This window comes from Bubalus bubalis, chromosome 5 (genome assembly GCF_019923935.1).
Source record: "Bubalus bubalis isolate 160015118507 breed Murrah chromosome 5, NDDB_SH_1, whole genome shotgun sequence".
Taxonomy (NCBI): Eukaryota; Metazoa; Chordata; class Mammalia; order Artiodactyla; family Bovidae; genus Bubalus; species Bubalus bubalis.
In genome coordinates this window covers 5,401,288-5,471,663 of record NC_059161.1, presented here as the reverse complement: position 1 = coordinate 5,471,663, position 70,376 = coordinate 5,401,288, and the positions used below count along the sequence as shown (strand labels likewise).

General features: G+C 52.9%; 1 long non-coding RNA gene across 1 annotated transcript; it reads left to right on the top strand.

The window, feature by feature from the left end:
- The first annotated feature begins 31,747 nt into the window (after nucleotides 1-31,747).
- Nucleotides 31,748-68,209, top strand: LOC112585035. The gene is made up of 2 exons (XR_006551016.1): nucleotides 31,748-49,590; nucleotides 50,537-68,209. It is a non-coding gene; the product is annotated as an uncharacterized LOC112585035 (long non-coding RNA).
- Nucleotides 68,210-70,376: the final 2,167 nt, after the last annotated feature.

Genomic DNA, 70,376 nt, shown 5'->3' with positions numbered 1-70,376 from the left:
GGCGTCGCTGTGCTGATTGGTGCCACCATGTTATATAACGCTTATATAATCTCCCGGGGCGAGCGCTGCGTCTCCGCTCTCGGGTCACACAGCCGCTGTGTCCGTGTGGGAGTCCGCATCTGTGGAAGCTCGTGGGCGGACTGACACCCTCATGCTCACCCTGGCTCCCTCTGCTCATCCCGGCTGTAGGAAGCGACCTGGGAGAGCCCACTCCAACTGTCTGGAGCTGACCCAGTGGGGTTGGCCGGATGGCCTTCTTCCCGTTCTTGTCCCTTCCATGTCCCCCTTGCCCCGTGGACCTTCTGGTGGAGTGAGTTCCATTCTTGCTCCCTGAGGCCACTTTTTTGTTCCTGGGATTCCTTGGCATGGCAGATGGGTATGGTGAGATGACCCCCCAGAATGTTGCAGTGGAAGAATATACGGTACATAGGGTTGGATAAAGAGAGCGAAAAATTGAGGTTTTGAGCAAGAGTGACTAGAAGAATGGGATGATGGTGGCCTTCTAAGAAATTTGGAGCCAGCCTTGGGGCTAGAGGATGGTCAGGGAAGGGTGTACAGGGAAGTGGATCAGACGGCAAAGATAAACATGGTGTTCTTTTACTGTACTCTCCACTGGGCTGTCCCTGGTTACCAGGGCAACAGAAGCAGTGATGAAAATCATGCCTTTCGTTCAGTGGAAAAATCTGGCTCCTCCTCCCGCCTCTTCCTTCTCTAATCATGTGCAACCTATCAGAAGAGTGATGGCTCCAGGGATCAGAGACCCCAGTGTGTTCATATCAGGCCCCCTCCTTCCCCATTTTTGGTCATCTTTCCCTTTCCTGTGTTCCCCATCTCCCCCAGAGCTCAATAATTGGCAGTTGCGGAGGAGTTGGACTGGATGGAGGGGGAAGGGCATGGACGTCATTGCAGGGCAGGGTGAGCAGAGCGCGTGGGCAGCGATGTGGATGCAGGAATGACTGGCACACGAGGAGGGTCAGGCATTGATTAGATGGATGGAGCTTGTGCCTGGGATGGTAGGAGCTGGGGGCAGGAGGGTGGGGGCGATGATGGGAGGCCTGGAGAGTGTGGCGGTCTGGATGCGCAGTGGTGGTAGGAAATGGGAAGGCCCTGAGGTTTCTGGTGTGGCCGTGGCTCCCGAGGAAAGCTCGGACTCATTCATTCAGTGCTTTTTTGGGCCTCCCATGTGAGGTAAGGTTCTGGGAACTGGGAAGACACAGGTAGGATTGGGCCTTGAAGTGATCATGATAGATGAGGGTGGGATACGCATACGGGGGGAGATCAGCTGGCGTGGTTACAAGCCTAGACTCGGGCTCCAGGCAGGAGACTGGCAATATTCCAGACTGGAAGTGATAGATTAAGGTGGAGCCTGCGAGAAAGTGGAGGAAGAGGTAGTTCGCAGAGCCCTCTTGGCTTAGGCACAGGACATGGGCAAGAGAAGATGCTGATATTTTGAGCCTTCGTGATTGACAGAAGTAGCAAAATCAAGGTTCAAACTTGGGAGTCATGTTTGATTTGCCTTTGGACACACTGCCCAAGACAACAGCAGGGTGTCTGAGTAGAAATATTGATGGTCAGGCAAAGAGAATTTGCGGTGGAAATCCGTTCTGGGAAGAGAGTTGGAGGAAACCATATTATTACGAAGCTTTGAAGGTGTGAGGTTGCTGAGAAGGTGTGGAGAGAGAGATCCCAGGGCCTGGGACATGGGCCTCGGGCTGGATGAGGCTTTGAGCCTGGCACTTGTTTATTACTAGGGCCGGCCCAGACTGCTGGACCAGATTTCTGCTAATGAACGCCCACGTCTCCTACCAAACCACACCCTTTTTTGAAGTTCAGGTTTCTGTTTGAGTTTTCCTCTCCCTGGTAACTGTGTCCAGAAGAATATGTCCTGGAAAGATAGATACGTATGCTTACCTCTCCGAGCTCTCTCCTTGACCTTTGCTCTACCATCCGCTTATAAATTCCTGAGAGGCCCTGCCCTGTGCTACAGAGATGCGCCATATGCCTTCAGCCTCCACCAGCAAGGCTGTTCTTTCTGGCTCATTTCCAGTCACCACTGAAGGAATAAGAGTGCTCGACAGAGGCCTTTGCTGGCAACATGATCGTGAGCACATCACTTCCTTTTCCAGGCTATAGGCCTAGTCTAAGGGTCTAGTTTCTTCCAGCTCTGAAGACTTCAGATAGGACGTCCAGTTTTTTCCCTGCGTCTTCTGTTGAAGACCAGGTGTTTGAAACCAGCAGCCCAGATTTCTTTGGTGCCTTGTGGGAGGGGGCATGGGAGAAATGGAGCCTTGGTGCCTAGAGCAGGTCCCTGTCTCCAGGGTGGGTGGGAGCCCTGCAAGTAGCGGGTTGCCCCTGTTCTTCTTGGGAGTGTGGAAATACTAGAAGGGTAGTTTTTCCCCAGTGACCAGGAGTGGGCCAGCTGTGGCCTGTGGGCTGATGCCTGCTTTTGTAAATAAAGTTTGACTGGCACACAGGCCCGCTGTCTATGTCTATGGCTGTTTCCACGCTGCGTTGGTACAGCCGAGTTGTCGCAACAGAGACTGTATGACCTGCAAGCCTAAGTCTTTACTGCCTTGCCCTGCAAGAAAAAAAAGTGTTCACCGCTGTCCTAGAACACCAGAAAAGTGCTTGGGTCACCACTGAGGGTGCTTACAATGGCCAGATTCCTAGGATTCTTGAAGATTGTGCCTTGGGCCTTCCTTGGTGATCCCGTGAGAGGATGAGGCAGCAGTTGATGTAGTAGGTTCTTACAGTCAGCCCCAAGATAGTGCTCCCCTGTCTGGAAGCCCCTTCTGTTTGGATCCCTTTTCCTGAAGCCTTTCTGTCCCTAGGCCCCAGCATCCCCCAGCACATACACTTCTTTGAGCCCAGAGGCCTGAATTCCTTGTCAGGGATGGCTTGAGGCCCTGGCGTGACAAGCTACCTCCCCACTCATTTCTCAGGCCCCTGCAGAGGACAGTGGACCAACTGGTGTCTGGTGAGGAGAAGAAGAGGCTCGTAGGTTCTGACACATCCCGCGGCGTGTTTCTCTTGATACCTTTGTCTTGCCGCTTCTGGCCTCACTGTGCCCTTTTGGCCGGAGGCCCTGGAGATGCGTCTGCAGAGAGGGTCTGCAGCCCAGCGGGGTCTGTCAGCCGGAGCCTGGCCCTGCCGCCTGGGGTTGGTGGGGTGTGAGCCTGGGTGGCTCGAGGCTGGAATCCCAGCACTCGGGATTCTTGCTGCCAACCGTACTGGGTCCTCTCAGGTCCCAGTTTCCACCTTTTTTTGACTCAGTCCTCAAACTGGAGTCTCAGGGAAACTCCTGGCAAGGAACAGGATGAATTTCAAATTCTTCCTTTTACAAAACAGCAGCCTCAGGGCAGTCTGGTCGCTTCTTCTCAGGGCTGAGGTAGGAAGTGAGACACTTTGGTGGTGAGAGGAAACGGTGTGTGCAGAGCCCTGCAGGAGGGGGGCAGGCGGGTGGTGACTGAGGTTTATTCCCGTTGCAGCTGGAAGGGAGGAGGCTGGCCAGGGGAGGCAGGAGCCGACGACCCAGAATAGCAAAGAAGACAGAAGCTAAGCACACCCAGAGCTGCTTTTAGCCGGCAATGGTAAGCCTGGCTCTAGAAGTCTTACTTCTCACCTGCTCTACACACATTTCCCCCCGAGGCCCCAGGAACATTTTCTTCTCATTGAAGAAAAAAGAGAAAAGGTCTTTATCAAAAATCCTTTTTAAATACCTTTCAGTCCAGGGTGAACCCACACTACGCGGGTTTCCACAAATGTTCAGACAAGTGCACTGACTTGGAGGAACATTCATTTGCTACAGATTTATTAAGGATCTGTTCTGGGTTGGGCATTGTGCAAAGCTTGGTGGGGATAGATATCTAGAGGATTCACAGAATAGTCTGGAAGGTATGTGGGCAGTTGAACCGATTTTAATAGGACCTGCCCCAGATCATTTGAAAAGACCCTGATGCTGGGAAAGATTGAAGGCGGGAGGAGAAGGGGACAACAGAGGATGAGATGGTTGGATGGCATCACTGACTCAATGGACATGAGTTTGAGTAAACTCCCGGACTTGGTGATGGGAGGCCTGGCGTGTTGCAGTCCAGGGGGTCGCAAAGAGTCAGACACGACTGAGTGACTGAACTGAACTGCCCCAGATCATCAGCTTTAGGCGAGCGCATTTGTGTCTGTCGGGTTCACTGCAGTGGCCCAGTGTGGGCACTGCACTCGGCACTTGGCGGCCTGAAACTGGCTGACCCATCCGCGCAGGCCCCCATGTCCCTGTAACTGACTCACCCAGCCCTGTTGGTGTCCGTCCTGGAAAGCAGGAGGGACCTGAGGAGGTAAGTGGAGCAATACAGGAGCTCACAGCAGCCCGTGTGACAAACCTGGGCAAAGATGGACTCTTTAATAATAACCGGACAGACTGGTTATGTGGGTGCTGTTAAGGAGAAAGGATGCAGACGGGTTGACCCTGTTGGGAAGGAGGGACCTTTGACCTTCGGACTGTGAGAAAGGAGGAGAATGACCTGGGACAAAGAGGTGGGTCACCATCCCCATGTGACCGGGTAAAGCCGGGGAGCTAAGGAAGAAAAAAGAACCAGCCGGTGGCAGGGAAGGTAGGATGGAGTCAGGAGAGGAGAAACCAGAATGGGAGGGAGCCTGGAGGCATCGCGGGCCCAGGGCGGACACGGAGCCGAAGCAGGTAAGTCCCAGGGGAAAATGCTGGCAGTGGCCGTCCGATCTGACCAGCGGGCCTCCTCCCAATGATACGACCATGACCAGATATGACCCAGAATACCACGTTTCTCTGCACCGGGCAGGCACAGGGAAAGTAAGTGCAGTTTGAGGTTATAGTTACTATGGAAGTTTTCATGTATCTGCTAAGGTAAGGAGAGCATAAGTGATTTTGGTGTTCTGTCACTCCATTTTATCCTGTAATCAACACATGGCCCTGTCTGCTTCATTTGTACGTTCATCAACCTTATCCCTCACTCCCCTTTTGGAAGATTTTACAGCAGATCCAAGATACCACATTTCATCCATAAATACTGCATGATGAATCTTTTAAAAAGTATTATTTTAAAAAAACATAACTCCCGTAGTATCACTCCCAGCAAAAGCAGTCATTCTTAATGTCACCGATTATCCATTCTGTTACGTTTCCCTTGCTTGTCTCAGTTTTTTTTTTTTTTTTTTAACACAGCTGGTATTTTGTCTGAATCAAGCTCCACACAAGGTCCCCATGTTTCATGTCGTTCACGATCGATCTCAGTGTCTCTGTTAGGAAAGAGGATGCTCTTTCGGGAAAGCTCAATGCTATGCAATTCTGCCGTTCAGATTTACTTAGCTGCCCCGCCCCATCTCCAATCGGTGATTTTTGAGCATCCTTCATTATTCCTCTTGTCTTTGTGGTGTAACGTAACTAGTCGTTTTTTCCTTCCTTTGATAAGTATTTCTTGCGAGTCTGCTCGGTGCCGGACACTGTAGCCGGCACGCCGCGGTGAACAGACAGGCCGGCTTTGCTCTCGAGGAGCTTCTAGTCTGACCACGCGGGTGCTGTTGAGGGCCTGCTGGCTGTCCCCGACCCCGTCCAGCCGGCTGAACTGGGTGGCCGCAGGCGTCCCTGCTCGTCCGACGGATCCACTGCGTCCCCGGGCTTGGTGTTGGTGCTCTCGTGTGGTCCTCACACATGGTTGATCAGTGGTGTCCCCGGGTGTGGCGGCTGCATCAGGTCCCCTTTCCGTGGCCGTGCCCGGGGATTCGGACAGTGTCACCAACTGACTCTGCGTGCGTCCGCAAGACGCTGTTGGGCCTGAGCCTTTGTCGCTGAGCCAGTGAATGCGGAGAGCTGGCTTGGCTTGGTGGCTTGTAGAGGGGTGAGTGGAAACTTGTGGGAGGTGCTTGGAGCGGTCAGGGGGCTCAGCACACACCGTGGTGCAGGCCTGTTCCTGGAGCAGGTCGGGTGTTTCTGTGCCTCTGGATTTCTGGGGACCTTTCGGCTCTGGCCCTTAACAATTAGGCCACCTGCCTAATCAGCCCTGCTTTCTCAACCTCCTGTTCTCTGCCGAGCAGCCCAGCACTGGGTGGCTATGTTGTCTCAGTAGCACTGTTCAGGCCTGTCTTGCTAATAAGACCTTTCACTGATTTGCAATTCTCTGTGGACAAATAATCAGATTTTTTGGGACACTGTGACTTTTGATTTTGAGAATGGCCCATGATTCATGATTTAGGCTTCCCTGTTGGCTCAGAGGCTAAAGCATCTGCCTGCAATGTGGGAGACCTGGATTCAATCCCTGGGTCAGGAAGACCCCCTGGAGAAGGAAATGGCAACCCACTCCTGTACTCTTGCCTGGAAAATCCCATGGACATAGAAGCCTGGTGGGCTATAGTCCATGGGATCGCAAAGAGCTGGACACGATTGAACGACTTCACTTTCACTTTCATGATTCTTGTTGCAGTTTTCAAGTTCAAATACAGGTATATTGCAGTTCCTGAATTATAGCATCTGAGCCTTTAAAAAAAATCTTAGTTCATAAAATTAATGTATTCTCAGATACAAAGACTTTCACCTTCTCTAGATCTTTTATTGTACACTTAAGATAATACCGATTATATGAATATGCCAAGATATGTATTTCTGAAGGCTATATAGTGTAGCCTTTGGTGATACGGTTTTATTTTCTTCTAATTAATCTTTATTTTGATTGTCCTCTGGTATTGGTTAAAACTTTTAAGCAAATTTCCTTGTGTGTTGTGTGTGTGTGCATGTTTATATACAGCAAGGCTGTGCTAATAATACAAAAGTGAAAATGATTGGGTGTCTTGTGTTCCCACGTGAACTACTTACAGTTCTATCTGAGGGCAGCCACTCTTCTTTACTCTGAATTTCATCCTGAGACGTATTCAGGACACTCTTTCAGCACCTCCCTCTCCTCCTGGCATCACTGTTTCTCCTCTCTTAACTGGATCGTTTTGATATGCTGCTATTTTTCCCATCATAAAAAAAAAAAAAAAGCTTCTTTGACCCCATCCATGTCTTCCAGCTACTGCCCCAAACGGTTTCAGCCCTTGCTTCCTTCACTCCCCTTCTCTCATCTCCCCAGTCAGGCTTGTCCGAACCACTCTGGGCAACAGTGCTCTGGCCACGGCCAGCGGTGACCTCCATCTACTACATGCAGTGGTCCCTTCTTGGTCTTCATCCTGGTATCAGCAGCTCCAGCAGTGTTGGCCCAGCTGCTCGTACCCTTTTCCTTGGAGCTCTTTCTTCACTTGGCTTCCAGGGACCGTGTTTCTGGTTTCCCACCTGTCTTATCTGCCGTCCCTTTCAGCATCTCTGCTCCTTGACTTCTCAGTGTTAGAAGGCCCAGGGCTTCTCCTCTCCCCCTTCTGATTCTCTTTGGGGCCCTCTCCCGACTCGTGGCGTTATATACCTCCTGTATGGATGCTACCTGGAATTTGCTCCAGAGGAATTCTGTGAGATAAACAAGACTAACCATGAGGTGATAATGGTTGAAGGTGGCTGGTAGGTACCTGGAGATTTATCACACGATTATCTCTAGTTTTGTCTATGTTGGAATTTGCCGTAATGAAAAGAAAAATCTACGTGCCGATGAGCACCCCAGCCCAGTTCTTTGTCTCAAGCCCAGCCTCCCTCCTGAAGTTCTGTTCTGTCTGTCTGCCCACAAAACGTTTCAAGTTGAATGTTAATAGACATTTCATACTTAACACGCCCAACAGTGAGCTCTCAATTTTTCCATGTAAATGTACTCTTCCCCCAGTCTCCTGTCTTGGTTTTACTCATCCGTAATGCCTGTGGTCTTGCTTCACTTCTCTCTTTCACGTCCTTCATCCAGTCCACCAGTGAATTTCCATCACTCTGCCTGTAACATATATTCAGACATAGGATATGACTAGTCAGAGCTGCCTCCACTGCCATCACCCTGGTCCAGGCCAGCATCATCGCTCACCTGCTTCTCATCTGCCCTGTACAGGCTGTAGTCCTCACCGTGGTCGGGAGGATCCCTGCCGTGCTCAAAAACCTGCTGTGGCTTCTTCTGCTTTTGGTGAAACCCATGGTCCCCAGGGTGGCCTACAAGACTCCGTAACTTATGAACAGAGTCCAGTAGAAATACAGCGAGTTACACAGAAGGGCCACATTCGTAATTTAACACTTTTCTGGTAGCTAAATTTAAAAGGGAAAAGGTGGAATTAATTTTGATAATTTAACCCAGTATGTCAACACCGTTTTCATCTCTGATGTCTTTTTTGGTGTTCTTTTTTTGTGCTACATCACCCCCATGGCACACGCAGTTTGGACCAGCTACGTTTCATGCGTTCGGTGTCCTGACGTGCCTGGCGGCCGCCATAGTTCATCTGCAGGCCTCCGTGGTCTTTGCTTCTGTGTCATTCCCTCCTACCGCTCTTCTCTTCTCTCACTTTGCTCCAGCCGCACCGGCCTCCTCGCTGTTCCTCGAATAAACCGGGCATTTCCAGTTTCAGGGCCTTTGCACCTCCTGCTCCATCCGTCTGGAATGCTTTTCCCCAGATGGCCGCATAGCTGGCTCTCCCTTCCTTTGGGTCTGTGCTCGTATCTGCTCTACCTTCCAGCGCCCCGCCTGCCCCCGCACCCTTGCTAGCATTCCCTGCATCTCTTCCCTACAGTGGTTTTCCTCCATCGTGTGTGCGTGCGTCCTAAGTTGCTTGTGTTGTGTCCGACTCTCTGTGACCCCATGGACTGTAGCCCACCAGGCTCCTCCGTCCATGGGATTCTCCAAGCAAGAGTACTGGAGTGGGTGGCCATTCTCTCCTCCAGGGGATCTTCCCAACCCAGGGATTGAACCTGCATCTTTTACATCTCCTGCCTTGGCAGGCTGGTTCTTTACCACTGGCACCATTGGGGAAGCCCTTTCTCCATAGTATTATTACCATTTAACATACTTCTGTTAGATTTTCTCTCTCTCCTCACTGGAATCTGAGCTCTATGAGGGCAGAGATTTTTGTCTGTATCATTCCCTGCTATATTTCAAAGGCAGGAAACAGTGCTGGGCACATATAAGAAGTAGATTGATGTTGTTGAGGAATTAAATGTATTAAGAATGATTCTTTTTTTTTTTTTTAGTAAGAACCATGGAATTGAGTAGTATTGTTTCAGAATATCTTGGTGTCATATTTTGCATGACAATTGAACCAGACCTTCAAACAGTTTGAAGGTCTGGTTCAAGTCACAATATTTTGAAAGAGTCTTCTCTATAATGATGTTATTATGGGTTCAACTTATAATTTAACTGGATTCAAGACCCCTGAGGCACTGTATTTCGTTCACTTCACTGAGAGATTTAAAAACAAAAGTGGAACATCCTGTTTTATGGGTGTGCATAGATCCTTGGTTTCAGAGACAACTTCCTTCCATCGAATTTGGTAACATCACCATGTAATGGTGGAAGTGATTTCCAAATGCTGGTTTTTGAAACAGTTTTTCTGTGACATAAGTCTCTTTCAAAAAGGAAATGCTTTCTTAGCCACTTTTAAGATGTCACTGTACCTTAAAAAGACAGATTAAATGTTTGTTTGTTTGAATAATATCCGTTAATCAACATTCTCCTGACTCATTACTGAAGAGGTCAGCAAGTCCTGGAATCTTGTTTTCCAGTTTAAAAAGAAGCATCACTTCTGCTTCGGGCGAGCTGCTTTTCAGGTCCTCTGCCATGAGATAGTCATGGCAGTGCGGTCTTGAGCCTTGAGGGTCCCAGCCGTTCATTACAAAGAACTGCCATTTACCGAATTGAAGAGGATGTCCTTACATTTACTTAACCAGGCACAGGTATACTATATACTCAAGTGTGGCTCAGACAGTGAAGAATCTGCCTGCAATGCAGGAGACCCAGGTTGGATGCCTGAGTCGGGAAGATCCCCTGGAGAAGGAAATGGCTACTCATTCCTCTATTCTTGCCTGGAGAATTCCCATGGATAGAGGAGCCTGGCGGGCTACAGTCCATGGGATCACAAAGAGCAGGACACGACTGAGAGACTGACGTTTTCACACCAATGACTGGTCTGTCCTGTCCATCCATCCTTTGATGTCTTGTGTCTCCTGCCCAGACCCAGGATGCAGACATGGTGGCTGCTTGAGGCACCAGCATATTTTGAGTTATGAGGTGAGCATGGCTGGGATTGCTGGAAGAGATGGCCAAGCTGGCTAGAGTAACCAGCTGCCTTCTTTTTTATTTTATTGAGGTATAATTGGTTTACCATGCTGTGTTAATTTCTATTCTACAGCAGAGTGATTCAGTTATGGTGTGCATACACTCTTTTTATATTCTTTTCCATTATGGTTTATCTTGGGATATTGAATAGAGTTCCGTGCTCTACAGTAGGACCCTGTTTATTCATACTGTGTGTAAGAGTTTGTATCTACTAACACCAAACTCCCAGCCCATTCCTCTCCTACCTACCCCTGCTTGACAACTACAAGTCTCTTTATGTCTGAGACTGTTTCATAGATAGGTTCATTTGCATCATATTTTAGATTCTACATCTTTCTCTTTCTGACTTACTTTAGTCTGTACGACAGCCTATAGTTGCACCCTTGTCACTGCAAATGGCATCGTTTTGTTCCTTTTCTGGTTGAGAAATAGCCCACCGTGTGTGTGCTGCCTCTTCTTTATTGGTTCGTCTGTTGACGGACGTTCAGCTGTTTCTGTGCCCTCGCTGTTGTGAACAGTGCCCGCTGTCTTCTTAGAGAGAGAGGTGGTATGTCTTTGCAGCACGGTGCCGTATCTTCCATCCATCCATTCACCTATTCATGGAAAATGCTCGTGCAAGTTCGCTTTCCATCCGTTTTTGACAGTGTAGGAGGTGTGTCAACTGGATACGTGCGCTTGGAGCTGTTTTTCCAGCTGCTGTGACCAGAATCACAGTTGAAAAGATCTGCATCTGGACGGAGAACTGCAGCTCCAGCTGGGCACAGACGCCCTGGTCACTTTCTGCTGTGGTAGAGACCGTCTCCCACGTGCCCTGGGCCCGCATCAGTGAGCAGGGCTAATCCCTAGCGGGCTAGTCTTTGGTACTTAGACCATCAGCCAACCCGTCAGCTTCTGGGTTTGACATACGTTTGTACAGGGCCTCCTGTGGGAAAGGCTCTGCGTCTCCGGATGGAGTGGGGTGGGCATGGGAAAGGAAGGAGCATGCCAACATGAATGCGAGCTGGGCTCCGTCCTCAGGGGGCTGCTGCTTACTGAGAGGGGCAGACACCCACGCTGAAAACAAAACAAAGCGTCAGAGTGATGTGCATGGAGTGTGAGAAAGTGTTCTGTTAATCAGAAGGAGTTGGGATTTGAAGGAGAGGTGAGGAACCGGAGCAGGGGGTCTCATCCATCTTGTTCATGGCTGAATCCTCAGAGCCTAGCTCTGCACTGCATCCCCATCCGGTGCTCAGTAAATGTGCATTTGTTAGAGGTTGGGATGGGCTTCCCTGGTGGCTCAGAGAGTAAAGAATCTGCCTGCAGTGCGGGAGACCCGGGTTTGCAGTACGGGAGACCCGGGTTTAATTCCTGGGTCAGGAAGATTCCCCTGGAGAAGGGAATGGCAACCCATTCCAGTATTCTTGCCTGGAGAATCCCATGGACAGAGGAGCCTGGCAGGCTGCAGTCCATAAGGTCACACAGAGCTGGACACGACTGAAGCGACTTAGCACGCACGGGTGTTGAAGGAGTGGGCTTCACCACCAGAGACGAAGGAGATGTCCTGTTGAGAGGAGGTGGCTGGTGCAGCAGGAGCAGGGCCGTGTACCAGGAAGGGGGCCGTGTAGCAGGAAGGGGGCCGTGTAGCAGGAGGGGGGCCGTGTACTGGGAGCGGGGCCATGTGCCAGGTGAGGGGCCATGTGCCAGGTGAGGGGCCGTGTACCAGGTGGGCCAGCCATGGGGGAGCCTGGACCAGCTTTCCAGGAATTTGGTTTTGGTGGTTTGGAGAAGGCAATAGCACCCCATTCCAGTACTTTTGCCTGGAAAATCCCATGGACGGAGGAGCCTGGTAGGCTGCGGTTCATGAGGTCGCTGGGAGTCGGACACGACTGAGCGACTTCACTTTCACTTTTCACTTTCATGCATTGGAGAAGGAAATGGCAACCCACTCCAGTGTTCTTGCCTGGAGAATCCCAGGGACAGGGGAGCCTGGTGGTCTGCCGTCTATGGGGTCGCACAGAGTCAGACACGACTGAAGCGACGCAGCAGCAGCAACCTCTTTATATTCCAGTTCTCATTAGGAATTGCCTGGAAACCATAGTTTCTTTCTCCAGGAGGAAAGAAGAGTCACAGCAGCACATGATTTGACATGTACCATCAGAGGACTCCCAGACCCCAAGTTACAAACTCCTGCCATAGGCTGGGGAGCCGTCAGTCCTTATTGAGCTCTTTAAAGGGGTAAGACCCCCTTTTTTTGCCCCCTGGAGTCTTTGGGAGTTGACTTGGTTGAGTGTGTACCATGTAGGCATTCTGGGTTTTGAAGGCACTGGTAAGTGACGGGCTTAACAGTGGTCCTGATGAGCTTGAGGAAGCAATGGAGAGCTGAGGGGCGGGGGGCTCTGTGTACTCACGTGGAGAGATTCAGTGTTTCCGTGTTTGCTCCATGGAGCAGGGGGCAAAACAGTTTACCTGAGAGAAGATAGAAAAAAAAAAAAATTAACTGTTACAACTTACTCATTCAGGGACTTCCCTGACGGACCAGTGTTAAGACTCCAGACTTCCAGTACCGGGGGTGTGGGTTTGATCTCTGGTCAGGAAACTAAGATCCCACATGCCCTATGGCGTGGCCAAAAAAAAAAAAGAAAAATTTTTTTAATTACTAATTCAGAATATGGAATGCTTATGCTAGTTATTTTTTTTTTTTCTGTGACATGGTTTCCAGCCCAGATACCCAGCTAAGCAGTAATTACAGACATAAAGAGGCAATGTTTTGCAATTCTTGGGTCTGTGAGTGTGGAAGGGAGTCATTAGAGTTTCTTATCACCCATGTATCGGGTTGAGAGAACTCCTTAGCAATCCTGACCCATCATGGAAGGCTGCCTGGAGGAAGAATGTGGCAAGAGTTCATAGGCCATCTTGGGAAAATTTGTTCCTGTTATCATAAAGTTCTTATCTAGAGTATCTGTGTACCTAATTAAAAAATAAGCTAAACAACCAAATTTCTTGTCCTCTAGAAGTTTGTAGTGGATCTGCTGTACAGATAGGCAGTCTGGAGAGTTAAAAAAAAACCCAGTATGGGCAGCACAGTGTTAACTTTTGTGTGTGGTAGGTAAGCTCACTCATGGAGGGGCGAGGTTCAGGGGCGGTGTGGCCATGCTTTTTCTCAGAGAACAATGTTGATTGAACATTGGCCCTGCCCCAGGCTGGGTTAGAGACTGGCCAGCACCAGCAGGCACTGCTGGATGGAAGAGGGAGCCCTCCGTCTGCCCCTTGAGCACAGCCAGGGACAGACACGGGGGTCTTGCGAGAAGCTCTTGCCCGAAGCGTACGGCAGGAAAGGGGCTTAATGAAGTCGGCTCTTCCTCCCCTCTGCTCACATCCCCCACCTGTGGGATTTTGCTTGCAGGGAGGTTGGTCTGGACGGAGTTTTAAAAGTTCTTTCAAAAGGAAGAGCCCCTCCTGTTTTCCCTTGAGTGGTCTTCAGACTGCAAATCCAGACACCTTAATGAGTGGTGAAATCAATTTGGTGGGTTGGGACCGATTTGAAAAAAAAAAAAAAAAAACGTAATAGGAAGTATTAGATGGCATAGTATGTAGTAAAGATGAGTATGATTTCATGATAGTGATTTCAGTGGTGTATGTAGATGTAGGTATCTATCTATGTCTGTATCTACGGATGTGTGTATCTATATGCACACAAGTGCGACAAGGGGGCAGCAGAGGATGAGATGGTTGGATGGCATCACTGACTCCATGGACATGAGTTGGAGCAAGCTCAGGGAGATAGTGAAGGACAGGGAAGCCTGGCGTGCTGCAGTCCGTGGGGTCGCAAAGCGCTGGACATGACTTAGCAGCTGAACAACAGCAACACACAAGTGCACATACATACGCGTGTGTGCGTGTACCAGGCCACCTTGTCAACTTTCCTATGGCAGCTCAGGGTCCACCAAGTTTGAGAAACAAGTGCGGGAAGGATTTCTTTGCTCTCAGGGGAGACAGCAGGTTCCGGCCGCTTCCCCAGAGGCCATCGCTATGGAGACAGATGTGGCGAGAGAGCTGTTTTCTTTTTTTAAGAGCCGCAGAGTCAGGCTCTCACAGCGTGATCTGAGGTCCGTCTGTGGCTGCTCACCCACTCCTGCCCCCACTTCCCTGTGCCCGGTGTTTCCTGCTGCGGCCAGCTGGGCAGAGAGGTGGGCAGAGCTCTCCAGGGGTGGGAGCAGACGCCACCTCCCCCTCTGTCACAGGTGTGACCCCCTGGGGAGCAGCGTCTTCAGCCCTGTGCCCTCTTCTCTGGCTTCCTGACTTGATTAGCTGTTTCCATACCAAGGTCAGGGCTGGGAGAGGAAGGCCATCCCGACCCATTACTTTGCCCTGTGGTTCTCCATTTCACAGGTGGACTGGGAGGGGAGTTTCAAGTTCCGGCTGTCTGGGGAGGGGATTCCTGGGAGATTGGGTTGAGCCAGCTCCCCGCCTCAGAATGACCACTTAGCTCGGTAATTCTCTGGCTCCATCTTTCCTGCAAAGGCCAGGAGCCTTTCTCGGATCTTGCTTCTCCTTCCGTCAGCTGTGCTGACCGGCCTGCAGGGCGCTGACCCACTTGTGGTACCTCAAATAGAGGTTTAAATTAGGACCTTTAATCTGTAAGAGGCTTACAGCCTGTTGGCTGGCCAGCTGCTCTGGACTGCCCTGTGGGCAGAGCTGGGCTTCGCCTGGCCCTTGTTGGGTCGAGGGAACCTTGGGGATGGGAATCACGGTGGCTTCCTTGCAGAAGTGACCGGACTTGTAGCCTCGTTCACGAAGGCCTGGGAGCAGCCAGAGGCCAGGGCAGCAGAGTTGCTTGCCCAGCACTCCTTCTGCCGTCTGCCCTTACACACACATCCCTGGGAGTCGGTGGGCGCCGTCTCTGGAGATGGGACAGGGTGGCGGTCTGTCCTTGTAATGATGGAATGGGTGCTGGTGCGCCTTCTTCTGGGAGCCGAACCCGGCTCCTCCGGATCTGCAGTTAGCTCTGTTTGCGTTTCCATCTCCCAGATGTTAACCAAGAGCTGGCCGTCCAGGGTGTGCCGGGCGCCGCAGGGCACAAGGGAGCATGAGACTGGGGGCCTCCCCCGAATTTCTCGTCTTTTTGAGGAGACCTGACCAGCACGTGTCACTCTTCCCACGGACTCACATTTGTGTGGGTGGTAGCTGTTTACCGCAGCAAATTATCAAGTTCAAAGTCACAGGCGTAGTGGTGGTGGTGGGGGGAGGTTCTGTGGGAGGCCTGGGGAGGGAGAGGGCTCTGGGGTGGCGAGAGCTGGCTGTGAGTGGCGGGGCTCAGTGGGATGTGGAGTGGGGAAGATGGGGAGGGAGGGAGGAGCCCCGGGAACAGAGGCTGGGAGAGAGGGTGGTCCCCCAACTAAGTGCAGTCACCGGAGGGTCTACCTCCCCAACCATGTCTTGAAATTGCCCCAGTTTCGGTCCTACAGACTCTTACCCCTTGATAACACAGAGATAGACCTCAGGTTCCCACCGTTTTCTCCTGTTTATCATTTATAATAACAATAATGATTCTTGATCTTATTGGGCACTGACTACACACCAATGTTGTTGTGCTTTCCGTAGACGGCCTCACGGAGTCTTCCCAGCAGTATCCTGAGGTCATTGGTATTTTGTGCATGTTGCCGAAACTGAGGCAGAGGAAGGTGAAGTGATTTGCCGGAAGTCCACCTGAGACAACCCAAAAGCAGAGGCCATGCTCTTAACCCACTCGTTCCCAAACTTATCTGAACAGTGAAATCACCAGGGGCTCTTTTAAACTTTCCAAAGCCCGGGCCAGTTACGTTACATGAGGACCAATTACATCACAGTCTCTGGAGAGTGGGACTCCGGCATGAGTAGTTTTTGAAGTTTCCCAGGTGATTTCAATGTGCCAGGTTTAGAAACCACTATCTGAACCCTCTGAGTTTTAGGGCCTGTGAGTATTTGATTAAATAATTTTCATCTTCCCCCAGGCCCCTGTCACCCACCGTCCCCTAGTGATTAACTCCAGCTTCCCGTCTGAGGGAGCAGGACCAATGTCACCACCACAGCTGGGACTCCCCAGAGGGAAGCCTGGGTGGGCTGGAGTGGGCAGAAGGTGGGCTGGCCGCCTGGCATCAGTGCCCACGTCCCCCGCTCTGAGCGCCACCCTGGGGCAGAGGCTGCTTGCAGAGCCCTGGAGACCTTCAACCGTGGCTTCTCACGTCTTCTGCTCCCCTGGGCCCCTGACTTCATCGGGGAAGGGAGAGGGTCACACGAGGGCACATCGCTTCTAGACAAGTCTTGCTCCTCTCCTGTCTGTCCCCGGGTGAACCTGAAATGGACACGAAGCGTGGAGTCCTTTGGGTGCTGGGAACAGCACTAAATTTAGCAAAACTGTAGCTGGTGGGGGGCCGGCCTGTAGTGAGCCAACCCAGCCCCGAGCGGGCTAGATTTGCAGTCAGCAGCCCAGCGAGCGCCATCTGCGCTTGGGCAAGCCTGTGGTTACTCGGGGTCTTTCCTTGTCTCGCGTCCTGCAGGCTCCCCGGCTCTGCCCTGTGACACTTGGCTCGACCGCCACCACCCCTCGGGGTTGGCCTTCCGTCCGTCCCTGCCTCGTGTGTCTGGACTTCCCCCTCCAGCACCTTTGCCTAGGCCTGCATTCTTCCTAGGCCTCTTGGCCAGTGTTGCCAGCCTTCATTGCCAAGGCCCTGGAGAGCAGGACCTGTTTGTTGTTGTTCAGTCACTCCATCACGTCCGACTCTTTGTGACCCCACGGACTACAGCATGCCAGGCCTCCCTGTCCTTCACCATCTCCTGGAGTTTGCTCAGACTCGTGTCCATTGAGTTGGTGATGCCATCCAACCATCTCATCCTCTGTCGTCCCCTTCTCCTCCTGCCTTCACTCTTTCCCAGCATCAGGGTCTTTTCCAGTGAGTCAGCTCTTTGAATCATGTGGCCAAGGGATTGGAGTATCAGCTTCAGCATCAGTCCTTCCAGTGAGTATTCAGGGTTGATTTCCTTTAGGATTGACACGTTGGATCTCCTTGCTGTCCAAGGGACTCTCAAGAGTCTTCTCCAGCGCCACAGTTCGAAAGCATTGATTCTTTGGCACTCAGCCTTTGGTCAGTTTTTTACAGGGCATCTGGCCATCTTAGGACACTTTTTGGTTCAGATTGTTGAGTGGAGGTAAGGGAAGAGCCGGGATGATTGGTTGAACAAGGTTGTGAGGGACCAAGATGGTCTGTTCCTACCAGGAGCTCAGCCAGGTACATGGCACCAGAGTGAACTACCATGTGGGGTGGCCGTGGGTGGGCTTTGAGACTCTTTGGTCCTTGGGGCTGTCTTTCGTTGGCTCGGTCTTCTGCCCTGATGTGGACCTTCTCTGAGAGGAAGTGGGTTTTGTGGAATTGAAGGTGGAGGTCTGCTGGTGGCAACACCATCTGGTCCTGGGCCACCTCCTCCATCCCCAGCTCAGATCTGGCAGTGGTGGCTTCTCTGGCAGAGACTCTGCTGTCTTAATGCCCTAAGATATAATGACCAGGCTCCATCTCTCAGCCTTCTCCAAGGTGGACGCTTACACTTTGAGCAGGGCTGGGGTCTTGCCTTGGTGACGTGATTTGTCCGTACGAGGCAGTGGTTCTCAACTAGGGGCAGCTTTGCCTCCAGGGGCCACTTGGCTGTGTTCAGAGACAGTTTTGATTGTCACAGCTGAGGAGCAGGAGGGGTATTTATTACTGGTGTCCAGTGGGTAGAAGCCAGGGATACAGCAAAGTACTGTACGCTGAGCCTGGCAGCCCGCCCCACAACAGAGAATTATCCAGTCCAAAATGACGATAGTGCTGAGGTTGAGAGGCCCTGGTCTAGGAGAGACGGTCTTGTAGAAATGGCCCTGCCAGGTAATTTCACCCAGATCCCTGCTTCTTGAGGAGGAGCTATATAGCCATTGCCTTTGCCCTTTGTACCCTGACTTCTCGGCTTCTCGGCACGTACAGTGCCCTCTCATCATTGTGTTTAGGAAGTTGTTTCCAGGGAGTTGCTTCAACCTCATATGGCCCCGTTTCCCATAGAATCCCCCCATCAAGCACCCATGGGTGCAGGTGGTCATCTGGGGTGGCTTGGTGCAGCCTGGTGCGCTTGTGCAAGCTCCAAGATAAACTTGAAGCATGCCGGGGAAGCTGGTCCATGCAGACATCACATGGGAGTGAGCTGTTTTCCCTCATTCTCTGGCGGCTGAGGGGCTTGCTCTGCTTTGCAGAACTGAGTTCCGCTTGCTAAAGTTCTCTTAGACCAGGAAACACAGACACATTGCCCTGGAGAACACGATGTTGCTTCCCAGATGAGACATCCAACCCGTTGCCATACCTCAGCAGCCCCGCGATGGCCTGTCTGCCAACACCATGCTCCTGCAGCCGGCACGACTGCCTGAAGGCTAGAATGGGGAAACAAAAGACGTCCTCCGCAAAGTGAGGACCTTAGCTCACTCTGCATGATGTGGGGAATCCACGGGCTTTTTACAATCCACCAAGCCTCAAGATTCTTCCCATGTGACTTCACTGCCTTGACTCTTCATTTGTGATGCCAGAGAGTGAAGGTGTGATACAGATGCGGGGAGGAAGGGGTGGAGGGGGTGCTGGCCGAGGAGGTGGGAAGGACTGACGTGGAGAGAGGCCAGGCTGCCATGGAGATGCTCAGAAGCTCTCCTGTGCGCCTTCGACATTCTCGCCCCAGGTCACTTCTCGGTGTTGTTCCCCTGCCCCTGATACAGTCACTCAATTTCCACCAGTTCAAGGGAGACCAGCATATTTTGGGATGGTCCCAAGCCAAACAGGGAGGAATGTAATGCTGTGTAGTCAGTACCAGGGATGTTACCTGGTTTTGGCCGTGGTTTTTTTTGTTTGTTTGTTTGTTTTGAGCTTTCTGTCTCCTTTTGTTGATAGAAGTCACCTGGGGAATGGATTATCTGACAAGCCCTGGTATTCCTGGAATTCAGATTCGCTGAACTTATCCTTATCCTCATGTGAAGGACTAGGATGATGACTTGGGGCTTGAAAACCAGGTTCTAGATCTGTCTAAGCGAGCAACCCTGACAGCCGAAACCAAAAGCCTCCGGAGTCCTGTTCAGCGGTGGTTAACATCTGAATGGATCCAAGGGATGGCTGGGTGTATATTTAGAGAGTCACACCCAGGGGAGAAAGAACCCCTGGGTAAGCCTGGCTTGCTCATCCCAGCCGCAGGTCTGAGCACACCCAGGGTCACATCCTCTTATTCCATAGTCGGCTGAGGTCACTTCCTTGTGTACCCAGGGCTGCCCACACCCAACCACTATTTCCTGCCCTGGGTCAGGGCGTGTTGCTCATTCTCCACAGAACCTCTTTGGTAGCTTATCGTCATCTACCAGCATTCTTTGGCCTCGGGCCCTAAGCCTCCTTCCCGCTTAGCTCCCATCTTGCTCCAGGTCCTGAACAGGCCTTTGAGTCTCTGCCTTCTGCATGGACTTCCTGGCTTCTGGGCCCACAGCTACTTCAATGCCCTGCCGGCCACTGGATGTGGAAGCCCTGGGTTGCTGGTTTGGAGCTGGGTCGTCTCCTCAGTCATCTTGGTCTTTATTCTCTTCAGCCCCTGATCTCTACCACTTCTGTCTCGTTAAAAAAAAAAAATCTTGTTTCTCATAAAAATTACTCCATAGTTCACCATGCATCTCAAAAACCCAAATGCATTTTCCAACTGTGTCTCAGAACAAGCTTGGCAAACTAATTGGGAGTTTTTAAAACACATGTTTATTTAATATAGCTTTGAAGTGTTGTAGAGTAATATTTCTGCCATTTATTAAAAGGCAATAGGAAAGCAATCAGAAATGTGTATGTCTCTTTATGTCTCGTGAGCAGAGACGGTAGGCCCTGAAATCTGTTGATGTTGAGGCAACAACCCGTTTGGATAAAAGTCCATTGTTCTTCATTTTTTTCTCATTAGCTATTTTTTTTTTTAAAGGAAACTTTGTAACTGACATATAATACGCATACAGAAAAATAAGCAAATCGTAAGTATTGGGCACAAAGTGCCCACAGCCTGTAACTAGCACCCACGTCAAGCCAAGGAACAGAACATACCAGACCTCGTTCCAGAACATGCCTTGGGCTTTTTTCCAGCTCCTGACCGCCCTTCCAAGGGTAACCACTATTTTGACTGCTAAAATGACAGATTAGTTTTGCCTGCTTTTCAGCTTTATATAAAGGTAATCACGCATTTTGGCCAACTGATGCAAAGAGCTGACTCATTGGAAAAGACCCTGATGCCGGCAAAGACTGAAGGCAGGAGGAGAAGGGGGAGACAGAGGATGAAACAGTTGGATGGCATCATCGACTCGATGGACATGAGTTTGAGCAAACTCAGGGAGGTAATGAAGGACAGAGAAGACTGCCGTGCTTCAGTCCACAGGGTCGCAAAGAATCGGACACGACTTAGCGACTGAACTACAGCAGCCACGCGGTGTGTTCTCTCTTGCATTCAGCCGCTTCCGTTCATCCTTCTGTCTGTGACGTTCATCCGTGCTTTGTGCTGATGCAACTACACACGCCTGCTCTTGTGGCTGTGTGCTGTTCCATTTATTCATAGGACACAGTTTATTATTTGTTCTCTGGCTGATGAGTGTTCTGGCTGTGTGTGGAGTTTGACTGTTTGAAACCGTGTTCCTGTGAATATGTTTGAATGTGTCTTTGGTGAGTGAACGTACGCATGTACACATGTCTCTGTGCGTGTGTGCATAACGTACGTGTGTGTTTCTGTTGGGTACGTACCTGGGTAGGAATGAAACAGCTGGATCGTAGTCTTAGTTCTTGTTGTTCAGTTGCCAAGTTGTGTCCGGCTCTTTGCAACCCCGTGCACGCCAGGCTTTCCTGTCCTTCACTATCTCCTGGACTTTGCTCAAACTCATGTCCATTGACAGTGATGCCATCCAACTATCTCATCCTCTGTTGCTCCCTTCTCCTCCTGTCCTCAATCTTTGATGGCACCGGGGTCTTTTCCAATAAGTCAGTTCTTATCACATCAGGTGGTCAAAGTATTGGAGCTTCAGCTTTGGCCTCAGTCCTTCCAATAAATATTCCTGGTGGATTTCCTTTAGGATTGACTGTTTTGATCTTGCTGTTGAAGGGACTCTCAAGAGTCTTCTCCAGCACCACAGTTTGAAAACATCAGTTCTTTGGTGCTCAGCCTTCTTTATGGTCCAACTCTCACATCCGCACATGACTACTGGAAAAATCATGGTAGAAATTGCCAAACGGTGGCACAGTTATACTTCCACTAGCAAGTAGCAAAGTTCTGGTTGTTCCTCTTTCTTCATTGTACTCTTTCTAGTGGGTCTGAAGCAATTCTGGACTGTGGTCTGAATTTGCCTTTCCGTGATTGGCCATTTTAGTATCCTCATTTTTGTGAAGTGCCTGTTAGGATAGTTTACTCTTTTGTCTGTAGAATTCCCTGTCTTTTTCATATTGGTTTCTTGAAAGCTCTGCATCTGTTGTTGAATATATGCATTGCACATATTTCCTCCCTTGCCTAGCTTTTGATATCCATTCCTATAGGGTTATTCCTGAGGTTAACCCTTAGCAAACCTTTGGATTATATATAGTACTTTGCATGGGGATCTTTTATTCTTTGTTAGTGTTGTTGACATTGGGACTACATTCTGCCAGTAACTTGTCTACAGAGGTGGTATTGTGGTATTGGTTGTATAGGGTGGGACAGGAACTCTCGAAGTTCTTGGTATATGAAGGTGTTGGCACCTTTGAGATCATATTAAAGTAAAAACTGTTCACATCCAAGTGCTTGCTGTGTGCCATATCTTTTTCTAAGCTTTTACATGGACTCATTTATTCCTCATACATGCTTGTTATTACCCCCACAAGTCACTATTATTAGTGTCTAATGGTGTGTGTGCATGCTCAGTTGTGTCCAACTCTTTGCAACTGTGTGGATTGCAGCCTACCAGTCTCCTTCATCCATGGGATTCTCCAGGCCAGAATACTGGAGTGGGCAGCCATTTCCTTCTCCAGGAAGGAGATCTTTCCCACCCAGGGATTGAACCCATGTCTCCTGCATTGGCAGGCAGGTTATCCATCACTCTTACCCCCATTTTCAAGTGAGGAAACTGAGGATCCGTGAGGTCTTATAATTACTGAAGGTCACATAACTGGGAGCTTGGATGCAGAGCTCATGCCCGGTAATCAATTGTACTGTGTAGGAAACTGCAGTTCCTAAAATCGATAATTTATTAGGATGCCTGGCACATAATAAGTGCTCAATAAATACCTGCTGAGTGACAGGGTTTGACAGTGGTGAGTTGGATGATGGCTTTGTCCGGTAGGGAGGTTGGCTGGCAGTAGGGTATGTCATGTTCCATCCTGATGTACCCCTTGCCTAGAGCAGTGCCCATCACGTGTAGACATCATGGTGGACATTTGTGGAGTGAATGACTCGGTTACAGCCAGGCTGTAAATCCTGCTTCGCAGAAGGGGTGCATTCAGAGGATGCTGTAGGGAGGGCCCCGGGGCCCAGACGGGCACATCAGGGCCCCGGGAGAATTCAGAGTCCAGCTCACAGCCTCCTGGTGTCCAGCCACAGGGCAGCCCAGCTCACGGAGGCAGGCCAGGGGCCAGTGTCAGCAGGCAGGCCTGTCCCAGTTACAGGCTGTTGGGTCAGAAGAGGTCCCGGCAGCAGTGCGGGGCCGGCAGGCTCCAAGGTCAGGTAATCCAGAGTCACAAGGTTGCAGGCAGTAAAAGTTCAGGCAGGCAGGAAAGCGAGCCAAGGAGCGCTTGCAGGGAGCCGTTTCCCTGGGCCGGCCGGCCGGCCTCCCTCCTGAATGAGGCCTTTCTTCTCAGGCTTCTGAGGGCCTGCGAGGAATACAGCAGACCTCGGGCTGGGCTGGGCCAGGCGACCCAGAGACCAGCCTGCACTGGAGCCAGAAGAAGCCATCGTGAGTGTCTGCTCAGACTCTTCACTTAGCTGGCGAGGAAATGAAGGCATCAGAGCGACGTTACTCAGAGCCAGGGAAGAGCCGGCCTGGGGACCGTGGACTGCAGTGTTTTCTGCTTCCTTGTGTTTTCCATCAAAAGTTAAGAGGCGGCAGGGACTGCGATCCTGGAAGGAGGACGGACTAGGGTGAACGCCTTAGAGAAGAACCATGGAGAGTCCTCGGATGTGGGGGAGAAGGAGGAGACATGTGACTGCAGCACAGAGCCTGGGAGGAGGGCGGCTCCAGGGATGGAGAGTGGGTCGGAAGCTGCCAGGTGATGAACGCAGCCATGAGTGGAGAATATAAAAGTTCCATGAAGACAGAGCCTTTTTCATTGTTATTGAAGCTCCAATACTTTGGCCACCTGATGCGAAGAGCTGACTCATTTGAAAAGACCCTGATGCTGGGAAAGATTGAGGGTAGGAGGAGAAGGGGATGACAGAGGATGAGAAGGTTGGATGGCATCACGGACTCAAGGGACATGGGTTTGGGTGGATTCCGGCAGTTGGTGACGGACAGGGAGGCCTGGCATGCTGCAGTACATGGGATTGCAAAGAGTCCGACACGACTGAGTCACTGAACTGAACTAAAACTGAAGCATAACATACAGAAAAGTACACAGAGAGTGAGGACCTTTTTTTTCTATTTTTTTTTTTATTGTGGTAAACACGATGGCACCCCACTCCAGTACTCTTGCCTGGAAAATCCCATGGATGGAGGAGCCTGGTAGGCTGCAGTCCATGGGGTCGCTAAGAGTTGGAAACGACTGAGCGACTTCACTTTCACTTTTCACTTTCATGCATTGGACAGGGAAATGGCAACCCACTCCAGTGTTCTTGCCTGGAGAATCCCAGGGACGGGGGAGCCTGGTGGGCTGCAGTCTATGGGGTCGCACAGAGTCAGACACGACTGAAACGACTTAGCAGCAGCAGCAGCAAACACATAAAATGTACCATCGTAACCATTTTGAGTATTCAGTTCACTGATATTCTGTACATTCATATTCTTGTACAACCATCACCACCATCCATCTCCAGAATTCTTTTCATCTTTCAGAATTGAAACAGTACCCATTAAATACTTGGGCTTCCCTGGTGGCTCAGACAGTCAAGAATCTGCCTGCAGTGTGGGAGACCTGGGTTCGATCCCTGGGTGGGGAAGATCCCCTGGAGGAGAGAATGGCCACCCATTCCAGTATTCTTGCCTGGAGAATCCCTATGGGCAGAGGAGCTACAGTCCATGGGGTCACAGAGAGTCGGGCACGACTGAGTGACTAAGCCCACAGCACACATTAAATACTAACTCCCCATCCGCTCCCCACTGCTGCTAATCACTTCAGTCGTGTCCGACTCTGTGCGACCCCATAGACTGCAGCCTACCAGGCTCCTCCATCCATGGGATTTTCCAGGCAAGAGTACTGCAGTGGGGTGCCATCGCCTTCTCCGCAACCCCTGACAAACACACCCACCTACTTTCTACTACTCTAGGCACTTTATACGGAGAAGGTGATGGCACCCCACTCCAGTACTCTTGGAGCCTGGTGGGCTGCAGTCCATGGGGTCGCTAAGAGTCGGACACGACTGAGCGACTTCACTTTCACTTTTCACTTTCGTGCATTGGAGAAGGAAATGGCAACCCACTCCAGTGTTCGTGCCTGGAGAATCCCAGGGACGGGGGAGCCTGGTGGGCTGCTGTTTATGGGGTCGCACAGAGTCGGACACGACTGAAGCGACGCAGCAGCAGCAGGCACTTTATAAAAGTAGAATCATACAGTATTTGCCTTTTTTGGGGTACTGGCTTATTTCACTTAACATCATGTCTTTAAGTTTATCTGTGCTATAGCATGTGTCAGAATTTCCTTCCTTTTAAAGCTGAATAATATCCCTTTGTATGGATATACTGCATTTCATTTACCCATTCATCTGTGGATGGACACTCGGGGCAAGAACTTTTATATGGTTTGCTTGCCAGTGAATAGAGTAGGTCCTGGCCTTAGTATGTGTTCATCAAATAATTGTTGAATGAATTTTAGTTATATTGAACATGAACTGACGGTAGGCTACCTAGGTGGGCTGTCCAACAGGTGTTCCCAGATGACTGAGGACTGAAGGTGAGGTAGGGATGAGGCCAGCCATGAGAAGGTGCTCTCAGGGTGCCGGGGGCCAAGATGGGAGCCGGGCCTGGGCTCAGCACGGGCGAGAGCAGAGCCATGAAGGATGCAGAAAAGGTGGTCTCAGGGAAGTGCTATGTGCTTCACACTAAGAGAGGTTTTTAGAAGGGAGGGCTGAGTACCATCCAAGTCAGGAGGGATGAGGTCTGAGGACAGAACACGAGTTGGTAAACAGTGGTAGACCCAAGGTGAACTTGACTCTGTCTGACGTCATTGTTGACCTCGGAAAGAAATTCGTGGTGGAGGTACAGGCCAGAACCTGCGATCAGGGAAAATTCACTAAAACAGCTGGAGCCGTTAAACGCTGAGTGTCAGAAGGTGCCAGGCCCTGCCGCAGGAGACACAGCAGCGGAGATGCATGATGCTCAGACCATTCAAACTTCATGCAAGTCTCGAACTTGAGTGTGGCTTTGGAATACTGTTGGGCTCTGCGCAGTATAGAGGGGAGAGACGGCAGCCCCAGGTACATAAGCAGCGAGAAAAAGAGCTTGGTGGAGGGAGTGGGGGCCTGCCTGGAGACCCCAGGAAAGCCAGATCCGTGAGGCAGAGGATACGTGGGGGAAAGTGGGAAATATCTTGGCCTTTCTGTTCTTTGCTTTTAACGTTGATTAGAAGATGACGATTGGGAAGCTTGAGTGATCTACATCGAAACGCCGCATCTAGCATAACTTAGCAGTCCCACTTACAATTCCTGGACACTAATCCCCAGGACAACCCGGTTTACCCTGTAAGTACAATAGAATATTTTACCGTGGACGCTGGTAGCTGTCAAGACCTGGGTCCTTGTGACAGACAGACCTGGCTCAAAGGTGAGTGTGGCTGTTTCTGGGCTGCGTGCTGGAGAATCTGAGCCCCCGTTCAGTGTCACTGCTATGCAGCGAGCTCCCGCCGAGCACCAGGCCTGGTGCTAGATGCTCGGAGGTCAAGGCGAAATGGCTGAGAGATAAAAAGCCAGACTTGAACCGGGACTGTCGCGAGACTCACCTGCGTCTTCAAGGCTTTCTGCAGGGGAGATGTTGGGCTGGAGACTGAGAAAGCTGATGCCCCCCTGCCACCACCTCACTCTTCAGCAGCTTCCACACAAGTGCTCACGGCCACCACTGTACCCTGGGGCCAGGCAAAAGCCTGGCCTCTCATAATGAAAGTGAAAGTTGCTCAGTCGTGTCTGACTCTTTACGACCCCGTGGACTATACCGTCCATGGAATTCTCCAGGCTAGAATACTGGAGTGGGGAGCCTTTCCCGTCTCCAGGGGTTCCTCCCAACCCAAGGATTGAGCCCAGGTCTCCCACATTGCAGGTAGATTCTCTACCAGCTGAGCCTCAAGGGGAGCCACAAGTGAAGCCCAAGAATACTGGAGTGGGTAGCCTATCCCTTCTCCAGCAGGTCTTCCCGACCCAGGAATCGAACTGGGGTCTCCTGTATTGCAGGCGGATTCTTTACCAACTGAGCTATCAGGGAACTCCCTCTCATACATAGCCCCCACTGAGAGAGCAGTTTGGTGAATTCCTATGTGCACCCACAAGGTTTGCCCCAGATCTCAAGGAAATATTTAGAAATGGTTTTTAAAGATAATATCCAGTTAACTTCCCCAGACCCAGGATGCCTGCAAGCTATCCATCTAAAGGAAAAGGCCTAGAGCATTCCCACAGGACATAAACGAGGGATCCAAGTATGTGAGAACGCAGATCCTCTCTATGGGGTACCAGTCAGATGACTCCCCCAGGGCATGAACCAAGGCAGAGGGTGTGAGGCAGGAGAGGCCAGGGTCCTTAGGTACCTGTTTCTGAGTACCAGGGTTTACCTGGCAGAGCTGAGAAGTGCAAAGCCTCACACTGCCTGCCTCTAGCTCTGAGATGCTGAAAGGGAAGCTAAGATGCTACCAGGAGGCTTTGAATCTCTGCAGGCTCAGCCTGAGTTAGCTCTTGATACCACTGTTCACTCCACAGTAGATTCCCTTAGCATCCAGCCTCGTCTGCTTGGCATAGGTTTTAGGGAGCCTTATACATTGATACTGGAGAAGGCAATGGCACCCTACTCCAGTAGTCTTGCCCGGAAAATCCCATGGACGCAGGAGCCTGGTGGGCTGCTGTTCATGGGGTGGTAGAGAGTCAGACATGACTGAGCAACTTCACGACTGAGCGACTTCACTTTTACTTTCACACACTGATACAAAGAGTAAAATAACACAGTCAAATTTATCAAGCATTTGTTGTGTCCAGATGCCCGCTTCTTGTTTCTGTGTTATTAGCTCGTTTAAACCTTATGGTGACTCCACAGGATAATTGCTGTTTGACAGATGAGGAAACCGAGTCACCGAGAGGCATGGTCTCTTTCCTGAAATCACTCAGCTAGTGACAGGTGGAGTTGGGAACTGAAGCCGTCTGCCCGCAGAGCCAGTACTCTTCAGGGAAATTGGCCCCGGTAGGGTGTGTAGGATCCACCCAAGGAGGGAGCAGAGAGGTCAGCTGCTGAGCGGTCAGGCGCGGAGATCCGGTTTCGGCCCGTCGGAGCAGCTGCCCCCGCTGCTTCCGGGAAGGGCCGGCCGCCCTGCTGTATTACCCGTGTTTGCCGGGCGGATTAGCCTCTCTTCCTCATGTCAAAATAAGCCAAGCAGGAAAAAAAAAAAAAAAATCAACCAACAACACATGATTTCCAGCAGGAAAAGCTCTGCAGCCTCTCGGGTAAGAGGGAGATCTCTGCTGCGGAGGCTGAAACGCCCCAGTCGCGTCCCAGCTGTAGGTGTGTGCTGGGGGGACCCGAGACCCCGGGCTTGATGGGTTGTTGCCTTGAGACCGCGGCCCCACTGGGCGCTCACTGCCCGCCAGCTGCCTTCCTCCTCTGCTTCCCATTATGCCGTGTGAGATTTGCTGGTGTCTCGTCCTGCCAGGAGCTAGCTCTGGGTCGTGGCAACCTCAGTTTCCATCTGCAGTGTGACGAGACTGGGTTTGAGCAGTGATTTTTTTTTTAATTGCAAAGGAACATGGTCCTCCAATAAAACAACTTTGGATAGGTACAGACGATGAAGCAGTTTAAAGCAGAGGTGTAAATTTTCAAAAAATAAACAGGCAGGGAAAACAGCTTAGGCCACGAATTCTCTGCAGATTGTTCCCTGAGCCTGACTGGTTCTATGTCCAGACTGTTCGGCACACCATTCTTTGCCCCTTGGCCTTTGCTCCTTCCATTGTTATTGGAAGGTTTGGATTCCTCAGAGCCCCCTTCAGCTTCCACCTCCTCCGCGAAGCCTCTGCCTCCCGTGAATCCTGCCCCCTCCAGGTTCCCACTGCATTTATTAGCTGTTTTAATCTTTGGGCTCCCCCATACTGCCTAGTGGTGGCTTCAAAGAACTTATGTGTAGAAGAAATTTGCATATTTTATATATGCAAACAATTTAGTTGGGTACATGCATGTACATATATACGCATATTAAATATATACGTGGCTCATATGGTAAGGAATCTGCCTGCAATGCGGGAGACCTGGGTCCGACCCCTGGGATCAAGAAGATCCTCTGGAGTAGGAAATGGTAACCCACTCCAGTATTCTTGCCTGGAGAATCCCATGGACAGAGGAGCCTGGTGGGCTACAGTCCTTGGGGTCACAAAAAGTCGGACGGGACTGAGCGACTGAGACTTCCACTTCCTGGATGCATAGACGTGTGTGTTTGCACACACGTGGCCTGTAAAGAAAGGCCACGCCTTCACGCCTCTTGGCACCTGGTGAATGATGAGCCCACGGTACAGTTTCGGTCGTCGGAATCATTTCTGTGTCCTCTGGAGCCTCCAGCCCACATCACGGGCTCAGTAAATTCTAGTGTCTGAAACGATTGCATGACATGCTGAGTCGCACCTGGCTTTGAGTCTTGCTTCTGCCGTAGCCCAGCTGAGTAACCTTTGGAAATACTCAGACTTCCTGTTTGTACGATGGGGGATGGGAACGCTTGCCTTCCACAAGCATTTACTGAGTGCTTACTGTTTTCCAGGCACTCTTCTCGACTCCGGGTGTTTAGCACTTTACAAAGCAGACAGAAGACCCCGTCCTCATAGAGCTGGTTTCAGGAGGTTTCAGGAGGCGCGCCCACCCCACCCCTCCAGAGTTGCTGGGAGAAGAGGAGGAAATGGTCCCTTCTGATTGCTCGGACCCCAGCCTGGGTGGGACTGGGTGGCAGGACAGAGGCAGCCCCAGTGGCCTGCACGGAGCGCCGAGACTGCCAGGGTGGGGTTTCCATTGTAAGAGAAGAGGAGGAGCAGGAAAGACCCCCTGGGGAGTCCTGAAGGGCCAGCGTGTCTCTCTCCTCCCCAGGCATCATCTGTGCCTACCCCTGGGGCTGCATGCCCCGCACACACACAGCCCCTGTGGGGAGGAGAGCAGCAGCAGGGGGAGGTACCCCGGTCTGAGGGCTGTGCCCCAGAGTTGTGCCAGCTTCCCCGCCCCAGCCCTACCGCTGCTGGGGAAGGCTGGCACCAGTGCAGAAGCAGCCTGGCTGGCAGGAGCACATGGAGTCTTCCTGGCCACACAGGGCCCCTGAAAGAAGAGGCCATTTGATAGACCCCAGAGATCCACCCCCCAGCTTGTGCCAGAGGCAGGACTCTGGCGTCACTGAGCCCCCAACAGATCGGGGTCAAGTTCCCCCCCTGGTGGCCCAGTGGTAAATGGAGATGCTGAGTGGATTTGCTGTGGATGTGGCCTCCTCCTTGCCTCATGCTGTCACCGTGGGCTATTGCTCGTACATGCATCCTTTCCTGCTTTCTACTTTCTGTCTAGAATCAGGGAGGGCAGCCTTGGGTGATGGTTTACCTGCCCTGTCCCTGCGTCTCTTTTCTGTGTGGGGAGTGCCCATCTCCAGTGTTACCTCTGTGGAGAGCAGAGAGGGGGCCATGGCTGTGGCCATCCCCGCCTTTGGTTCTGTCTGTGGCCGTGGTCACCTCTGGCTGCCCTGCTGGGCCTCAGAGCCTCCCTCCAGCCTCTCTGCTGGCTGCAGGGTGACGCTGAGTAAGTTTACTTGGCCTTTGCTAGGCTTTAGTTTCGTCATCTGTAAAATGGGACTTGTGATATTAATCATTGCCCTTGGGCTTCCCTGGTGGCTCAACTGGGAAAGAATTCGCCTGCAATGCAGGAGACCTGGGTTCAAACCCTGGGTTGGGAAGATCCCCTGGAGAAGGGAAAGGCTACCCACTCCAGTATGCTGGCCTGGAGAATTCCATGGACTGTACAGTCTGTGGGGTTGCAAAGAGTTGGACATGACTAAGTGACTTTCACTTCACTCACTTTAGCTCACGGAGTTATTTAAAGGATTCAGTGAGCTTGTAACGTGCTTGAAACAGCATCTGGCTCGTAGTAAGGACTCTGTCTGTTGATCCTGGATCAGTGACCACATCATGTAGTGGTGGTGGGCTTGTTTGCTCGGCCCTGTGACCACGGGCTCACCGTGGGCAGGACGTGTCTTGTGTGCCCTTGTGGTATCGATACCTGGTGCACCCAGGGCCTGGCATGTGGTAGGCACTCAGCAGATCTGTGTCAGGAGAACAGTGACCTCTCAATTTGGGCCAGAGGGTGGGGCAGACCCCGCACCCACAGGGGAAGGCACCTAGGAGGGAGGTGCGTGGAGGGGTGGTTCAGCAGTGTCAGAGTGGGTGCCGGGTGGGAGAATGGGAACACACGGTCACCCTGGGATCAGTGTGACCTAACCTTGGGGTGGATCAAGCTCTGGGGGTGATCAGGACCATGTGTGAGGGCGCCTGGAACGGCTGGGAGAAAGCCTATGAGGGGCAGGCACCGGGAAATGGTGGAAGGTTTTAGAGAAAGAGCAGGACAGGCGGGTCCAGGACTTCGGGGAAGATCCTGGTCGAAGACTCGGGACTGCCCCCGGAGAAGAGAGGGCCTAGAGCTCGCAGAGCGACCTGTTGGCAGGTGCTGGGGCCCCACTGCTGAGAGTCACAAGCCGTGCGCCCTGCTCACCGCCCCGCCCCCTCGGGCCCCGGTGCCACCAGGAACCAGGAACCAGGCCAGCCCGCGGTGACCTTCCCCGTCCGGGCCTGGCGCCTCTGGCCCTGGCGCCTGTGTGTTTGCAGCCTCCTGGCTCTGACGCACCTTGCCCAGGTTGCCCGGTTAGGGCAGCCCATGCCGCGCAAGTCCTAGCGCCCCGGCTCCTCCGAGGCCGCTTGATTTCCCCCTCCCTGTCCAGCCTCTGGGTGTCGGTGTTTATTATTTTCATCTTAAAGTGAGAGACAGCAAGGTTGCTGGAAAACAGTCCACGTGCTGTTATCGGCTCTTCTCGCCCAGGACAGGCCTGTTTCCCAAGCCCAGGAGCAGGACCCGGGGCACAGGGCGGGGCGTCAGCAGAGCACGGAGGCCTTGCCTTGGGGGGCCGGGGGCACGGGGCGGGGGGCTTGGACCGTTCGGCCATGTGGTTCTGTGATGGGAGCCTGCACCTCCTTGCTGCCTGGTCCTCTGGGCAGACACTGCTGCTCAGAGCCACCGTGGTGGACTGGCAGGAGGGCACAGGGCCCTGCTGTTGAGGACACTGGCTTCTCCTTGTTGCCACGCCCTTGAATCTGGGCCCCAGACTCTCGGGGGGTGCCTGGCTGGTGGAAGAAGGCGCTAGCAGCCCACCTGTGTTAATAAGCACCTGCAGCATACACTGTGGTACCTGGTCTGCCCCGCGGGCCTGCCGGGACATGGGGTGCGGGGGCAGTCCCCACCGTTTCATGAGTGTGGGCTACTGCTGAGCATACAGTATCTCATTTAATCCTCAGGGTAATCACATGTCATGGTTGTCGTTAGCACTGATTTATGGACGAAAAAGCTGAGACAGGAAGAGGTTAGTTAACTTGCCCTGGGTCGTACAGCCAGTAACTTGGGAGTCTCCCTGACTCAGAGCCTCCCGGAGTCAGTCCTGATGCCCGTGCGGGGGGCACCCAGAGCTCAGGGCTTAGTGCCAGGAAGACCTGGGGATGGTTTATTGCTCGGTTGTTCCTTTACTGGCTGGCTGGTCTCGGCCAGCTTCCCTTGCTTTTCTCATCTGTTCATCTGTAAAATGTGAATAACTGCGTATACTTCACAAGGCTTCGAGCCACGGGGCAGGGTGGGGATGGTGAAATGGGATAATGTGTCATAAAACTTCTTTGTGCACTAGAAAGAGTTATACATACAAGACACCTCACTTAAATGAGTCAGTAGTAAAAACTTATCTTAAAAAATTACAAAAATGGCACATGGAGATGTTCCCTTTTTTTTTTTCCCTTAAAAAAGGAAATGTGGTTGGTCCTACCTTTGTCTCTGCAGTTGTCAGGCATGAAAATGGGGAGGAGTTCATCAGGGACGGACAGGGTTCGGAGGAGGTCTCCTAAGACAGGGATGTCGCTAGCTTGCCTAGCACAGGGGCTGTGAGTCTAGCCCTAGCTGCACATCTGCGCACAGGCTCCTCGGCTCCTAACCTGTGGATGGAGGTGGTGGTCATCCCGGCTTCTGAGCCTGTCGTGAGGACCGAGCCGGGATACACGTGTGGGGCCGGCACCAGGCTCAGTGGATGTTGAGGTCCACGTTCATGATGAGGAGAAGACTGGGCAAGTAGGAGGGAAGCGGCATCCTGATCTGGAGGCTCATCCTTATTTGAAGTTTTTCTCAAAGGGGGACCAGAAATATCCGTGTCTTTTGGGAATGAGGGCCTCGGCCACAGGGCAACCTTGAGAGAAGGCCAGACCCTCATTAAGGACCCGAAGCCAGATGGAGGCTCTGTTTCCAAATCGGGGCGGGGGCATCGGTGGGGGTCAGGGCTGCAAGTCCTCTTGCAGGCGGCAGGGAGATGGCTGTGTCTTAAGAGGTCAGTGTGCCGGGTTCCAACTTGGGCCGGAGCAAACGGGGAGGTAAGACGTGGTGGGGGAGGGGGAGACTAATGTTGGCAGTAGCTCATGGGGTCCCCTTTCTCTCTTTCTTGTATGAAGGTGATACAGAAACTCTGGGTATAGCCCAGAGGTACTCAGCCGTCAGTCAGTATCTGGGCCTTTTATGATTTCAAAAGTGAAAGGTAAATGTTGATATTTAGGATATTTAGAAAAGTGAAAGTGTTAGTCGCTCAGTCGTGTTTGACTCTCTATGACCCCATGGACTGTAGCCCGTCAGGCTCCTCTGTCCATGGCATTCTCCAGGCACTAATGCTGGAGTGGGTTGCCATGTCCTTCTCCAGGGGAATCTTCCTGACCCAGGGAGTGAACCCAGGTCCCCTGCAATGCAGGCAGATTCTTTACTGTCTTAGAAGTAGACCCCAAAGAACTCGTACCGTGTTCCACTCCTGTGTTCACGTGTTCATCCGGCCAGCAGGCGGTCGCCGGAAACAGGCGCACCATCCGTGGTGGCGTGACGGCCTGCGAGACGCAGTCCAGGGCCACAGGAAGCTTCCTTGCAGGCAGGCTGTTTTATAACTGTTCCCAAATCATGTTAGCTCTGGAATCTATTTTAGGAACTCCTTTGGTTATGAACCGTATCTTATATTTAATTTTGATTCTCTTTCTCCTCCTGCCCTGGATTCAGTAGCCTCGTCCACAAACACTGTGTGCCTGGCGTTATCTTAGGTGTTAGAAATATTTAGAAGAATCAGAGCTCCTTGGTAGGAACACGTTAACGAACTAGAGCCTGTGCCTAGAACAGCCTCCCGAGGACTTCAGTTCTTTGTGCAGCCACCACTTCCATGTCTCAGAGGAACCCTGAGCTGCTATCTGGAGCCCATCAGTATTTGTGAGCTGCCTAGAACAGGGGGTCAAGGCAGAGAGGCTTTGCCCCCCTTTTCGTTGGTTGGTGAGTGTTTGTAAGAATTGCAGCCACTCCCGGGGCCACCTGAAGGTAGGTGAGGCTCTGTGTTTCTGCCTACCCCCGGGGTCTGCGACAGCGCTTCTTTGCCCCTTTCTCTTCATCTGCTCCTGTATCTGGTGAGGATGCTGTTGGGCTCTTTGCTTGGCTCATATCTACAGTCAGTAGCCGTGGGGAGCTATTAAGGTCTCTGGTCTTTCTCTGGGAGAGTGTGGGTTTGACAGAGGGTGCCTGCCCACCTCTAAGATAAGCTGTCTCCTCCGTCCTCAGCCTTGCGCTGGGCCACGCCAGAAAGAAAACCTCATGACTGATCCCAAGGTATAGAGTTGACGAAGCACTATGTTCAGCTCAGAGCAAACCACCCTTCGCATCCTCTGGCCAGGAGGTGTCAGTGACAATGTTCTGTGTTCAGCCCAGAGCAAGCCACCCTTCTCATCCTCTGGCCAGGGGGTGTTAGTAAAAGCACAGGTCGGGTGTCCCTTTGACATCTGCTTGGGGATCCTTTCTAGAAGCTGGAGTAACGAGGATTAACTTCATGTTTGATGAGTCTAGATCAGGAAGGAGAGAGCAGCAGGGGTCTCACGGGACCAGTGCGCCCAGGGAAGGGACCAGAACCAAGTAAGCCCGTTTTGTGTCTGCCAGGGACTTGAGGTGGTGATGTTGACAGGGAGGCCAAATCTAGCCTCATGAGCCAATCATCAATCAACAAGTAGAGATTGGGGTGCCTCTGGGAGCTTCACATTAGAGGGAATGAGAGTTCTAAACCTGGCCCAGGCCTTGTCTTTGAAAAGTTCAGGCTCTAGTTGGAGGCTCTGGACTGTAACAGAGGGCTCCACGTGCTGCTGGCACTTGGAGAAGGGAGGGCAGCCGTGGCCATCTCTCCTGCCTGGGAAAGGCTGGAGAACAAAGGTCAATCTCTTGCCTCATCTGGGAGAGACAGTGGGTCTCTGGTCCTCGCGCCCATCAGCAGTGTCAGCCTGCCTTCTCCTTGCAGGAGCTTGGCCAGTGGAAAGGACCCATCCAGGGAGCTCCTCAGGGCACGGAGCTCTAGGTGAGAGAACAGGCTTCAGTTCCCAGCTCAGGGGAGTTAAGTAGATTTGTGGACATAGTATATGTGAAAGCCTCTGGTTGAGTGTTTTTCAATGGAGCAATAACTCAGCAGAACTTGGTTGATACGTTCCTAGGATCATGACTGAGAGTTTCCCAAGGAAGATACCACGGCAAGGTTTAATCAGATTGTTGGGGGGCGGGGTGAGGATGGGCATGGGGGGACGGTAGCCACCCTGCTGGAGAAGGCAAGTGAGAGGGAGTGAGAGATTCTGCTGGAAGAAGGCTCTGCTGGAGACCGGTCTGCTGGCCCTCCTGCTTGTGGAGCGTTTGTTCAGGTCTTGATCCCAGCGAGGAGAGATGTCAAAGCAGAAGAAGGGCAGAGCAGGGCTGCTGGCTGCTGAGGAGTGGTTAGAGTGTGGGCATGTTTACCCCAGAAAGGCGGGCAGAACGGGTTTGCTGGGCGCGGTTGTGTGCATGGACAGGACCGTCCCGCGATGTGGGTGCTGGGCTCGCTTACTCAGGGGTGCTCCAGAGGACAGGCTGGGGCTGCTGGGTGACAGTGGCTGGGGTGAGGGGCCACTGCTGATGCAGGGGACTGGGTTAGTGTCCCTCCCGTGGAGCTGGGAAGGATGTGAGCGACGGAAGACGGGTGACTGAGGCAATGAGCTCCTTCAAGTGGGGCGCGGGTGGCGGTGGGGGGCGGGTTCTGGCGTTTGCAGGTAAGTTGAATGGCCACCACGGGAGGATGCTAAGAATAAAGCAGTCACCCCAGCTGCCACTTCCTGCACCTTGCTCTGTACCAAGCAGTGCTGCCAAGTGTTTCACACCTATGGACCCTACAGCACTGGGCAGTGGAGACGGAGACGGCAGCCCACTCCAGCATTCTTGCCTGGTGGATCCCAGGGACAGAGGAGCCTGGCAGGCTACAGTCCATGGGGTCGCAAAGAGTCGGACACAACTGACGCGGCCGTCAAGCAGTGCTACCAAGTGTTTACTGCATGGACTCATTTAAACTCATTTAATCGCCCACAACACTGTGGGCAGGGGTGTGAGTTTTTCATTAGCCCTACTTTAAGATGAGAAACTTAGCCTGAGATCTGAAGTAACCCACCAAGGTCCCACACCCTGGCCTCCAGCCCAAGGCCAGTCTTCACGTATTGGTGAAAGGTGAGGCTGCATGATTCACAGGATGCCTCATATACCAGGTTTCTAAGCCTTCTAAGCCGGGTGGGCCATCCCCGCCACTGGGATGGAGTCAGGCGGCATTCTTGGGTCCAGGGCAGGAGTGATGATTCCTGCTCTCCCCGTGACTTCACAGGGACTGGGTCAGCAGGCGTGTGCCATTGGCTGTGAGGAACTGGCCTTGCGGGGGAAGTGGCTGGGGCATCCCCAGACCTATCTCGGCATCTCCACTCCTCCCGTCCACGTCCTCTAGCCCTCTGGTGACACTAGTCTCTCGGAAGCACCGGTGGTCCTTTTGTGGGTTGGCTTCCCCAGAAACTTCCTGAGTGCGTCACCAGCGCACTCAGCCTGAAGGCATCCCACCACCCACATGAGCTCTGTCCCTCCCGTTAGCTCCAGCGACTCCCAGGGCCTCGACCCGCCGTACCTGCAGGTGGGGTTACGAAGCCAGCTGTCCTCTTACTGTCCTGATGTCCTTGTTCTCCAGCCTCTGGCAGCCAGCAGGGACCCTGCTTCCGTGGGCAGGGTTAACTGCAGAGAGCCCAGCACCAAGCCTGACCCATGGTCGGTCCCAGACATTTTTCGGGGGGATAGAAAAGATGTAGGACTCCCTGCCTTCTCAGTGTCCACGCTGGGCCCCGGGGAGGTTGGAGATGTTAGAGGGAGGGTGGTGGACCACTCCTCTTGCTCCATGTTACATGGCAGTACGGGGAGAGAGCTCTCCGAGTCATCCTTTGTGTTTTAAAGCTGTCACTGCTGCTCTGTTTTGTGGAGGAAAACCCTGACCTTCTTACCTGAGTGAATCCTATCCTGAGAATAACGGCCTCCCGCCAGTCCCAGAGGCCTTCAGGGAGCAGAACTCTCAGCATTGTTCCAACACCATCCCTGCGCAAGTAAGACACCCACAGGGCCTCCTCGCACCTAATAGGTCTGGTCATCAGCCCCTCCCGACTCTTGAGCTCTGTATGCAGAAGACGTACTCAGACATTTTGTAGGAGCTTACTTTGGTCAAGGCTTAATATTATGAAAATCATATAAAATGCATCCTCAGTATGGCCCCGAATATGACATTCAAGATTATGTTTTAGCCTCCCCCATCAGATGAGAGCCTTGGCTCTGCTCCAGCTCCCGACAAGGCCAGCGTTTTGCTGAAAGTCAGGAGTCACGCCCTGGTGTGCGCGATGGTCCTGGGGTCTTTCCTCTCCTACTGAGGCTGTGGCCTAGGGCAGGGGCATGCCCTTGGATGGGGGAGAAGGCAGTATGGAAACTAAAGCTCAAATCTGAGCTGTTTGGGGAACTCCCATCCTACTGGTAATTTGCGACAACTTCTGTCTGGTTCTGACTCAGCTAAGCGCAGCAATAGTTGGTTCCAGGGCAAGAAACTCCACTTTTGAGACACATAGTGCTAAGCTCGTGTGGTCATGCAGAGGTCAGTCCAGCCTCATGAATCATCAGTTGCCCAGATTCTCTGTACCCTGGAGATGTCTCCTTCTGCTCAAAGCTTCCCTCTTCAATCAAGAACCCCAAGAGTGGCAGTAACATCTAAGGGTCCCAGCCTATGTGTGGAGGGCACCTGGCCAGGACACCCTCGTTTCCCAGCCACACCTGTCCATGGCACAGACCACTGGTTCCGCCGTGTAGGGAGGTGGTAGAGCTTCCTTCAGTCCAGCTCACGTGGACCGGCCACACTCCATCTCTGGAAATTATTTCCATCCGGTGACAGGGCCAGGGTTTCAAGAGCAGCCAGCCAAGAGTCGAGTTAGGTTACTCTCTGAGTCCCAGGAAAGACTTTGCCCCCTGCATTTTGGGCAGCTCTAGAAGCCCCTGGTCTGGAGCTTCTGACTAGTGGAATGACCGTGTTTACTGAGCCCCCAGCCCATCGTCAGAATAGCAGGTGCCCATTGCATTGCCAGCCTGGGTTTTGCTTGAGGCTGAGCCGTGAGCCCTCTAGGGACAGTAGCTTGGAAAGATCGGTGGCCTAGGGGAAGACAGACATTTTGGCCTCTTTCATTTTCCCAGGAGGTGATGGGAGCCAGCTTGGGCAGGACACTTTGGAGCCTGGAGTTTTGGCCTGAGAGGCGGACTGACTCAGTCTGCCCAGGAGAAAGCATCTACTTACAAACAGGGCATACTGGTCATAGTACCTGCCACCCTAGGCCTGACTGACCACCTAAACAGACGTGGCCCATTGCTCTCCTGCCCCTGGTGTATTTCACGCGGACGTCTGTGTTGGTGCTGGGACTCATTTCTGTCTGTTAAGGCCCTGACTTGGCCGACACTCCTCTCCTTTCACCCTGCAGTCGGGGGAGTCCCATGTTCCTGGGTCCGGCGTCTGCCAGGCCACTGACTGTCTGCTGCCTGGCTCCAGCTGCCTGCCCGCGGTGGCATCTGAGTCTGCATCTTCATGTCACCTCTGTCAGGACCTGCCCTCCAGCACAGGCTGTCCCCGGCCCTTGTCTCTCAGATTCTCACTTGGCACGTGGTGTGGCGTTGTGTCCTTGGAAGTGCTTGTGGTCACTGCTGGGGCCTTGTTTTGCTTCAGCTCAGCAGTCTGGGCAGAAGTGCCATGGTCCCCCCGGGTGGGGAATTTGATGGGAAAAACCCCGCCATGGTTCTAGGGTCCTTGTTCCTGGAGACTGACGAGATTTGGTCTTTAAGGCTGTGACGCTGACCACATCATGGTCATTATTATTAATCGAAACTGTTCACGGCACTGTTCTTTCAGGAACCTTCTTCCCTTGGCTACCATCAGACTTCTGATCTACAAGTACCATTTCTGACACACATAACCCACCCTCCCCCATTCAATTCAGCACATTTTTAGGCTTTTTCCAATTATATATATTCATAGACTCTGTGTTTTTATTTGTTCTTGAAGTTCCTTGAGATTTTCCTTAGAATTTCCTTACCAGGTATTTAACTGTCCCAGCACATTTGGCCTTTACATGGCATCTCAGCCTTTTTCCTCCAAGCCCCTCCTCTGTCTTAAGCCTACCACCCGCACGCACTCAATCTTGTCTACTCGGTCTTGTCTTGTGGCTATGCCTGGTTAGTACTTGGTTGGAAGACCCTGATTGCCAGGTGCTATAGGTCTTTTAGGTGTTACTAGGCCTTTTCTTCCAGTGCTTGGCATGGTACCAACCAAAACATCATCGTCTGTCATCATCATCATCAACATAGCGATACTGGTATCTGTTGAACATTAACTTTGTGTTGGGCATTGTGCTAAATGTCTCATACCATCCTCACCAAGAAAATCCATAGGAAGTACAGATGAAGCTCAAACTAGAAACCTAGGGAGGTCAAACAAGTTAGTCAAGTCTCTATAACTAGTAGAGACTGTACAAAGATACACATTCAATCCTGTCTCATTTTAGAGTCTGATTTTTTTTTAACCACAATCTGTATTATCTTTGTTTAGTTATACGCACTCGGTAAAGATTTGTTGAATGGCAAGATTGCTCCCACAGTCGGGCTGGTCTCTGAGATACCACTCCCCATGATGAAAGTCCCCAATATTTTTTAACACTTAAGATTCCTAGGCTCTGTGATAATGGGATGTAAGTCATACACACCAGATTAAGCTACATAATCTGCACAGCTCATTGAGGAAGCTTTCCCCCATCTGCAGATCAGGAAACTGAGGCTCAGAAAGACTGAGTTAACTTGCTCAAGATCACACAGCAGAAAGTATGTAGTTGGGATTTCGATGCCAGTTATCTCTTGAACAGTATAAGTCTCTTCTCTTGATCACTGTATTACTGTTTATGAAAACAGGACTAATTTCTTCCTCTGTCCCTTTCTTCTTGCTGCTGCCTTCCTTAGCTTGGGGAGCTTTTTCTGTGTCTGTTTCTTTTCATCCTATTCTTTCTGAGAGGCCCAGGCTGGGCTCAGACTGTGTCTGTCCACACTGAACTTTGCAAAGTCAGTTCCTAGATTGATATTTTCTTAAACTTTACTTGCAAACCTATCTTAATGTTAAAAATCACCTGATTTAAGATTAGTGCTCCATACTATAATAGTAGAACTATTTGTCTATCTTATATCTGACTGAAGGAATGGAACAGAGAGCCTGGTGGCAAGCCCCTGTATATCTGGACACCTGATTGATGACGGAGTGGGCACTGCTGAGCAGTAGGGAATGGACGGTCATTTTAATAATAAACAGCGCTGGGTCAGTTGGATGTCCACAGGGAAAGAAATGAATCTTGACTGCTACCTCACGTCATACACAAAAATAAACTCCAGAGAGGTCATCAATCTCAATGTGAAAGTTAAGACAAAATAAAACTTCATCGACAAGATCACTTAGCATATTTTCATAACCTTGAGGTGGCTATACATTTTCTTAAAGAAGATACCGAGAATGTGAAAAAAATAAAGGACAGGATTGATAAGTTGGATGACATTAAAATGAGGAACTTCTCATTATCAAAAGACATCAATGAAAGAGAGAAAAGGCAAGCAGAGTGGAGAGGATACATGTAATACCCACTGCTGGCAAGCGCATTTGTACCCAGGATGCGTAACTAACCAACAAATACATAAGAAAAAGAACACCCCCTCCCCCAAAAAAAAAGGGCAAAAGGATATTCCATGCTTATAAACGGAGTTGCACGTCTTCTTCTCCCAAGCTCAGGTTGTAGCCCATTTGTCCCGGGTCATCGGCACAGCCTGGTGGCTGGCCTTGAGAACTGTCTAAGCCCCTGGCCCATCTTGTATTTTCTCTGTCTGGACTGTGGACTCTTCCTTCCGCATGTCCTGCGTCACTCAGCTGGTTTTCTGCCACTAGTGCCCCCTTTCTCATGAATACATAAGATAGGTCTCTTCCTCTTTTCCGTTGGCTTGTTAACTTTTGACCAGCTATTTTAAGAGTATTTCTCTCTGGCTTCTTCTCCCCTACCATCCCTCCTGCCCCCCCACCCCCACCCCTTTTTCATTTCCCTTTTTGTACCTCCTTGTTTAGCCTAAAGACTTGTAAAAGTTATCCTAAAATATCTGAAGGCCTTTGAAGGAGGAGGCTTGTTCTATGGGCTCCAGAGGCAGAGAGAAGACGTAAAACTGGTCATTAGTTACCTCGAGAGAGACGTCATCTTAAGTGATGTTCCACTGTCTGAGTTCCCCAAAAGTGGGCTGGGGGTTATGGAGTGAAGCAGAGGCTGGACAGTGCCTTGGTCATAGTATTGTTTACGGAGGGCCCTATGCCTTGGATGGGCAGCTGGATTAGGATAATCCCTTCCTGTCTGATCAACACAGCCCTGAACAGAGCCTCTGAGGATGCCTTGAGCAGCGACTCTCATCTGGGAGAGAGGGCCTACAAACTGAAATGATTCTTCTGTCCTTCTGGGATTGGGAGGGGGCACAAATACTAGCACTTTGAGGGTATCATGTGTCAAGTTAAAAATAACTCTGAAGCACCCCTCCACCCGCAGCCCTCAACGTGGGGCTGTTGGACAACCATTGACCCGAAAGGCAGGATTTCCTTATTTTCTTCTGCGCCATTCTTTCCTCTAGTAACAGCATCTGTGTGGTGAATTTTTTCAGTCTTATCTTCTTTGTTTCTTTCTTTAAATCCTCACTTGGGCAGCGCAGGTTCCTATAGCATATTGGATATATCACCACAGAGAAAACACAATAGAGGCTCTGCAGGTATATTCTGGCTTTTAAAAAGTCGGGACGATGTTTAAAAATCAAAAGCTTAATGTAATACACTTGGATTTGTAACTTCTCCTGAAATACTGGACCATCTGGGCCCTTGGGGGTTTCCACCCCCAGACCTGGGGAAGGGCTTGCTCCTTCCCCTCACACATCCCCCAGCCTTTACCTGCTGAGCCCCCCAAGGCATTGAACCTCCTGACTTCCTCAAGTAGTAAAATAGGCTTTCGTGGGCTAGCCTGGGATCCCAACCAGTACATTTAGTATTGTGAGAAAATGAATTCAGCTTTTAAAGAGCATTTTAGAAATATAAAAAATGCCAATTCGGGAATGCTTGTAGGGTCCTCAGTTAGAACCCCTCCCTGCGGTGAGGGGCTGTGTCCTGGACTTCTCCTATGCTGGATGTGGCCTCAGCAGCTAGTAGAGGGCGTCCTAATGAGGGGGGCATCCCTAGTGGCTCAGTGGTAAAGAATCCACCTGCAATACAGGAGACCTGGGTTCAGTCCCTGGGTCGGGAAGATCCCCTGGAGAAGGAAATGGCAACCCACTCTCCATTATTCTTGCCTGGGAAGTCCTATAGACAGAGGAGCCTGGAGGGCTGCAGTCCATGGGCTGGTGAAGAGTCGGACACGACTTAGCGACTCAACAATCACAACAAAGGTACCTGATGAATGATTTACCTCCTGGGATCACTGAGTGCCCTCTGCCTGCCCCTCTCCAGGCGGTGAGCAGAAACTCCTTCTCCCTGAGGACCTGAACCTGTCAGTTCCGCCCAAGACCAGACTACTGCTTGGTCTGTTATCTAGAACACCCACTCGAGCCCTCGATGCTCGTGCAGAGTTTGGGATGGGTCCCCTGCACAGCTGCCTGAGTTGAGAGAAGTGACTTCTTTCTTGGTGAAAGAGCCTGCCCCGTTCAGGAGGTGTCCAGGAGGGGATGGGAGCACAGCGAGGCCTGCGTCAGGCCTCTGCTCTCAGCTGGTGCCTGCCGACCTGGAGTTTGTTGCAATTACAGACGGCTTATGTTCCGAACCCAGGGCAAGGGCTGGGTAAAAGTTCAGCTCATTCCCTTTAAAGAAAAAAAAAAAAAATTCTTCCTCTTTGACATTTCAGAGTTTTGACCCAGATCAGTCAGAGGCCACGAGAGCTCGCGATGTCTGGAGAGAGCGTTTAGTTCCCAAGGCCTGAAGCTGCAGAGAAGCTGGAGCGAGCTAGTGACCTGCTGGGCTTGAGTTGAAGCCCTGTCTTTTCAAGTGTGCCCTGTCCCAGCCTCCCCAGACCTCACGGGGCAGACAGAAGGAGCGTGCCACCTTCCTCTCCCTCCAAAAGTTATCTTTACCCCCTGAAATCAAACACTGAGTACAGCCCTGTAAACTGCTTCCTGGTAGGCTAGGGTGTCCTTGCTAAGTAAACATCCTCCCCTGTTTTTGGAACCGAGTCCCCTTTCTGATTCCTGGTCATCCCATTTGCGTTTTTCTGTTCTGGATGCCATGTACAATCAGGTTAATAGAAGGAAGACCTAGAATGGGGCAGAGGCACCTGAAATGACTGTTTCAATCTTAGTAAAACTGTAAGGAGAGTAACGGGGTCGTGGGAAGAAAAAAAGAAGACTTAGATGAAAAGTGAAATGAAACAAGACCTCCCAAACATCGTGCGATCATAAGGTTTTGCAAGTCAGAGCTGATTCCCGCCAAGCGCCCGATGCGGGGACCTTCCTTTGCATGGGCTTGAGCTCTGTTGTTCTGTGGTTGAACCACAGTCGGCCTCCGTCTATAGGCTCTGTGGCTGCGCAGGGCCCCGCTGACCCCAAGTTGCTCTTGTGCCATCTCTCGTGACTTATTTGCCTTTCCTCTCTCACGTCCACCCACCCATGACATCTCCATCGCCATGGCAGTGAGCAGCCACGTCATTCACCAGCTCACGGGGTGATGGGCCAACTCTGTGCTGAGCCCTACTTCCTCCTAGTTCTCCCTCCTGAAGCAGGAGGCTCCCTGGCAGAGCTCAAAGCCCTTTGTTTATTTGATCCTGGGCTCTTGGATAAATCAGGAATGTCCTGACATGAACTTAGGCATGTTTTTCTTCCATGGAAAAGGAAACTATGGCAAATGGTATTTAAGTAGGCAGAGGACCATTCCGGGGGACTTGCTTTGGTGCCATCAAGGCCACATTCCTTTGGTCATCAGACCAGTAGGTGACTTCTTTATTGGCATGCTTTACCCTGGAGCCCAGAAGGTGTGAATTTGAAGCACTTTCTCCCCTGCTGAGAGCTTGGCACAGATGCTCTGGACTTCTTTTAAAGCTGTGGAGTGCCATGGTTGTCTTCCAAGTGGTCTTCTTTCTGCTGGGTGAAACCCTGGCCCAGAGCAGTTGCTTGAAGAAGCCTGCTTAGGAGTCGAGGTACGGGATAAGGTGTCTGCCTGGCGCCTCATTCTCTAGCTGTCTGGAAGTTGCAAGGATCTCCATATGATATACTTTGAGGCAGCTGCCCCTGAACCTGAATGAATACATCTCTCACTTCCCATCAGGACTAGGCTCTTGTGCTACAACTGGTTGTCAGGAACCTTGGCGGGTCTGCCTTTGGATGTGGCCATGTGGGAACCCAAGACACCCGGAGACTGTCTAGGTGTGTGTGGTTCAGTGAGTTAGCATCTGAGCTGTTCGGGAACGATTTCTGGGTTGGAGGGCAGGAAAATGTTCGGAGTTGGAGCTGTGTGCTCTGCTGCAGTGGAGACCGGTCAGTATCCAAAAACAAGTCCGGTCAGTCTCCAGAGCATTGGTGGGAAACCCCCTCCTTATAAGTGGTTCCAGGTGTGAATGCCCATGTATTACCATGGCAGGGGCAGTGGGGGGTGGGCTGGTGGATGCTTGTCTCATTAAAGCCAGTCATTGGCCGCCCAGGGTTCAGTTTGGCTGCCACTCTGGTTTGCTCCTTTTCATGTTGTCAGAGGATCTTCTTGGGAACAAATGACTCAGCAACCTGAATCTCTGGGACTGAGTAGCCTAACTGCCTTGAGAGTGATTGGATGCATCCACCTAGGTCCTAAAATTCTGAACCCTGGAAGAGTGGAGATCCTCTAGATTCGTCAAGCTGCCATTCAGTTCAGTTTCTCTCACTCCTGCCCCAATAGAAGACTCGCAACTCATGGGGTAAGCAGGCAATGTTCTAATTATGCATTTTTGTCCTTAGGAAATTCCAGGGAGAAAAAAGGTCCTGGTTTATGGCCAAAAAAAGCAGAATATAACAAAAATCAGCTCCGGCTGTAATACTAGACTTGTCTGTGGCAGAAAGAGTTAATAGAACAGTGGTTTCAGGGTGGGGACCATTATTTTGGGGGATCCAGGAGAAGCACCTACGGTTCAAGAAATGATGACGCCACATTCAGTGTGGGACAGCCCTGTCTGGGCTCTGGGCACTGTCATTCAAAGAGTTAAGCTAGTCTGATGGCAGGGGAGCCCTCGGAGAAGGCGTGAGCCTGCAGGCACTAGGCCCTCTATGCCCCAGAGCAGTGAGGTCTGGGGTAAAAGGGGCCGGAGAAGTGCAGCCAGAGAAGCGAAGTGTAGGCCCAACTTTTTTTTTGCCTTGTTTGACCAGCCTTGGCACTGCCCTCCGGCTCTCCAGGGGAAAAGCTGCAGTTCTGCTCTTGCAACACAAGGAGCAGACTGGAGAATTTAGATCTGCGTCACAGAGCTCTGAGAGAGAGAGAGAGAGGAGAGAGGAGAGAGAGAGCGAGCGCTCCGTGGATAGGTCTGCTAGCAACAGCCGTGCTGCAGCAGAGAGAGAGAGAGAAATCAAGAAACAAGTCATAGCAACACCGGGCACCAGGTTCTGCCAGCTCACTTGCCAAGCGTTCAGAAATCTGTCGGGGGCCGGAGGCCTCTGGGTAGCCTAGGCTAGGGAGATGACACGCAAGGTGGCACGGGCGGTTCCCGCGGGGAGGAGGTGGGGTGGCAGTGGGGGGCAGGGTCGGGAGCAAGAGGTTTCGGGGCGATGGCGGAAGGTTTGCTGGGACCAGTTTCTGGAACATTCGGGACTGCGGCACCTTACGGCCGGCCGAGATTTGGGTCTGCGCAGGCGACAATGGGTGGTCCGACGGGCTTCAGGACTTGATGGCGTAACCCCCTTCTTCCCCCACGTACGTATTTGCTGGGATCGGGGGCGATGTCTCTGCGTATGTGGGTGCTCTGTCTTTCTCACCTTCTTTCTCGATTTTTGCTTTTTTTTTTTCCCTCTGAGGGAGGGTTTTTTTCCACTTTAATTTCTTTTCCCTTAGTATCAGCTGCTCAAGCCTGACCAGGGTAAAGGAAAAAGTAGCAAGCCGTCCCCGGAGTCCCACCTGACCTCCCAGCCTTTACCCCCATTTCTTTCTATCTGGCAGACAGACAGACTGGTTTTCCAAGTTGTTTGGGTGTCAGTGTCTGTCCGTCCGTCCATACGGTTCTCAGGTGAAAGGTAAGGAGTGAGGAGGAAGAACACTGTGAGGAAGGCGAGAGGGGCAGCCTTTCCAGGGGTTGCCTGGTTTGAAATGTTCATCCCTGGGAACCCAGGGCTGGTGGGGGAGCAGGTGGGCAGGATGGGGCGTGGGTTGGGAGAAGTGGGGTAAAGCCGATTCGTTTGTCACTGCGTAGTTGGGGAAAGTGGGGAATGGTGACGCAGTCACTGTTGGGTCTTGTTGTGGGCTCTGGGGGGACAGGTAGTGAGGCTCCCGAGATCTGTAGGGCCAGCTGAGAGGGGTTGAGGATGAGCTGAGAAGGGAAGCTAGCATTTAGAGATTAAATGTCATCCTTTTGGCGTTGGAAAGTTGTTTACCTTGTGCTCTCTGTGTCTCCATGTTGGCACCCTTCCAGTTCACATGTGATGGCCTTCCTTGTACTGCTGCATCATTAACTAAGTGACTGAGCTGGCCTTCCATTGGCCAGGGGAGGGCTCTCACTCCAGACACTTCCTCTGATTGGTGGGTGGGCCAATGGCAGGTGAAAACCTTTTTTTGATTGGCGGAGGGCAGGGTATCAAATCTGAATTTGCATTTCACTTGCTTAAAGGGGAGGGGGGAGAAGCCCAGCAGCTTTCTAAAATCTGTTTAGGGGTGTGCGTATGCTCCTGTGTCTCTGCCTGATTTTGACTGACCAGTTGAAGCCTCTTCCTGTGCCTTTTTAATTTCATGCACTATAAGGAAGAGGAGCTAAGGGCTCCCCCAAACTTTTTTTTTGGAGGAGCAAGGGTTGGGGAGGTGGGTGCGCAGAGGGTTGACCAAACTGGAAGAGAATATTTGTTCTTTAGTGGGAATTTTCTGATCAGCCACACCTCAGCGTTGCGGCAAAATAATTCTTGGCTCCCCTGGAAACGCACGGGCAAGGTAGGGCACAGCTGCTACTGCTGCTCTTGCCACCACCCTGGGCTTCCTGCTGACTCTGGGCTACTCCCCGGGGACGAGAGATTTGCATTGACGTCCCGGGCTGTCCAGAGATGAGCCCATTATGGGAAGGACCTGCCTTCTGGAAGCTGCTGCTCCCTGGTGCTTGGAAAGGTGAGGATGGGGACTGAGCCTGGGACACGGCTCAGAAACTGCGTATTTATTTAGTGGGGTTTCAGGGAAAGCCATGGGGCCACAAGAGACGTGGAGGTCCCAGGTCAGAAGGGTTTGTCATCCTGGGGAGTGAGGAGAGTGAGCAAAACTAGGGCAGCCGGCTGCTCGCCTCTGGTTGGGGGAAGAGGGCTTGGGAAAATCAGGGTCCCAGCTCCCCACCCAGCCCTCGTTGCAACCCCTACGTCCGTGGGGAGGGGGTTTCCGATCCCCTCATCTTGCGCAGTGGCCCCCGCCCATGACTGCGCATCCAGGAGCGCAATGCGCTCCGGGTCTCTGGCCTAGGACAGCACCGCCCTTCTTATTACATAACGGAGGGCACGGCTGTGCTTTCTCGGCCCTTCCTTGCAACCCTACCTCCTGGCTCCCCAGGGCCCACAGAACTGGGGAGGGTCTGGTGGGAGACAAGTGATAAGACTTGACTCCCTTGGAGGGCTCGCTCTTGTCCAGTCAGTGAGAGGGGCTGGGTTTGCAGACAGAAATGGACTGCCGACCCCTGTCTCGGGGTATGAAATGCAGAACGTCCTTCTGAATGCCTTATGTCACCTATGGGCCCCCAGGACCTCTCGGGGGCGAGGGGGCGGTGGTGTGGGGGGAGCAGTGCCCTTTTTTCTCTCATGCTTTGTGAGAGGAAGTTTCTGAAGGAAAGATGTGACCATTGGGAGAGTAAGGAAGACTTTGGGGGGCCAGTTGGGAGGTGGTTGACAGTTCTCCTCCCCCTGTCTCTAGCTTCCCTTTCCCTGGGTGGGTTGATGGCATTTGGAGACTCCTTTTGATCATAAGGCTGCCATTTTGGAGGCATTTCTGCTGGTCTCGGACATGGTGGCGTTGGTTTTTCTGGTCCTGCTGTGCCAGTTCCGCAGAGTGGGCGGGGGGCGGGGGCTGTGACGGAGGAGGGGAGGGGGGGCAAAAGCGCAGCAGAGGCGGGCACAGTGGTGGCTGCCGCAGTGAAGATGGCCCCACGGGCAGGACTGCCCAGTGCCACTCTCGGACACAGCCCTGGGTGGGGGGTTCCACCAGCTGGGGCCCCGGCTTTGCCCAAACGTGGGCACTGCTCACTGAAGGTCTCGGTCTCCCATGCCTTCGTCAGCCTGAGGCTTAGAGCAGTCCGGGGGAGGGAAAACCAGGTTTTTGAGGGGGAGGGTAAAAGCAGAGATATGGCAGCTCATCTCCGACGAGTTGGACCTGTGGTTTGTGCTCCCCAAATAGGTTCTGTCTCTGACAGTCTCTCCATGGGGACAGGGGGTGGGGTCCGTGGCAGCTTTGACGATCTATTTGGATGGCCCTGCCCTTTCCCCATTTTTTTCCCTCTGTGTTCCTCCGTACATCCCCTGCCAGGGCCATGGTTCCAGCTGTAGTTCTCCAGTGAGGCTCCCTGCCTCCCGTCCCTCTCCTTTCCAGGCCCTTCTGCGTGCAGCGGCCATCTTGTCTTTCTTGCTCAGAAATTTAAAATGGTTTCTCTTCGTCTCCAGAGTGAGATCCCTTCCCTTTAGCAGGATGCTGGAGGTTGTCTATGACTAGTCTCGTCTTAGCTCACCTTTCCAAGTTTGCCTAAGTGGACCAAGTATTCCAGCAAAACCAAGCAACTTACTTTTTCTTGCCTTTTCTCTGTCTCTGTTCTCACTGCTGATATTTCCCATGCCTCCTCCACTGCACCCACCTGCGGCAGTCCCACTATCTCCCAAGGACCTTTCCTGATTACTTTCACGAGAAGCAATCCTCACACCACCCCTGCTCACTTCGACCAAACTCCCATATCTTCATGCCTCTCTTATGCTACTTTAGATGTGCTAGGGTTCTTTTTGAGTTTAAGTCTTATGTCACCTATGAGATTGTGAGCCCCAGGAAGCCAGGGGAAAGAAAGGAAACATGTACCTATATGACGTTTTCTGTTTGGCAGGTACCACATCCAGCTCATTGACGGTGGTTATTTCATTTATTCCTCACTGCAACCCTGCAAGGAGTGGCTGGTAAGTGTTCTGCTCATGATTAGAACCTTGGTGTCTCACAGCCTTTGCATTTTTATTCTCTCACTCTTCAGTGTCTATGAAATGCCTCTTAGGAGGTAGATCCCCAAAACACATCTATTTAAGGAGTTCTGTGAGTCCCTGATGCTTTGTGGGAGTTTGGGTGGCTCATCTTCCTGAACCCAGGGTCTGGGTCACTTAGCTCTTCTGTGGCACCCTCCCTGTGGCCTTGTTAACTTTCTCCTCTTGCTTTGAGGATAGGTTCATGCAAGAGGATGAGTTTATTTTTGTAGCTGAAATTAATGGACTGCCAAACCTCAGTTTTCCCCTTGGAAGAGGAGGTGGAGGTGGAGGGGTTGCATTACCTTCAGGGCAGACAGAATAACCCCCGGAATACAGAGATCCGTAGAGACCAAAGAAGGAGAGATGTGGCACTTGGGCAGAGCTGGGTCTACATCTTGACTCTGCCTCACTCATCTGGGTGGTTTGAGACGTGTTACTTGATTTCCCTAAGTCTTACTGTCCCTGGTCAGTGAAATGAAGCCATTATACCTACTACACAGAAATGCCTAATACATTGTCAAACAGGTAGGCTCCTAAGAGAAAGCGATGCAGCTTCGTTCCCCTTGCCCAGTTGTCTGCTGGGAACTTAAGAAAGGAATATACGAGGTAGCTCGAGAAGAAATAGGGAAGAAGGAAGCTTATGTGTCTTAAGTGGTATCATAGGCAGGGGCAGGGAGGAGGTAACCGGGCAGTAGGCACCTGAAGCCTGCCAGGTCGTGCCTTTCCCCCCCTGGGCTAAATACCCGTTCTTGTATTAGAACCTTCTGAATCAGGAAAGCACCATGGAAACGTAGATGAGCCATGTGGTGGCAGAGTGAGGGTTAACCAGTGAGCCTCCCTGGGATCCTTTTGATGCCAGGTTACTTTCCCTTCTTTCCGAATGCAGCGGTGGCTGCCCGCTTCCTGACGCTATCGCATCCCGTGGGAGGGGAGTTGGACACCCTGAAGCCCCTCGTCACCAGTTCCGGGGCTGCAGAGCAGGGAGTGACGACAGCTCATGAGTCGTCAGCCGACGGCAGCGGGGACCCTGGTGACGGCTGCTTTGTTGTTTTTTTCCTCTTCGGATGATGACTCAGTGTGTCGGGAGCCGGGAGATGGAGCACTCAGCCGAGTGGCCAGGACGTTCTGTCAACATGAAAGCAGCAAAAACAGCTCGTCGGAGCTCAGAGCTGACCCTGGGCTGGGGTCATTTTCAGGAAGGGCTTGGCAAAGGAAAGGCGACCGCCACGTATTGAGTTGGCAAGGGTGATACCGGGTAACTTAACAGGGCTCTGTAGACCCTTGAATTTTAGAACCTGAAAAAAAACGCAGCCGTTTGTGTTACTAGATGAGCTTGGCAACCAGGATGGCTTCTTGGGCTCCTCGCACTCGTCCCCGACAAAGAGACATCTTTCCGGGTCCAGAAAACCCCCTTGGGGATTTCTCAGTGTGGCTCATTGCCTTGGATGGAGGGCAAGTCCCTTTTTGGCGGGGAGCAAGGGTGGGGCCTGGCAGCCCTAGTGCCCGTTGTGGGGATGTAGTGTCTTGGGGGTCTCCTCTGCCAGCATCACGCGAAGATGGTGGCTCCCGCGTCACCGGTCTCAAGCCGAAGACCAGCTCTCTCGGGCAGCCATTCTTCAGACTCCCCTTTCCTCATCCCAAATCCCAAGCTTTTCTTCTTCTTCACCATCTTCCTCACTTCCTCCTCAGGTGCCATGGTGGGCCTTGACCTCCGCGCGCGCGCGCGCGCGCGCGCGTGTGTGTGTGTGTGTGTGTGGTGTCATCATGGCGGCTCGGGGTTCTAGGCTTTTCTCCCGTCTGCAGCAATGCGCTTTGTGCGCGTGACGCCCCCGTGGCCCCGCCCCGCCGGCCAGGCCCCGCCCTGCCGCCAGGCCCCGCCCCGCCGCCAAGCCTGTCCCTGAGACCCAGCGAGGAGACAGGCCCTTCGTTCTTTCGCCGCAGAATCTCGGCCAAACCACCATCATCCCCAGCATCCGGCTTCCCTTCTCTCCTCCCGCTCCGTCGGCCAGCGTCTGGGGCAGAGGAGCAAACAACTTGTGGGAGGGGATGATGGAGGGACAGATAGCCTGGCTGAGCTCTCTGGTCTCCTCAGCCCGGGTGCCATTTTTCTCAGCCTCCCACGCTCCTGTGGACGATGCCTGCTCTGACTTTTGTCGCTGCGCACCTCCTCTCCCCCCGAGGACCTCCCCGCGTGACTCGTTGGGATCTGGGGTCTCGGGCGCCCAGAAGGAGCAGGGGGACCCGGCCCAGGTCACGGGAGAGCTGAAGAGACAGGCGAGGGGGTGGGAGCTGGCCGACCCCACTCAAGTGCAAAGGCAGCCCCATCCCCACCCCCCACCCTTTTTTGCAGTCATGTCTTTTCGAGCCTAAGTAGAGAGCAACTTGACCTGAAAAAATTCGTGTCTCTATGTGGGTGTTGGAACGTCTGCAGATCTTTGTCCGGAAGCTGCGTGGTGCCCAGAGCCCAGGTTCTGTGCTTCAGGGAGCTGTTGTCCTTCGGGTTTGTTTTTGCAGCAGTGTGATGGATGGGTCCTCCTCAACGAGCCCCCGTGCCCGCTGCGACTGGCCTTTCTCCAGGACGCTGGGCCTGGCGGTGGCCCTGCTTCTTGTTGGTGGACAGGGCGCCACAGCGGAGGGCCGTGTCCGGGGGCCCAGCAGAGACCCCGATGACTGGGGCCTGTGCGTGGTGCCTCACCTGGTGGTCCCTGGGAACTGAGCCCACCTTTCACTTCTTCCCCACAGAGAACTCAGGGGAGTTCAGCTCCAGAAGTAGGTGACAGCCTGCTGGAGACTCCGCTGATGATGGTGCTGGCGTTCAGAAGACAGTCGTCATCCTTTGGGGTAAACGTGTTGCCTGTTTGCGTGTCTTATTTGGAACACACAGAAAAAGGAGCTGCCTGGCAGCCTGGTTCTCTGCAGTAAGTATCTGTCTGCATTCTTTTATCCCTTCGAATGTCGGAAGTGGACGGACGCGTTGCTGAACTCAGCCGGCTCTTGTGCCTTCTTGGTTCTTTGCTGCACAGCCCCGCCCTTGGTCCTCCAGAAGCGGGTGCTGGATCTGTTTCCCCATGCTGCTGGAGAGCTGCAGAGAGCCTAGCAGTCAGTGTTCTGCCCCCGTGCATCCCCCCCTCGGGTTCAGCAGAAGTCGATTCTCCCTAAAATGGAGCCAAGAAGCTGGGTCCCCCCCGAACTGAGTGTTCACGGGCTGAATGGAAGGGCCCTGCCTGTGCTCACTGCCCCCAGCAGGGAGGTGACTCTCAGTTGCCTGGGTGGGGGAGTGGCGAGGGCGGGGATGTGCCTTGCCAGAATCTAGCATGGTTCTCTGCCAAGTTCTAGCTCCAGATCGCTAGGCCGCTAGGAACCTAGACTATATATAGCGTTGTGCTAAGCAATTCTTATCGGACCTGTCTGTCCCCTCACCCCCACGGGGAGGAGAGCTTCTATCAGAAAACCAGAACCTGGAGAGAGTGAGCCACCTCCACGGGGCCTTTTATTCTGGGAAGGGGTGTGGGTATGTGTGTGTGTGTGTGTGTGTGTGCACGCATGCATGCACATGCATCTGTGTGTGTACACGCATCTGCATCTGGTTGTCTGGTTCAGAGCTGCCAAGCTTTCTTTCCTTCCCTCTGTTTCAGATGCTAGGAGATTCAGGACCTTGCGGGTGCCGGCGATATAGGCTGAGGGGCGGGAGGGGCTGGTGGTTCTCGAAGGATCCTGGGTTTGTTTGGAGGAGAGGCTGGCACCCAGTGTGGCTGAGAGCACTGCGTGGCCTCCGCTGTGTCTTAACAGCTTCCGGTTTGCCCTGCTTTGCCCAAGCATGTCTTTTGACCTCTCCCTTCCTTCTTTGGAACCTTCTGCCTTCCCTGCCTTCCTCCAGCCCTGCCTTGTCCTTCCTCTGAGTCTCTTTGGGATCGATGAGGCAGCCCCAGCTCTGGGCATCCGGGAGCTTGTCTGCACCCCGCCCTCACCCTTGTTTGGGGTTTCTGGAAGTCTGGCTTGACCGGCAGAAGGGGTCAGTTGTCCGCAGAGTAGCGGTGGTGAATGAGTGCGTCTTGCTGGGACGAACAGAGCAGCATGATCTGGGTTCCTCTCAGAGATGCTGTTGAGCCCACAGTTTGTGTGGTTCTGGGACTGTAAGTGCCGATGGACATGACGTGACCCTGGGCTTGTCAGCGAGCCACTGCCAGGCTGCTTATTGGAAACCCAATGCAGGAAGGAAGATAAGATCCCACCACCTCCCTGCCTCCCAGGTAAGTCAGGTGTGGGCTGTGCGGTCCGGCCCTCCCCCAGCCCCTCTCTGCCCACGGAGGGCGTTCTCCTTAGTGGAGAAGCCTCAGACTTCTCCATTCAGAATCTCCCAGACAATTGCTCTCTTCTTTCCATCTTCCTCCTCCTGGCTTTTCTGTGAATGGGGTTAGTAACCAGTGAAGGCTTGGGGGCCGGGTGGCCAGCCTAAGTGATCGGACGCCAGCGACAGTGGGAGTGGCCCCTGGCAGAACAACCGTCGGGCCTCCCGCAGTCACTGCCCTCCCCAGGCCCCTGCGTCCAGCTCTAGGTTCTGGGTGCTGAGCCCTCAGAGGGGCTGCGAGCCTGCCTGGGAGCTGGGCCTTCCTTTCCCCATACCCTCTCTTACCTGGACGCCGGGGCATCTTTAGCCTCACTGGGCCTTAGTCTAGGCCCATGGCCTGGACTTTATGGACTGTGGGCTGGGCAGTGAACTTTGGGGTTCTTTCCTTACCTTAAGTTTTTTTTGTTTTGAGTGAGTTACTTTCTTTCTCTAGGCCCTCATTGCCTTTACTTAAAAAAATAATCCTGGTCCAGTGAGCCATTGCAAAGCATCTCCAGGCAGTTGACGCAGGAATGTTTTTCTCGCTGCTGCACTAGATACTGGTCACAATAATAGCGATGGTGATTAAAAAGGATGAGGCCTACGGAACTGGGAGGTCTGTCACTTGATGGAGATGGTGCAGACTGAGGCGCTGTGCACATTCTCAGGAGATCTCTGTCCTGTCGAGTCGATTCCTGCCCTGTCTGGGCCAGTAGGGCCGGATGGAGTGAGCTGACAGCCGATTGTCTGGGGTCTCAAGACCAAAGGGATGGTGCTGGGGAATTTTATGATGTTCTCGGATGGTATCACGAGGCCCCCTGTGGGATCCCAGTTCTCCTCTTGTGCCTCATGGACCTGGGTGGTGTTTCTGCCCCCACTCCCCCCGCCCACCCCTTTCCCCGGGAAGTCTGCTGCCTGCTGCCTCCCACTGTTTCATCTTTGCCTCTTCCCATCTGAGAAGAGACTCTGAGTTGGCCATGAGCAGCCTGGGATCCTTGCTGAGCGGATTTGGAAGAGTCCGCTGTGTCTTCCTTCAAGGAATCTGAAGCCTCAGCCCCTCTGGCAGGAATGGAGTGAGGGATGGCTAGGGGTGTTGGACCTGGAACAGGAATAAAGCAGACAGATCAGCTCTGGTGCAGCTGGGGAGATGAAGCGGGAGCCGGCCAAGTCCCTCAAGATGTGCCGGCTAGAGTCTGGCCAGCGCTGGCTGCCGGGCTGGAGCCAGATGGAGCTGCTGGCCGTGCTGGGGAGCCGCGGCTCCCTGTGCTCAGCGGGTCCCCAGGCCTGGCTCCGGGTGCCCACTGCCCGTGCTCACAGCCCTGCCCCTGGCTCGTCGTTGGGGGGTCACCAGGGTGCAGAGGCTGGCGTTGCTCCCTGAGACCCTGTTGTCTCTGGGGCCTCTGGTATCCACCCAGATTGGGGCTTGGTGCTCCCCTGCCGACTTGCCCAGTTTTCTCCCTCATCTCATGCGTTCCTTCCTTCCTGCTCCCCGGCCTGGCTGCTCCAGACGTGCCGTGGAGCGTTGTGTCAGGAGCCAGGCTGGCAGAGCATTTGGTATCCTCCCCTGAGAGGGGGGCCAGGCAGAGCCGGCGCTTCTCTGTTGACATTTGAGTCTGGGACCCGGGAGGTGGCTCGGGGGCCTCTCTCCGGCTGGGGTCCGACCGAGGTTAACAGGGCTGGTGGCCCTGGAGCCGCGTTGGTGCGGCTTTGCCGGGAGGTGTGCGGGAGGGGCCCTGCCAGGGGACCTGGTTGGTCAGCACCTTCCTGTCCATCGACTCCTGGTCTGCTCAGGACCGCGCACTGTCTAATGCACAGCTTGGCTCTGTTCCCTGGCACGAGTGCTCCCGGGGCTGCAGCGGGGCTTCAGTGAGCATCTGTACTCCGTGCTGGTCACTTTATTGGGCATGTTGTTGCCGGCCCCCCCTCCCACCTCCGATATATGCTAGAGCCGGCTGTCTGTGGGAGGCCCTCTTCATCTTGTGTTTCTTTTCTGGGACTTGGAGTGTCTGTCAGGGAAGCGCAGACACGGTTTGGTTCCTTGCTAGCTCCCTCCACGGGAGCTGCTCGTAGGCAGATGAGGCCAGAGAACGCCTCCAGCAGCCCCCCTGGGCCGGTGCAGTCGCTGGAGACCCGGGCAGGGGAGGAGCAGGGGGGCGGGGATGGAGAGAGCCACGCGGGGCGGGGGGACGGGGGTGGGGGAAGAGTTGTGCAGCATCTGACCACAGGATCAGATGAGCGGACATGCGTGCGTGGAGCCCGGATTGGGGTCTGTAACTAGGCTGGAAAGCCAGAGACAGGCCTCGGAGTCCTTGTTCTTAGCATGCAGTCCAGGGAAGCCAGCCTTTGTTAGGCCCCCTTTTGCTTATCTGATTTCATGCTCAGAACAATCCTTTTATGATTGAAGACACAGTGATTTGGTTAAGTGACTTAAGCAAGGTCACAAGCCTGGTGGGTGGTACTCCTGAGATTTAAACTTGGGCATCTCTGAGTCCGAAGCCTGCATGTTTTCTTCACGCTGTTAGGCTGAAGCCCGAGCTGAGACCCTCAGAGGACTGGCAGCCGACATGACCCAGAGGGCAAGGCCAGATACTCTGTGATCCCCGTGCACGGGCAGGTAGATACATTCCTTCCACATGGTGTCTTCAGCCTCTGCGGTATATGTGCTAAGGACAGTGCTCAGCATGGGGTTGCTGGACTCAACAAAATCAAGTTTCTGCCCCTGAAGGGGTGTATATCCTCACGTGGGGAAGATACTGTTAATGCTAGTAAATGGGATTTAAAGATAGACATAGAAGGAAAAGAAGGACCCTCTTCCTTCTGCAGAAGCGGGATCCAGATGGTGGTCGGGGAGGGTACTGGGGAGACTGAAGGACTTTGGCCCCTGGGGAAGCCATGTTGATTGAACTTCCAGAGAGAACTAACACACGTTCTAACCCTTCTCATTTCCCACCAGCTGGGAAAATCCATCCACAGCCCACAGACGCTCACAGAAGCTTGCAGTGGGTCAGGAATCAGGGTGGCCATAGCTGTCAAAACTTTGGTCACCAGCAGACTAGGGTTGTGTTTTTTTTTTTTCCCCCACTAGCCACGGCTACTCCTGACCTCTTGTCTCTCCCACCCTTACCAGGCTCCAGCTGGCATCTTCCCCAGGGCCTGGTCACTGTCTTGTCCATGCAGCACCGGGGGACACTCGGGGCCAGTGTTTGCCGAGTCACTGGTAGAACCTGTGCCCACAGGAGGCAGAGCTCCGTGGAGCTGCTCCTCTGCCAGCACGCGTGGTTCCAAGATCCTCACAATAGGGAAGGGAAGAGAGGGGAGTCCCTTGGTATCAGATGCTCAGAGGAGCTTTGTGTCCCGAGAGGTTGAGGCAGGTCGGTAGCTGGGGATGGGGGAGGGCATGTTTCCTGTGTGCAGCGCCAGGACCCGGGGCCTGTTGACACGGTGGGGGTGCCGCGGCTGCCGGGCCCAGGGTGAGGCAGGCCACGTGACTCGCTGCTCTGGCACCGCAGTCCCGCCGGCCGGCCCACCCTGGCCTTGGAGGCTGCCACCTGCTGCCAGGCAGCCGGGGTTGCAGTGGGACCGAGTGTGGGCCTCGGTGGTGCGTGCCTGTGGGGGCTCACAGAACCCGTAGACGAGTCAGCAGGCCTGGGGTTCTGGCTGCATTGGTAAAAACGTACTCCCTAGCCTTACCTCTGTGGGCCTCGGTTTCATTGTCTATAAAAACGAGAGGGATTGAACTAGAATTTTTTTGGAGGTTCCAGTCAGCTCTGATACGGGGGCTCCCTGGATGTTTGTGGAGGTATTTCTTTTTTTTTTTTTTAATTATGTATTTCTTTTTGGCTGTGCTGGGTCTTCGTGGCTGTGTGCAGGCTGTCTGCAGTGGCAGAGAGTGGGGGCTACTCTTCACTGCCCTGCTTGGGCTTCTCATTGCGGTGGCTTGTCCTGCCTCGGAGCACAGGCTCTGGGCTTCAGGAGCTGCAGCACATGCGTGCAGCTGCACCGCGGGGGTGGGGGGGTAAGATCCTCCTGGACCAGAGATCGAACCTGTGTCCCCCCGCCGCATTGGCCGGCAGATTCTTAACCACTGGACCACCAGGGAAGCCCCATGGAGGTATTTCTTAGCCAGAAACTCGGGACCTGCGTTACGAGGAGAGGGGAGGGACCCCAGAGACGTGTCTGAGTGCAGCGGTAACCGTGTTTCCTGAAGGGACACGGTTGGAGTGAATTAGGGTGGGCGGGTGGAGGCACTTTTCAAAATACCCCAGAAGTAAATGCGAAAGGTGAAGACCATGAAAGTGTCTGCTGAGGACCCTCCAGGTAACCAAGGACATGGACTCCAGCACCTGCTAGGAGCTTGTCTAGAGACAGGCCGTGTGGGAACTGCTGCAGGGCTGCAGGGGGGTGACCTGACACGCCATGCTCCGGAGAGATTTTCCCTCCCTTTTTGGCCCTAAATCCTGGAGAGGAAATAGGTCTGCAGGGTCCTTGTGTCCTCTGCCTTCCCTGAAACTTCTCAGGGTCTGTGCCCCTGTTGCTGTCAGAAAGTTTCCCTTTATATTTAGCCTTCTTTTCTCATGTGATTGTTTAAGCCCTTCCATTAAAAAAAAAAAAAGACAGGAGCAAAGAAAATAGAAATATCTCAGAGCCACCAGTTCCATTTTGGCTTTTTAGTCTTGAGCCCCTCCTTAAAAGACAGCAAAAATGAAACGTATGGCAAAGCGCAGGGTCCCCAGCCTTTCTGGACTTGTGTGCAGAGCCGGGCTGCGGCAAGGCGTGGCGGGGCCCCGGCCTCCCTGCTCCATGGTGGCCTTGGTCTCTGACGTCCACTGCGTCTCCAGGGGTGTGTGGGCAGGAGCCCCGAGGCAGAGGCGCATGCTGTGCAACCCGCTAGACAGAATGCAGAGCTTTAAAAATAGCTGCGTTTCTCCCAAGATGCTATCTGCTCGCCAGTCTCCAGGACACTTTACCTGGGGTTCGTCACTATGAATCCGGCCTCCTGGACTCCCCAAATGGTGGTGGGAACAGGGATTGGGGCTCGGATACAGGCAGGAGAGGAATTGCCTGGTAACCGTGGTCTCACCTGCACCCCATGATGTTTCACGGTTCTGTTCACGTTTGCTAGCTCTTCTGACCTCCACGCCCTGTGAGGGCGGGTGGGTGGTATGAGCCCCGTGCCTGATGACCCTGAACTGGAGAGAATCCTGCTTGTACCTGCGTAATTTGGGCCACGTGCATCCAGGTCCCCTGACTCTGAGTGTTCTAGATAGGGGACCCAGGGGTGGGGTGGGGACGGCGGTGGGTCTTGGGCAGTTGACTTGGCCATTCCAGGTCTCAGGTCTCTTCTCTATATATTGAAGGGGCAGGAAACCTCAGAATATCTGGGTTCTCTGTTTTTTCAACTCTCTCGGAGCTCTCGTGAAGACTGGCGTGTGTTCTGTCTCTGGGAAGCCAGCCATGCACCATGCATTTCTGGTGAGGTTTCTTGCATTTGGAAGCTTCTGGAATATGCTGTGCTTCCGACCATTCTGACACGTCTGTACAGCACTTCATGCTTGTGCATATGGTCTGCTTCTGCCAAGTAGCTCTCTCAGAAATGAGGCCTCATGGTGGGGTCTCTGAGACTGTTTTCCCATCGGACTTGGAAGCGTTGCTTATGGAGCTCTGCCTAGCTGCTCGTTACCTGTTTGCTCGCTGCTTAACATGCAGCACCTGCTGGAAGAGCCGGCTGATGTGTGATGGGAACACTCACTTCAGCTCTGGTTGTTTGCATGATGACTGATTGGAAGAAGTAGACCTTTCCCGTGGAGAAGAAGGTGCTCAGAGAATCCTTGGGCAGCCGTGTGTTCTGAGTACTGAGCCCAGCCCCCACCCTCCACAAGAGCTTCTGAAGCAGAGCGTGGGCTGCAAGACTCCTTGGCCATGTGGCCCTCTGTGTGATCTGCATTTGGTTAGGAAGGGGGAAGGGGTGTTTGTTTATAGCATATTTAACCAGGGTGACTTAGGCTTTATCTGGAGGGTGTTTGAGGAAGGATTGGGGTTGGCTGGGGGGCAGCACACTTCACACGTCTGTACCATCTGGCCGTTCGTATCCCCTGAGTGCAGCCCCGGCTTGTAGAGAGACCTTGTGATGGGGAAGCCACCTGGGAGCTGTTTTGGTGGCCACAGACTTCAGGGACTTGACGTGTGAACGTTTGTCATTCTGGAGTCTGGCTGTCTGGAGGATGGAGCGGAGGAGGTCTGCACCGGCACAGGGAGGGGGTTTAGGCTACACCCCGGGGAGGACCACCATGGCGTCCCGACGGCTCCCGAGGAGAGACGAGGCTTCTTTGAGAGGGGGACCCAGGCGGTCCTTGGGAGAGTCTTTCGGGCCTGCGTCTGTGGACGCCGGGAGCAGCAGGAGGTGTGGGTGCTAGGATCCCCCGCGGGCTCCGCTAGTCCTTTCTGCCTCTGAGGCACGCCTGAGCTCGGGATGGGGGACACGCGAACGTTGTTTCCCTTTGCAGAGAGGACTTCTGGCACCGACTGCGTAGGACTGATTGTATTTGCGAATAAAAAGGGAGAAAGGCACGTTCGCCCCTCATCCCTGCCGGGAGAGCGCTGAGCTCTCTGATCCTGAGTTGTATCAGCACCGCGGCCATCCTGCCGGCTGGCTTCTCTGCACTCTAGGGATCGCGGACAGGGATCAGAGATGCATTGTGTGAGGGAGTGTGTGTGTGAGTGAGTGTGAACTGTGTGTGTGGGAGAGAGAGTATGTATATGTGAATTGTGTGTGTGGGGGGGAGAGAGAGACTGTGTGTGTGAGTGTATATGTGAATTGTGTGTGTGTGTGACTGTGAACTGTGTGTGTGGGAGAGTGTGTATATGTGAATTTTGTGTGTGTGGGGGAGAGAGAGACTGTGTGTGTGTGTGTGTATTTGTGAATGTGGCACATGAGGCAGGGCCATACATCTGTTGGCTGGAGAAAGGCAGGAGAGGGAAGAGGAGCTCTCGGGGCAGGTGCACAGCTCTGGGACCGCCGGCATTGTTGGCTGTTCTAAAGGCATGGGGGTGAGTTGAAGCACACCTAACATACTATTTAGAAGGGACCAAAGTCCAAAAATCAACCAGTTAATGTCTAAATGAGGGTTGTGTTAAATACAGAGAATCATATATCCTTTAGTATTACAACCGCCTGCATGTTTAACGTAGAAAGACCCGACAAGTCAGGAGCCTTCTGCTGCCGAGCCTCTGCCCGCGGCCACCACGTCTGTGAGCTCCTGCTGCTTTTGTGTCAGTTTTCGGCCTCTCTTCTTGCCTGTTTCCCACCCTTGCTCACTCCTTAGGCATACAGGAATATCTGTCCGCACGCCCGTGGTATCGTTTCCTTGGGGACCTGTTCTTCCAGCATCTCTGACATCGTAAATGGTGTTCCCTTCGTTTCACATGTGAACACAGCGCAGGCTTGCTGCAGAGGTGAACCATTTCTGAGACGGGGCGGCTTCCCGCCTGCTCCTGGAGGAGGTCGTCTAGACCCCTGAGGAGAGGGGATCAAGGGTACCCACGTGGGGGCCAGCTCGGGGGCCCCCCGCGCCAGGCTTCCTGTCTGGGGTGGGCGTTGCTCAGGCGTGAATCCCCCAGCCATCCTAGCTGTTGCTTCTTCTCAGCTTGAGCCCTGAGTAGCAGCCTTGAAAGTCTGAGACCCCGTCCCCCTGCTAGGTTGACAGTGCCAGCAGAGAGGGTCAGAGAGGAAGTGAACATGGGCTCCCGGCCACGGGGCTCCCTCCGAACCAGGTGAGTTCTGTTCAGAAAGGAACGCGTCTAATCTTTTGGCCCTGACGGCCCTATTTGTGTTTGTCTCCTTCTCTCTCTCTTCCCTCCTCTCTCTCCCTCATCTCCCTCCCCCGCCTCCAGAAGAATTTAATCTGCCGGACAACAAACAATACTGTTATAAAACTTGGAAAACAAGAGGGCGAGGCCTCCCTGACAAGGGAAGGGCACGCCGGGTAACTGCCAGGGAGCCTGCCAGGCCCGAGATGGAGCCGGGCGAGGGCCCAGTTGGCTGGGCACCTGGGCGCCCGCCCGGGCCTGGCCCACCAGCCGTGCCATCCCCGGTCCAGAGGGGGAGGAACCGAAACGCAAGTGGGGGCCCAGAAGCACTTGAAAAGGGGAAGTAGCCTGTGTTCCCCTCTCCGATCTGATGGGAATGCACTAGACTGTGAAACTCTCCTCCCGCCCTCCTCCCCGCCCTCCTCCTCTCCCTCTGCCCTCCTCCCCCTCCCTCCTCCCACCACTCTCTGTTGCAGGTCCTGGACTGGCAGACCCAGGTCCCGAGGCTGGCATAAGCAGTTTAGGTGCAGCTACCTGCTGGGCCAGCTGCAGGCGAGTCAGGAGAGGAGGGTTCTCCGGGCCGCCCGGCACTGCAGACCTACCCCCTGCCTGCCCTCCCCCACCTAGGGAAGTGGAACCAGGTCAGGGGCATGCCCCGGTCCACATGCTCTGCCAGGTGTGGGCCCAGGTACCAGGTAGAATTGCCACTGGGAGGTCTGTGGGTGCTCCCCGGGCCTCCTGGTGCCCACAGGGGCCACGCTCCCGGGAGGATGTCCACCTCCGGGAGAGGCCCCGCTCTCCTTCCAAGAGGAGTCCGGCAGCGCCGCAGAGGCTGGGCATGCCTCTGGACATGTTCCTGCTGACAGACACAGTGCTTCTCCCCACAGGCAGGCATGCAGCCCTGTGAATGGGGCTCCCAGGGGGTTGGGGGGTGGCCTTCGCCTCCTGTTCACTCCCAGTGGCAGGGACGCTGGGCTCTGGGGGTCTCTTCCCCCAGCTTCCAGGGTTAGATTTAACCTGAGCCTGAAGTTTCACCTCCGAGTGCCTCCTTACCGGGTCAGTAAATGATGTTGGGGGGACAAGCAGGGAATGTTGGTGAAAGCTTCTCCTGGGGACCCGCTCTGGCACGGAGCCGCTAACTGTGGTGGGCATCGTGCGTGTGACAGACCATCCGCACACTCCCTTTCCTGCTTGTGGAAAGCGCCAGCTTCTGTGAAGGCAGTCCAGCACTGTGCCCACCCGCACCCAGGCGGAGCCGCTCTCTGGGCAACAGGGAGTCATCCTTGACCCCATCTTCACGCCCCCCGCCCCACCGTCTCTTGCTGCCCCCTCAGGCCCCGCGGCATCCCCAGGCAGGGTAGCCTTGTGCGTCCTCCCGGCCCAGGGCCTCCATGCCCTGTCCTGAGTCCAGGCCATGGGGAGATTTCCAGACCCAAGTCTTTGGTGGTGGTGTCAAGGAAGGGACGGAAGCCTCAGAACGTAGGTCCCCCGTACCCCAGCCCCAGGAGAAACCGGAAGTGCAGGTGCTGGGCCCATCCCAGCTGAGAAGGCAGTGATTTCTGGCGTCATTATCTCAAGGGTGATGTGCGTGCGCAATGGGGAGGGGTGATGGTTAGTGGGTCCGCGCCACCCCGGCTTTGGGATCCAGGGCTGGTGAAGTGTGGTGGTTCCCGACGCCGAGCCCTCCATGCTCTCGTGCTCCCGCCCCCCTGTCCCTATACCTGTCGTTTTATTTCCCTTTCCTGATTCATTAACCACAAGCTAGTTGGCCACAGGCCCCACCCTGATCACTTGGAGACAAAATGTTCAGGACACTGGGCCGGGGCTGGAGCTGAGGGTGGCAGGAAGCTGGGCCGGGCCTCAGTGTTCAGAGGGACAGTGGTCCAGGAGTGCCTCGAGGGCAGACCGCTCCCCGTTCTCCAGGAGGGCCTTCTTGGGGCCCTTGTCTCCCCAAGATGACTCTTCCTCACTACCCGGAGCCCCGAAACCAGCATTCCCAGCGGCAGGAAGATGGATGAGCTGGCCTCCACTTCCGGCTCTCCTCCCCCGCTCCGGCTGGAACTTGCGTCAGTCGTCAGTCGTGTAAGTAGCTGTGACTCAGCACCCAGCGGGTCGGAGGGAGGGGGAGGCTGCCGCCTCCCAGGAACCTTACCGGCTCTGGATCTGAACACGCCTTGGTGGCGCAGGACATGGCTGGTAGCCCTGGTTCCTGTGTATTCTGTGTCTCTGCTTACAGATCTCATAAATAAGGGTTCTTCTCCTTCCTGTTTTCCTCCTTTATTATTTTTTTTGTAGGGGGTCACCATACTGGGCATAGGATTCTTAGGGCTTTAAATGACACAGACAGCATCATTTACAGAATGCAGTAGACACTGTCTTTGCCATCTCTGGACTGTTCTTGAAGCAGAGGCCCATGAATTGTATTTAACCCTCAGATGTTTGGTTTTGGCCTGTGCAGTTTTTGTGTCTTATTTCTTGTTTAGCTGCATCTGACTCTGCGTGCCTTTAGACTGAGCAGGGCCACCGGACTTCTGCTGCACACTGTCCCTGCTTTGCTTGTCTTATTTCCTGCCTGGCCCTCCTTACATTTGAAGGTGCAGTGACCAGTCTGCCCCTGCCCCTCTCTTTTCGGATGAGCACCCTGAGGCCCGTTCCAGAAAAGTCCAGGCCCCCCGTTCTCAGAACCTGGGCTGAGCAGAAATTAAAGCTGCCGCTGTGTTCTGATGCACTGTGCGGTGACCTTTCCTCCACCCTTGGGTCCCTGCCCAGGCAGAGGAGTTTTCGTAGGCATGAGGGGGGTGGGGAAAAACCTCCAAATAGAACATGGACACGGAAGTGGCCTGGAGCAGCCCTGAGGCCCCCAAAGCCTCCTGCGAGGTGGCACCTTCCAGGGCCAATGTCCCCACTCGTCCAGGGCTGGCTCTCCCTCCTGGGCAGCCCGCTAAGCCCCTGTCCACTGATTGGCTTGCCCAGGGCTGCTCGGTTGCGGTGGGAAAACCTGGAGGCTTCAGCATGCTGGGGCTTTCCCAGGCTGCCTTCCTCCAGATCCAGGAGGCCTCCGGGCTGGGTGCCAGGGAGAGCATGCCGCTTCCAGCCGCCTTGGATCACCTGGCTGCATGCAACTTGGGGACAGAACCAGCGGCTGGGTTCAGGTAAGCGAGTCGCTCCCTGCCTGACTGACTTGGAGAAAGAAGCTTGGTTCTGTCGGGAGGTCTGAGACCTCAACAGACCCTTTTATCTGGTGGGCTTGGGAGCGCAAAAGCTGTGGATCCTAAGGTAACTCCCCCCGTGCCCTTTTAGAGTGTGCTACAGCAGTGCGTTGCTGATGATCTCTCGTCTCTCTTTCCAGGGCACTGAGTGTTTCAGAGCTCCGGAGTTGGGAGCATACACTTGGGTTCATGCCCCCGAGCTCCCTCGGTGACAGTTGCCTGTCCACCATGCGTGGCCTGTGCTCTGCACTCAGAGCTGACACTTCCCGGGGAGCTGGGGATTAGTCACCCTCATGACCTGACGACCCAAGTGTGTTCTGAAGGGCCAGAGCAAGGTGGAGTGTGAGGGGAGCTTAACCAAATGCCGGGCTAGACTGGGGTGCTTTTCTGAGGATGGGGTAGCTCCGCTGAGACCTGAAGGAGGGCTTGAGACCACCAGGCTTACTGTGCGGGTGGACTGGGGTGGTTCAGGGCTGGGAGTTTTGGGACAGTAGATGCAGAATATTCCACCAAGAGGGAGCAGCATGTGCAGAGAGGCCTTCTGGAGGGGGAGAGACATTCTGGGTCACCAAAGGACTCCTGTAATACCTTCGGAAAGGGGGTGGATAGTGGCAGCTGGAAGTTACTAAGGAAGAAGAGTTTGGCTGCAGTAGAAAGCAGCAAAGCTGAGAATTGCCAAATGCAGATCTCCTTCAACCCCCTCCTTTTATATTTTATTCGTATCCTGTAGTCATGACTCACGTTTAGTCTTGACCTTAAGCCTCAGTGATGACCTGATTCACACCCCAACCCCACTGACCCCACCTCTGCTGTTGACCGCAGGTGCCCATACTTAGAGCCCTTCCTCCCAGGCAGTGCCGACCCCTGCCTGGCCCAGACGCCCCCGTCTGTGACTGAGGCCTTGCAGAGCCCCACAGGTTGCAGAGGCGTCCACCACAGATGCTGCAGGGCCTTCCTCCCCAGCGTCTTCCCCACTGCCGCAGCCGCGCAGTGGAGACCCACCAGGCACGGCTTGAGGGAGAACGAAACCAGTATCAAAGCACCGGGTGTGCTCCCATCTCCACCCAAGTTTAACACGCTGGACAGTCAGCAACACCCCGCCGTCCATGCAGAAGCACTGCCTAGGATTCCCACCTGCCCTCAGTCTTGCTCATAATCAGGGGCAAGGGCAGAGGGAGACAGTCGGCAAACCACAAAGCAGGTGGCGGTGGGCAGAGGGGCAGGAGCACAGACGCTGGGGTCAGACCCGGCTTGGACCCGGCTCACCAGTCATGAGACTGTGGACAGGTTTTTGAACCACATTGAGGATCAGTTTCTTCTGCAAAAACAGGAATAATCCCTGGTTCGTGGTGAGAATTGAAGAGCACAGCTCGGTGTTCGCATTTTATTTCCTTCTCTTCCCTAGAGCAGCATGTCACGTTATTTACAGGAGGCAGAAAAAACAACGCTTTTATCTGGAGTCTTGAAGAGTTGGTAGGGAACCTGAGAGGTAAAGATTCTGTCTCTTGTTTCTCTCGGTTATGGTATCAGGAAATACAGACATACTTTCTTAGCTTCACCCACAGGAGATGGAAGTCTGATTTGAACCCTGTTCGCACATCTTATTTTCAAGCTGAATTTGAAAACAATGCAAAACAAAAGTCCATTCTTGTATTAGAGAGTTGTCTACTTAATACAATTTTAGGACACCAGTAGAGAATAAGATTGGTGGCTCACGGGGTCATACTTGAACGTCCTGACCGCTCATCTGTGATGGGGAAGGGCGAGCCCGTGATCTTCCTTACTAGGGTCCCTGGCCCAGGTGAAACCCACCTGTGTGTAGTGGTTAGAGCCTCCCAGGCAGAAAGGGTGCTTGTTTCCTGATGCAAGGAGATAACATCAGAAAATGCTTTGCAGACCGTGAAATAGTTTATGAAACAGGGCAAAACTAATGTAAATGTTCACACAGTTCAATGATAACTTTCACTATTTAATTTCATCATATATATAATAATGTGAAGGAACTGGTTGTGGAATTGAATAAATTAGCCTAGAATTCATGACTTTTGTATGGCGATTGTGTATGTGACTTACCAGCTTTGACTTTCATGTTCTTTGAGCATCACTTTGTAACTCTTCTCTGTGCCTTTTGAAGGGACCCTTATGTCCCGTGGCAAGTATAACTGCAGTAAGACATCTTTTTGCTCAGGCAAAGGCTGGGTCTTCTGATCGCATCTCCCTCCTTTCTTCAGTGAGATCCTCTTCTTCTGGAAGCTGGTTTCACATGGTGGCTTAGATTTTTCCATCTTTGTATCTAGCACCATTTGAAATCAGTGTTTTAGGAGTAAGAATTGCAGCACAGCCAAAGGCCACCTTCAGAGGAGCTGCTGCCCTGGGACCAGCTCCCCTCCTCCTGCCACCTGAGCTGGTTCAAGAAAAGAAGAATTTGAGAAGAAAAGTATATTCTTGAACATGTTGGGTTGTGGAAGGGGGACAGTGCAGGGATGGGGCTGTGTTCAGTAGAAACTCAGAGGCTTGAGCAGAGCCAGGGTTTGTGATAGTCTTCCTATGGACAGGTAGCAGCAGCCACCAGCAGGAACCTGTTGGTGGGGCCTTTCAGCGTGTGACTGGGCAGCGCTGGGTTGGGTACTTGACCGCAGTCGGCAGCGGGAGGGCCATGCACTGGAAGGACTCTCTCACCACACCTGCACTGTCCACCTGCTCCTACGCGCCGTGGAACATTCAGCTGCAGTTGCTGAGTAGGTGAAATCAGACTTGCCACCTGTACCATCAAGGTGTGGACCCCACTGAGCACCACCGGACCCATCTCTTACACAGGCTGACCGATTTCTCCTGGTGTTCAGAGTCTGTTTTTGTCTAGCACCATTTGAAATCGGTTATGATGTAGGGGGAAAAGCAGCAGCCTCGAGGTCTCGTGCCAAGTCTGGTCAGCAGCAGCCTGTGGCTTCCTGGAAGATGGATGGGCAGAGAGAGGGGGAGGGAGGTTACACCTTTTCCTACAATGGGTATTGACCCATTTTGGGTCAATACATCTACAATTCTTTATGCACAGGTAATAGATCATTTAGTGGATTTTTAGAAACAAATCACCGTAGTGTACCTAATGTCCTCAGTTTGCTAAAATGTGATAGTGCTGTAAACTCCGAATTGGTTTCTGTTAAATTATCTTTCTGTTCATGCATCCTGACCTTAATAAATATTTACTGTATTCAACTTACCATGTGTTTGTTTTTCATAGATTATTTTCCATTCATAATTTTATGATAAGTGGAGCCCTGAAAAATTAATTTGCTACATGCAAATGTTACCTACTTCATAAAGAGTTCAAAGTCAGTTACAGCAAACAGATATTAAAAATGTAGCCCGTTAAGAATGAAATTCTGTGAGCCAAGAAATAAAAGGAGAAAAACAATAATAGGGAAGTGTTGCAGACCTGAGTTGAAGGGGAAACTGACCTCAGGCGCAAATAGGCTGCAGCCCCGGAGCCTTTGCAGTCAGCATTCCCGCAGAAATGTTCGCTTAACTGAGCCCATACTCACGTGGCCCCTAGAGGGAGGTGCACTGATAAATTCAGCGATGTTAGGAGATGCAGACGTTCTCTACTTTTGTTCTTCATTTCTATCAACCCTTGAAGACAGAGTGAACCAGTTCTGTAAAGGTTCTCAAGAGATGAGCCAGATTTGACTTCACAGGGGGTTTCACTTCGGGAGTCTTCAGGTTGGAGAGCTGTGTCCCCTTGATTGACCTTTTTGAGCAGAAAGTGCAAGGCCAGCCCTGATCTACCTGCAGGACTTTGATTTCACATCTGTTCTCCATACATGGTGGCACCTCAAACACTTGGGAAGCGTTTTGAGGTCCAGTTCCTGCCAGTCTCCCCCCAGCTGGCTGCCCTGCCCAGTGGGGTGGGGTGAGGTGGGTGAAGCCTCTGTTGGGAAAACTTCCCTGGGAATGGGGGGCACCTCCCACTGTAGCTGTAGGGCTGTTTGGGGCTATTGACTGGAGAATTCAGGTTCTGGTTCCCAGGATGTGGTGGGAACAGTTAAGACCCTGGATTGTTTTCTTCACTTCTCTGCTGAGGTAGCTACAACAGACCTATGGGCATAAAAGCTTTGGGTCAACTGTAAGAAACTGAACAGCTTCTGATTCACCTACCGTGTCCCTGGCTCCAGGCTGCTGCTGCCAAGTCGCTTCAGTCGTGTCTGACTGTGCGACCCCATAGACTGCAGCTCACCAGGCTCCCCTGTCCCTGGGATTCTCCAGGCAAGAACACTGGAGTGGGCTAGGTATTGCCAATAAAGCAAGTCACCCGTGGATTCTGCCAGCAGGTTGCTATGATTCCAGTCCCCAAATGAGAAAGTGCCAGAAGATCTGGGTTTAACATGAAAGCATAAAAACAATGACTTGGGACATCTTTTCCATGAAAGTAGTTTCTGGAGTTCTCATGAATGCTTAATTTTAAACAAGTGCTCATGGCTGTGTCATGAGAAGCAAAATGAAAGCCCCTTGCTTGTAACTGAAGGGCCACTCATGGAGGATTATTTTTCTTTATTCATCTGAAGGTTGACAGCTTTTTAGCTAAAATTAGCATCCCAAGGTGGTTTGTGCTAATAGATTGCTGAGCAGTGTTTATTTTGAAGACAGCTTGAGTCTGCTTTTGTGACCATGCTTTCAACTTAGAAAATGCTTTGCCAGGCATGGGTCTATCTAAGTTTTACCACATGTTTATGGCTTTCTGGGTGGCTCAGTCAGTAAAGAATTTGCCGGCAACGCAGGAGACCTGGGTTTGATCCCTGGGTTGAGAAGTTCTCTGGAGAAGGAAAGGGCAATCCCATGGGCAGAGGAGCCTGGCCAGATATAGTCCATAGGGTTGGAAGAGTCAGACACGACTTGACTACACCACAACCACCACTTGTTTATCACCCCAAACAGGTCTTCTCGAACCAGCAGGTGAAGAATCGGGGTGGGGAACTTTCTCAATGTCATCCGGACGTGGATCGATGTGGTCACCTGGTGGTATGAACACCAGAGGAAAGGAAAATAGTTTATTGACCACAGACCCCTATATTATGCTTCCCCCATATGTAAGCCATAAGGGACTGAAGTTAGCCATTTTTAAAGGTAATTCTTTAGAAGGTAAGTAGGAAAGAGCTAGTTAATTCAAGTTGAAAATGACTTCTAGGTATCCCAGCAGTGACTAAAACCTCTGAGTTTGAACTACGCAGAGAATGTGTCAGATGCCCTCGCAGTCCACAGGAGGGCAGCAGTGTGGTGGCTTTAAAGTCTGCCCGCGCCATGCCAGGGTAAGGTTTTCTAGATAAGCCTGGAAATGATGAAAGCAATGCAGACTGGGAAAAGCAAACAACATCCCCACCCCACCCCATCCA